General features: G+C 42.4%; 1 protein-coding gene across 1 annotated transcript; it reads left to right on the top strand.

Moving 5' to 3' along the window:
• The first annotated feature begins 20,158 nt into the window (after window positions 1-20,158).
• Window positions 20,159-54,176, top strand: TBX20 (T-box transcription factor 20). Its single transcript, XM_005141662.4, has 8 exons — window positions 20,159-20,285; window positions 22,152-22,386; window positions 23,400-23,564; window positions 28,739-28,847; window positions 34,264-34,422; window positions 37,936-38,012; window positions 49,286-49,395; window positions 53,680-54,176. Exons 1-8 carry the CDS (start codon window positions 20,159-20,161, stop codon window positions 54,018-54,020), a joined length of 1,323 nt encoding a protein of 440 aa, XP_005141719.3. The 3' UTR covers window positions 54,021-54,176.
• Window positions 54,177-72,089: the final 17,913 nt, after the last annotated feature.

The raw sequence follows: 72,089 nt of genomic DNA, 5'->3' as shown, positions 1-72,089 counted from the left end.
TTGAATGAGTCTGCCATGATCTTGAAGCCCCAAAGGTTGAAAGACCAAGATGACATTTTTCTCTTGAGGTATCACAAGAAAGCAGGACTGGAGCAGTCACCCTCTTACCCACACTGGTAGACTATTACAACAGCAAGTGCAAAATTCTTTTGAACTGCCCTAGAGAAATATTATGACAGGCTGGGATGGGGTTTTTTTTATGTACATTAGCCTCTACCCATGTCACAGACTTCAAATTGGGTCAGAGCCATGACAGTGCTTTGCTTGTCTGTACTCTCTTCTTTCTCTGGCTTCTCCCACCTTTTTCTGGTCTTACTGAAAAGGGAAACAGATCCTAAGTAGGATTTTTTTTAAATGTCATATCTTGACAGAAAATTAGAAAATCCATTGTGAGTACTGTGTAAAGCCCTAAACCCTTTGTAATTTAGTAGTGACTTTTTATCAGAAAGCTGATGTTTAGCATACTGTACTGATTAATACATGTTCTTAGAGTATATCAAAGGCTGGAATTTCATAGATTTCAATAATTGCTTAGTTCTTGTCCAGCCAGTTGAACTTCTGCAGATTTAATTTCTTTGGAGGTTGAAATGTTCTACCTGTATTCCTCCTGCTTGCTAAGACTTCCATGAATGTCAGGTGGACAGAAATATCAGTGCTGTGTCCAGAAATAAGCTTTCCCATTGCCCAAATTCTTCTGAACAGCAAATTAAGAACTGGAAGATATTTAGGTGTGTGCATATGTGTCTATGTCGAATCATAGAATCACAGAATGGTTAGGGTTGGAAAGGACCTTAATGTCATCCAGTTTCAACCCCCTGCTATGGGCAGGGACACCTCACACTGGGCCATGTCACCCAAGTCTCCATCCAACCTGACCTTGAACAGTGGCAGGGATGGAGCATTTAACACTTCTTTGGGCAAAGCAACATAATATAAATATGTAGGACACATTTAATTGAAGAATGTTGGACAAAAGGAGTTACAAAAGTATTATATCAAACAGATTATAAACACTGCTTTTTCAGTAGAGATTTCCAGTAGACATCCTTGCTTTGGGTTTCTTTTCTTCTTGATGTTAACATCAGAGTCAGGTCTTGTTTGCTTTTTACCTCCAAGACATTCTGGATAGTTGCAGTCTTCCTGAGACCATCATGTCCAAAAGCAGACCAAGAGGGTATACACTTGGCTGGAAACTCTTTTGTTTCCCACAGATGTCTATGCACACTGTGGAGGAAAGTCTGTTGCAGTTGCACAGCACCAACTTTTAAAAGTCAGGTTCAAATGCTCACATTCACACAGTGATTTCCAAGCTCTTTTCCCCAGAAATCAGAAAACTACGGTTTTGCACTCCTGAATTCTCGTATTAAAATTAGAAGCATCAGAAAGAAAAGGGGGACAAGCCAAAACAAAACCAGGATCTTTCTTCCCTCTATTGCAGAGTTGTCATGCCTCGACTGTAAATTAGAATTTCAGGAACTTAAGGGGAGGAATGGAGCATTTGGCTGCCTCATTTCATGCTACAGCAGAAATAACATAAGAGAGCATTTATTTTGCAAGGACCAGGGGACTCCTGTCTTTGGAGCCAAGCCTTTGGATGCCTTTCATCTCAGACCCTACTGTAGTTGTAACACCTGCTCTGGAGCTACACCTAGAGCTGAGCCAACAAAGGTACCAGTTAGCAGACCTGAGCACAGCAGAGCTCCTCAGCCTTTTGGAAGGCCCCACTTTCTCTGGCCCTAATCCAATACACCACTTAGACATCTGCTTAACTTTAAGCATGTGAATATCCCCTTTGAAGTCCTATGTATATTGTTTTGTTGGACTGAGGTCAGTGAGCTCAGTACCTTGCAGGATTGAGCTCAGAATGTCAGATTTGATTAAATGCTCCCCCTTTCTCTTCTCCCTCTCCCCCCCCCAAAAAAACCTGTCCAGAACTAAAACAGCCTCAGGAAAGAAAGAAAAATCCCAAGCAGCTGGTGGGAAATGAGTCTGGCTCAGCTGTAGTAGCTTGGTCTTAAGTTGTTGCAGATCTAACCAGAAGAAAAGCAGAGGAAAAAAAAAACTCTAAATGGTTATAACTAAACCATCTACACTTCCCTCCCAAAGGGAGCTACAAAATCTCAGCTAGAGGTAACTGCCTATCCACGATGCTGGCTTTTCCTCCTCAAACTCTTTGCGCTGTTGCTTCAGAGGTACAACTGCCCTTTTCATCTAACTGCTCCCTGTTAATTGCACTACGGCTTCTTTCCCTCCACTCCACCCCTGCAACTCCAAAATGTGCTCTCCACAAGCAGAATCAACGCTCTCACTCTCTTTCCCAGTCTGTTCCTTGTCAATTTGCATCAGTTTAAGGTCAGGAAAGCTAACAGGGAACAAGGCACTGCAGCATTTGAACTCAACCTTGCTTTCCCAAGGAACAAACTGACAATTAGCACAGGGATCAGCATCAAAAAAGAGCAACCCAGCATGAAGCCTGTCTAATTAGTCATATGAACAGAGGGCTTCCCCTCCACTTCCTCGGGAACACATGCCTGTCGGATCTGATACAGAGAGATTTCTCTTCCTAACATAATACTGAAATGAGGTTGAGAACAGGTAGCCCTGGCCTGAGTCGCGTATTCAAGCAGTAGGAGGCTTACCTGTAACATCTAGTTGTATTCCCATACCTACAGTTGCAGCGTGCTTATGACCATGTGCTTTGCAAGGGAATGCAGGATGTTTCTTTCCTTGCAAAACACAGTGGGAGGAAAAAAAAAAAGGAAAACAAGAAAGAAAGAAGGGGAAAAAAAAAGGCCTTGATCCTGTTGCTAATCTTCTCGATTTAATAACACTTCTTGTTTAGATGGAAAAATGAGCAAAGGGAAAAATTAGAGATGAAAGCTGAATGGCAGTTTCCTAATCTCAGGGAATTGTGCTGGTCGGGAGACTCCATGTGTCTGACCTCTCTTCTCTTTTCTTTTTTTTTTTAATAAACCAAAACATACATTTATCCTCTACAGTCTGTAAAACACAATAGGTAGCAGTAAGACTTTGTGATTATTGTTCATTTTGCCATAGTATCTAGATAGTGGCTAACAGCTTGAGCTAAAATGAAGATCCTATTTCATTTGCCCCATGAATGAAGAAGATGACCAGAGTTCATGCAGTCTAACAGCTTGTCTATACAGAGACACACAGGGGAAAAACCCCATCCAAATTAACAAGAAGTGTGTATCTTATGATTAGTTAAAGTCTATTTAAATTCCTGAGTCCAAATTCTATTCAGAGTTTAAAAGTCCTTAACCTGATTTTGTCGACACTACTTTGGAAATGAAACAAACGAGATTAGATTAAAGCTCCTTTTAAATGTGTCCCGGAACTTTTCTGATGTGGGCTCAAAACATGTGGCATGCTAGCAGTTCTGAATTTTCATTTAGCTCTTGAATATCAGGTATGTTTTATGCTGGCATGGCTTATTTTGGGAAGGAAACAGGAATAAACTACTCAGACATAACAGGCTTTTACATGGTGGTAAAGAAACATCTGCACAGGGGCTGCATGCATATGAAGTAAAGAAGAAACCCAACCCCACCATTGCCATAGTTTTATCAGTTCATCTCCTGGGTCTTCATGATGGTGACATGTTGCAACAAGTCCCCCAGCACTGGTTTCCATATGGATCAGAGCCTGAATTGGGCTTTATATTATTACTTATTTTCTTTCTGCTTCGTGCCTTGGTTCCACTGACACAACTCACCCATCAGACAAGCTCTCTGTTCCTTCTGTAGGGCTGTCAAACAGCTGTCAGAGAAGCTTTGCTCGTGCAAGGCACCTCTGGCTGTGTCCAAAAGGAGACTGACAGTGGCATCTCCGGATGTGGATTCCCAGTATGGTAGAAGAATGCCAGTACCAGTCCAAACATCTGTATTCATGTGGCTCCTTTGTTTATGCACCAAAAAGGAGCATGGATGTTTTCTGTTTGATATAGCATGGGTCTCAGGAGGTGTGAATGTGTTTCCTACCATTTACCTTCTGGTACTTCAGAGGACAAAGCTGAAACAAGCTGTGTAGTTCATTTCCTACCTATCTCAATGTACTTACTTACAGAGCACTGGAGCTGCACCACTGAAAAGTGTGATAAAATGCCTTTTCATCATTACTTACTGTTAATACTATTAATGCTATATAATACTGTTAATGCTATTAATACTATAACGCACTGGCAGCTGTAGCTTGAGCTAAGCACAGGTTTCATGAGGAACACCATTGCACCTAAGCAGAAATGTCCAGGAAACTCTGCAGCTGAAATCTTTGTTTCCTCACATACCAGGATGATTTTTCTGATACACTGAGTGATACAGAAGCAATGCCATTTGCTTGCCAGTGAAGCTGCATCTCTCTAGTATTCAGATGAGTACTCTTTCCTTTCTTCATGCGGACTTTCTGTGTATTAATTAACTGAAATCAGATGCCTGGTGTTCTTAGCAGCTTGTGTTTGAATAGACACTTGGTGGCACACTTTCTCTGAAGAGTGGTGCTGAGGGATAATGTAGCTGTTTTGCTGGAATCTTTTTTTGTTATCTTCCTTTGTCTTTGGCATGGTGTGCTCTGACAGGCTGCCAGCCTTGTCTTCTGTCTTTTGCAGCTTACCTGGAGCTGCTCTTAGAAATAAACAATGAAAGTGCTTTCTCACTGATCTCTTTTCAGCTCCCAGGAAAGAGAATCGACAGCTACAGTACACTGCAGGTTTCAGTGATCATCTGCATGGTCCAAGCTCAGCTGAATGTCACTGTATTCTGGCGGTGCTGGAAACACAAAGTCCTTCTCTCATGGACTTCTTGGGCATCCCTTCCTACATGGCTCCTTTACAGAAGGCACCATACTGTTCAGTATTTGCATATACCTGACAAAACAGGATTGGCTTTTGCATTAGCTAGTCCTTTGCACAAGTAGTAGGAAGATCAAGAGATTTATGATTTTCCCTCAGGTGAAAATTCATGGCTTATTAATAGTATTTCTCCTGCTGCCCTTGTTATATGAATACTTGCCTAATACTATTGTTCAACCAATATATTAACTTCCAGCATAGTTCGATGGCATGAGCTGGCTAATACCAGCATCATCTCCCTGAAAGAGTTGTCAAAAGAAGAACTGTGTGTACATTGCCCTGAAATTATACAATTTTACATGGCAGTCTGAAAGAGTATGAGAAGTACCCAATGTATGTCCAACTTCTAGCTCTCATCATCCTTCCTTCATGCCGCTGGTGCTTCAGCAATGCAATGCACAGCACTGGATTGGGCACAGGGCCCGCTAATGAACTAGCACTAATGAACACTGCCAAAATCTACTGCCATTAGAGCACAAATGCATAGAAACAGCCACGGTGCCAAGTCTTTCATACACATAGCCATGGACAAGAGCTGAAGGAAAAAGAGAACAGTGGGAGAGTAGTACGTTACATGCCAAAGATGCATGTCATATGGTGATGAACTGGTGACTGGTTCCCTGGGGCTCTTTCTGCAGTTCCCCCAGCCCTGCAAGCAGTACTTTAACTGACAGGCTAGTTGTCCAAAGCTGTCCTAACTTTTCTGCTTGCCCTCCTCACTCAGTGTCTTACAGCCTTTGCTATTCTGTCAAGCCCTGAGAGCTTCCGAGAGGATAAGAAACAGCAGATTCAGTTCTCAAATGCTCTAAAGCTCCATCTGACACCAGAGAGCGAGTCAAGCCTCCCTATCATTCGCATGGGGAGGCTTTGGATGATATAATAGTGTCTTTTTCATCCTTTTCAGCTCTGGTTCAGCTCTGTTAGCCATTTTGGCAGTGTCCCTCTGAGGGAGCACTAGCAGTGCTGCTGCTGCTGACTCACAAAAGGCTCCACTTCCTTGACACATCACAGTGACTGCAAAGAAAGCCTTTCTCGATGTGAGCCATGCTGCAGCTCAGCCTGGTTCTCATTATGTTCCTCTCCATACCACTGTATTTCTGCATAGACGTGGTACCCACCCAACTGGGGTCACGTCTGTTGCTAACAATCTGCTGACATCTTAGATAACTTATATGGGTTTCCTCACAGTTGCCAAGGGCAAAATATTCCCACATCCACAGTATTTCATTATCTTTTTCTTTTTCTTTTTTGTAAACCAGATGCTGGTCAAGCTGCAAAGAGCAGGGAAAGTTCCTGAAGTATTGTGCTCTCTCCTTATGAATGCTGCTTGTTTTCCGCTCCAGAAATGTAGGATACAAAACAACAGGGAAGTAGCAATGGGGAACTTTCCCCTTGGCCAGTGTGAGGAGCCTTTTGCTTTTTGTTTCTTCTGACAGTCACCTGATGTGGACACTGGTCAATTTGCTTTCAGTATCTCTCTTAAATGAGGGAGGTCTCATCTAATGATTCACCTACAGGAACTTCAACACTGAAGTTTGGAAGGCATCTTAATGTCTCTCCCAGAGTTTTTGACCCCAAAGCACTGTCTTTGTTTGTGTAACACAAACCAGATATGCTTCCTTGTTGTGATATTGCCATGAGGGAACTAGGCTTGTTGCCTGTTTCTTAAAACTGGCTTCCTTAAAGAAACAAGGCTGAAACAAATCTGTCTGTCCTTCCTACCCCTTCTTCAACAGAATTTCTGAGCTACTTGGCTAATTTCAGTTTAATTTGTAAATAAGGATGAAATATCAATGATATTAAATGTCTACCTGTTTTATGACTATAGACAGATCAACATAGGAGGCAGAGATTCTCTTTATAACTACATTGCTGGAAGAATTACAGCATAATTTGGTTCTCTTTCTTATTAGATAAGTATTTACATAGCAAACTTTATCACAAGACATAAATTTATGGGTGACCAGCCTTCATAGATTCTTCTGTTTCATGCAGAGTATTTCTTTATGTTCCCTGCATCTTTATGTTCCCATGGCATCATAGAGGAACAGCCTGGTCCTCAGTAAACCGCAGGTGGGGTAGGTGTATTAGTAGCCTTGTTCCTCAAGCCTAGAAATTGGCTTTGTATTCCCAGCACAAAGAGTTTTGTGAGATCTGACATGTTCTCCCTTGCTTTGATTACACAAGTTTATGTGATCGTTTCATTTGTTATAAACTTCTGTAAATTCAAACTTTAGCTGTTTTGCATGTGCTGCTATCTCATATATAACAGCTTAAACCTCTTCAGTCCCTGGCACTTGGACGACTAAACAAGCTTACTAGGAGCTTTACCATAGCCTTCAAACAGAACCACACCTAGACACATCTAAAGCTATTTGGTATCAGCATGGCACATTAATATAAAGTCTGTTGAACAGATAGTAAATCTGGTTTCTGTCTCCCTTCTTAAGAAGGGAACCCAACTTTTGTAAAATCTGGGTTCCATATGCAGAGCCAGCTATGAAGTCTTTCCTTTCACAGGAAAAGCCTGCACCAGTGTCCTCAAGTTTCATCAACTCTATTATGTCTGTCATGTCCCTTCCTTTCCTCCCCACCCCTCACTCCCCACGATATTCAAAGAACCAATGCTTTGGTCAGGCCTGCTTCTTCTTTACTAGAGACAGATGAGGATAAGTAGGTTTCTTGTCCCCACTACCTGTTAATGAACAGAGGCTCAGAGGGAAAAATGATGGGCATGTTGCAAGGACCTAGGTAAAGAGCCTGATGAGGAACCACAGCTTCTGATGTCAATCACATGAATCTACAAAGAAAAAGTGGCTGGGTTACAAACAGCCTATTAGTATAATTCCCTCTTAGTTTGGCTGCTAAAATTTATTGAATCCTTCTCCCTTTATTTATGGCTCTGAGGAGAGATTATTTTGAGATACTGGGAGCTCAGTTCAGGTGTATGGATAGCTGTTGAAATGACCCCATCTTTGTAAGATCATGTATGACATGTTTCCTAGGAATAGCTGAGCTAAGTTCACCAGTAACTCTGGGTGTTAGCAAAGATCCAGCTAAACAGTGGCTTAAGAATGTAGACTGGTGACACGCCACAGGAAGAACATCGCAGGATAAGCACTGTTTAACTCCTCTGGATCTGGGGTTGAATGTGATGATGTTTCAGCTTTACACCAAAACTTACGTGCCCTGTGAAAGGGCTGGCATTTGGCAGCAGAAATTGCTTCTCTCTAAAATAAACAGAAGTGAAATGAGAACCCAAGTGAGTTACAGATGTCAAGGAGGCAGGCTGCTGGTGGTGTCCATGAGCTCACCTTCAGATGAGATAGGCAATGCTTGAATGAACTGAAAATTCTTTTGTTTAAAAACTGAGATAGGAATAAGGAAGGTGCTTTTCTGAAGGGCTAACCCTTCCTTTCTGGCTGCATGTGTACAACTTCTCTACCCCTGTAGCCTGTGGAGTTCTCACTCATGCACTTCAGATGCACTCAAAAGCTGGTTCTTGGTTTTCTGTGGAAGCCCTGTCATGCCTATGAGAGTTGGTCCTCCAGCCTTCAGCATGATACAGCTTTAAGAATGCACACTTGTGTCCATGTAAGAAAAACAGGGTAAGCAGCAGGGATACATTAGAAACCCACTCTCTGTGCAGCATCTGCTTCTCCAGCCCCTATCTTTACCATTTGCAGTGCTGTCAGTGAGACAAGTGATTGCTGCTCCTGTAATCCCACCATCACCACCACCGAAAGCACAACAGACACAAATTTCCAGGCAAAAGAGCACGGCCTACAGGCAGACAAGAAATGCCAAGGTTAACATGTTATTCAAAACTGTATATACTCAGTTTTTAGCAGAGAAGATCAGCAAAATAATGGTGACCATTGTGCTGTGCTTGTGACTGTAGTCTGTACCCATTCAGTCTTCCAGTGCTCAGGTCACACATTAGAGAGGGATCGGTCACTGTAGATTAGCACATGTCATCCATTTTAGTGACAGCAGAACTAAGTAATACTCCTTTTCCTGCTGCAGTCGGTGGCTTCTCTAAAGACATTTCCAAATTCAATTGCTGTTGGGTTAATTCCTCTTCTCTTATATCATACTGCAAACTGGACAGCTGCCTCAGCTGGTGTCTGAATCCTCAATAGAGAAGAGGTCAGCGAAACTATTTTTCAACATTTAGCAGAAATCTACTGAAACTGTCAATTTTAGAAAGCTGATGGCAAGCTGTTTGACAGATGCCAAGTGGTAAGAGCCCAAATATACTATTGGGAATGTTTATTTGTGGGCATAATCTCCCTTGTCAAACTGAAGAAAAGGATACCATGCAGGTTGCAAATATTAAGTGACAGATTTCATGGGGCCTTTCTTTTGCTGAAAACATGAGTGTATGTTAAACATAGAGGTGCTCTTCCCAGTCCTGAGGATCACATCCGTGCAAAAAGCTCACAACCCTTCAAACCCGAACTTGGGAAAGAAAGGGTTCAAATATGGGTTGCTTTGATAACAAAAATATATAAAAAGCTCTCTGAAATCTGACTTAATTGAATATGATGGTGTCATCGGCTGCTAGTGAGTAGCAATGCCAGCTTTAAGAATAGACTCTATGTTCTCCATTGTGAAAGCTCAAGCAGAATCTACAAGTCAAACTGTCTTCCAAGTACCCTGTTTTATAAGCAGTACTAACACCTGCTATCTATATGGAGCTTTTAATCAGCAGACTCCAAAGCCTCTTCTACAAAAGGCTGGCATCTTTGTGCTCGTTTTGGGGCAGAGCAAAGCAGGAACGTAGAGCAGTTCAGCTCTGGGACGGAGTTTAGGACTGGTAAATTCCGGTCTCATGTTCTAGTCACCATCTTGTACTGATTGAGAGCAAATGTGGCATTGCCAAGGAAGGGTGGAGGCATCACCTGAAGTACAAAGCTGTAAAAGTTCAGCTGTACTTAATGCACTTTTTTATTCCCAGCAAGTATTTCCACCCCTGGGACTTAGCACCAAATCTTCATTCCTCAACCCTTTGGTCTTAATTTTCTTTCCATTACCAGGTGTCAAACATGTCCATTTATTTTGCCAGAATTAACCTTGGTTTTCCTTTTTGATATAAAATACCTGTTTCAAAGGACTCCGTAAATTATGTCCAGGCTTCTCCCTCCTCACCTCTGTTACAACCTACTGTATACCATTACTTTTCTTTTACAGTGCCAGCCTGTTTTACTATCCTCCTAGTAAATCCATACTATTTATTCTAGTAGGCTAAAGGGATTTTTTTTTCAATTTCTATTTATTCTAGGCCTTTTTTAGGGTATCCACACTTATCACAGAGAACAGTTTCAGTATTTTGTGCACCATAGGATGGTAAATATCACTTTCCATAGAATCATTTATACCCAAGTTTTTCGAACCTAAGAGACAAGGTTTGTTTTAGCACCAGAACTTACAGTATTCCTGGTGCTTGAAAGAATAATGTATTAAAACATTATTTCTTGTATTGTCCTTTGGCAGCTGCCATTGAAATGGAAAGGCGCACAAGAGGGTTCTGTACTCTGTTCTTGCTCAAGAGTTTCTGTAAAAGAATGATGAATATGGCCTTCAGTATATAAAAAGGGGCTATGCCATTGACTTTTCAACTTGTGTGAGACCTAAGCTCTTGGTCAAATCTTTAACTTGCCATAAAGCAACAATGGAAAATATGTTAATATGTTTTTAACTTTAAATATATGATTCTAATGCGTTTTAAATAATATTTTTCATTAATGGAAAAAATCTTTCAATTAGTGGAAGATATTTATTATTTGACAAATATTTTTTTTTTATTATGACTCAATGAACAGAATAGAATTACAGTCTATGGCTTCAGGCTGACTTTCATCAATCCCTTCATTGAAGAAAGACCTCTCAAGAGAAAAAGAGAAAATATTTAACCCTAAATTTAAGAAGTTGCCATGGAGGCAAAGTAAGCCACTGGTTTAACTGGGCTAGGCTTAGGCTAGACCTCAGCAGTGGCTAGAGGTGAAGACAAGGAAGTTAATCAACTACTAGCATTGACTCAGGGCTGCCCTTGATATTGATCATCAACTATGTTGGGGTTCAGTTGTATTGGGCAACTATAGACATACAGAAAAACCAACTCCTGCTCCAAAGACCTTGCCAGCCTCCTTGGATGCAAGGGTAGGGGCAGTGGTAGTGAGAGGGAAGGGTCTTCCTCCCCTGATGGTTGCTTTGCACAAGAGGAATTGTTTCTACCTACCAGTCTTTAAACTTAAAAGCTCCCATTTATCTTCCTAGTGCTGGACCAAGAGATGATATTGCAAATGTAGTGCAATCCTTGTGTAACAAAGAATTGACAGAATAAAAACCTAGGAACAGGAATTTCTCTGCTATGGAGAAATAAGAATCTTAGGATACATATTGTCTCTATTTGGTGGAAAAGACCTATTTTCACACCTTTTTGCTTCCCATTATTTTTATCCCTAAGGCATTAAATTTGCATGATTTATATGCATTTATAAACTATAACTATGTTTATATTTATTGGTTATTCACTCAACATGTGCAGCAAGGTAATATGCTATTATTCAATGGGAGAATGGCACTGAAAGAGTTTTCATTGCAGCAGCATGAAGACAAGTATCTTCTTGTCCTGTATTCTATGGGACATACTCTGTTAGCTGTATGTCATTTGCATTTGTGATTCACTTTAACAACAGTCACAAGTTTGGCAAATCCTGTAAATATTTCCTGTACCTCATAAAGCCCAGTCCAACTTTGTATCCTGCAAGAACACTTGATCCCAAGACTTTATTTGTTCTCATTTATTAATTTTACACTCATCTGTTAATTTGAAATTAACAAATTTGAGCACTACAAGGTTATAAATGTTCTTCATTAGCAAGAACTGGATATTAATTTTTATTAAATATAAATTGCTACAATCTCATGTTTGACACAGGGAAATGTTAATTCCTGTCACCCAGAAGCCTAATTGGTTTGTATTTTCATTACTGCAATTGCTATTGCTGAAAGCTTTAAGACTTACCACTAATACTGTACTACAGTCAACAAGTTACGTTCTAATACCAGCCAAAAACTCCCTGAGAGGCTTGGTAAGGTTTAACTGAAGTGTTGGCTCAGGTTCTTTTCTGATCCACTCTAAATGAACTGTTAACTTTAAAAGGGCCAGATTTTCACCTCCGATTGCCTGCAAGATTATGGCAACCTACTTGGCTTTTATCCATGTTTTACAGTACAAATTCCAGGTGGATTGGTTTCCTCACTTTGATATATATAATGGAAGCAAGCTGGTTTCTTCCACGGGGAGGGCAGGAAGCGCTTAGCTCGTACGCTTGTCTTCGCGCTGCTGCAATGAAAACCCTTTCGGTGCCAGCCTCCCAGCAAAGCACATGCTGGGAATTACTCAGACTAGTGAACTGCTTTCCCCCCGTGTTATTTACGACCACGTTGTTTCAAATAAGCTTAGTTTCCCTCTGCAAGCTTAGCCATTGCCAGATAAATCACTATTATGTTACGGGTACTGAAATGTGTTTTCCAAGCCCTAATCCTGAATGCTTTGGAAATTGCAAGCTTAAAAACAAAATAAAAATCCTTTTCACACCAGAACACCCGCAATCCTGTCCTCCATACTGTTAAAATAAGCAAAAGCAATGCCTTTCACCACACCACAGTGTGGGAATGCCTCTCCCTCCGTCCTTACAGTGTGGAAATAAGCCAGAAGTATCTGGCAGCCTTGTCTGTGGTGCCTGACGGGCCCGGCAGCATGACCCTATCTGTGAGCATTAGGTTTCTGCAGTCGTGGCTGGTAAGGATTCAGACAGCAGAAAGCTGCTAGAGCAGTTTCTTGGTGACAGCAGTGCTGCTTCCAGACCATATAACAACGCTTTATCACAGGCTACTCTGTATGATCTGGGAGAGTTGTAAATCACAACGCTTCTTTTCACTTTGCGAGTTCACCAGGCCAGAAGTGAAATCTTTGTTCTCCATTCACCTTATATCTCCTTATTTACTAGCTTTTTATTTTCTGTTCTTTTTCAAAATACCATTTTCCTTGTGATGTTGGATACAAAACATAGATGCATCACTGAGCAAAAGTGGAACAGCATCCGCTACTGAAGCTTTTGGAAAACGGCTGATAGTCTTTCTTTAATTCTTTCTACCCTCGGCCCGCAGAGCAAAACTCGTTGTCTTTGGGCGTATTCCTACTGCTGTATGCTCACAGAGGGAAAATATGCAGAGGTCAGCAGTTTCAAAGGCAGTCTCTAATTCTAGGTTCTTAGCTTTGGATATTTTGGGACAAAACACTGGACACAACAAAAGAAGTGTCAAGGAACTATAAATCTAGATGAAGTAAGTAACACCCAGGACATCTCAAACTGGAGACCCAAAACCAGAGACTCTTCTATTTAACATGAAATTACAAAAAAAACCAAAAAAGTTTTAGCATTTGCCAGTAAACATTTTTTCTTAGTCCTTGAGGTTTCCATCCTTCCCCACGCTTCCCGCTATCCCTATTTTCATATTGCCATTACAGGCAACTCTGAAATTCTCCTACTAATCCAAGGCCTGCACAATTTGAGGGGGAAAGAATTGCTCTTTCTCATAATGCACATGTGATCATCTTCAGACTGAGTGCTGTGTAAAAGTTCATTATACTTTTAACCAAAAAAAAAGCTTCTTGAGATGTTTCTATGTAGCTGGATTTGTTCTAAATACTTTAAATGGGCAACTTATTGTTTAGTAACATCTTTTAAATATGCAATTTTAAAACGTTTAAACAGCAAACAAATCACCTATTTAAATTCTAATTGTGCGATAAAGCTCAAAGGTTCTGATTTATTAAGTACTTTTAAAAATTATATATGAGACATAGAAAAAGTCAAGAAGACATGAAAGAAAGTTAAATTAAAACAGATTCACTCAAAAGATCAACCACAGAGACACAATAAAATAATACAATATTGTTTCAGGAGCTCAGGTACATTTGCTAAGCAGTCCCACTGCACAATCCCACTCTGTAGCCAGAGATTTGCTTCAACCAACAAATGATTGCAGGGACAGCTCTCCTGGAAACTGCAAGCTCAAAACTTTGGAAGGACCTCTATACCTGATGAAAGGAGAAGGAGCCATTGCAATGTGCAGTCTGCCAGGAACTGCATTTTGACTGCCATCTTCAAGTTGGAAGTCCAGGTTTAAAGTGAGCACTGAAATACAGAAATCTTCTTTTCCACTAAGCCTTTGGTCCGAAGCAGTGGTTTAGGCTAACAGTAGATCTTTTGCTGTGACAGACTGCAAGTTGCTTGTGTTGATTTATGGAAGGCAACTAAGAAAAGCACCACTGGGCAACTTTAAGTGTGTGTTACTGCAGGGCTATGTGGATAGATACGTATCCCTACACATGCATCATTTTCGTGTTGAATAATATTCCCATCCGTTAAGTAAGCAAGTCACATTTTATGCTTTACAAAATTTGGAAGAGCGTTCTGAAATGCTTTGTGTGTAATGAAGTTGAAAGTGCTTTTTGTGTGAAGAAACCAGGCAAACAGCTCCTTTTGCCAGCCATTGACACACAGTCCCCTCCAATGAAGTAGCTGGAATGTGAACAGAAAGTTTTATATTCTCTGATTCCTTTTTTTTTTTTAAGATCTATGAAGGAGATTTTCTGCCTTTCTTCATCCATCCAACACGCCAGCCTTTCTGCTTAGTTCTGCCAGTTAATTCAATGCATATTGCCTCTACCTCTACAAAACAGGTGGAAGGGCTCTTAAGGACCTCAGTTTGAAAATGAGCGCATAATAGATGTATAAAACCAGAACGTTAAAAATCACCACTGGCTGTTATTTTAAATCCCACATTGCAAAGTGGGTGCTTGGTGACTGGAGGCACCAGGTGCATGGTGTTGACCATTCTGTGTGCTGGTTAGGAATGACTTATTTTGCTTTGGATTTCATGTAAATGATGTTGGGAAGGTTGAGCAAGACAAACCTGTGTGTTAATTAATTAAAAAATAATAATAATCCCAAAATCTTATAAAATGAAAAGGCTCATGACTTCTGGTGAATGTGATGGGGAAGGGGGCAAAAGTCTCTCACTTCATGGAGGCAGCTTTCTGAGTGGGGAATCCTCAAACATAAAGCGATTTTGCAGTATTTGAAGGAAATGATCACATCTGGAGTCTTGCACTGATCTTGGTAGTGCTTCAGATTATAGCTGGAGAGTGTTAGGAGTACAAATCCTTAGGGGAAAGTTCATCAGCTTTTAGTGATGGGTTTAAACGAGTAAAATAAAACGTGCAGAATAACCAAAACGGGAATTTTTTAAACTAAAAATGTCATTACTCCCATTAAGTGTGAACTTCAGGTTTATACGGAAAATACAGCGGATTTTCTGCACATGGAAGGGGTGTTAATGTCAAATCATGTCCAGCTGACATGAGGATGTGTGTATGTACGGTATTGCCCTTTGGAATAGGTGTTGGTGCACCCATGGATCCATCGATACTCACACTCTTGTACCGTGTGTACTTGCACCAGGAGCAGATCTGCTATATGGCTTTGGATCAGGATGGATGTGTTTAATGATGCTTCTGGCTGTGAGACCTCCCGAGCCTGTCTCTTTCTGTCCGTGTGTCCATGTTGAGCTATTCCTGTTTGTGCTCTCTATGGACAAAGACGTCTTCCGTTCAGGAGTGCAGCAGCCTGCAAAGTGCGAATAATTTTCAGCGAGGAGTTACACTAAGTGGGAAAGCTTTTAGCACATTATCCACTGGCAATTGGACTATAATCTAATTGCCAGCCCTCGGGTCTTAATAGAGCCTTTCTCTTCCCACCATTGGATTTGCATCTGGGAGATGCCTAATGGGTTTAAAACGCCTCGCTTTTTTGCCCCAATAAGCCGCCTTCTCGGTGTAGGTGACATTGAGATGGTTTTGTCGGGAAATTGGATCTGGGATACCTGGGCTTCTCCTTTTCCTACGGGAAGAGGGTGGGAAGGAGGATGGAGCTACCCCGCCGCAGGAATAGCTCTGGGAACGGGGCTTGCTCCGAAACAGGGGATCAAAGGGAGGGTGAACCCGGCGGAGAGAGCTATGGGATTATGTGCAGCAGAGGAGTGGAAAGGAAAAAAGAACCTGAAAGCAGAGCTGATAATCGTGTAGGGTTGCAATGAGCAGAGCCGGAGCAGGGGAGCCCTGTGGGCTTCGCTTTGCAAAGTCGCGATGTGCTCGCAAGACATGAACGGGCGCTCTGGAGACCCTGACAGAGGGAATAAACCCGATTCTTTCGGACAAGCGGGTTTCAGCTACTGGGAAGGATTAAAAATATAAAGAAAGACAGAAAAAGAAGCAAAAAAAAAAAAAGGTTTAACTCCTCCCCTCCCGAGGTGGGAATGTAGTCAAGGCAAAAACAGCCCCGCAGGCTGTCCCGCACCGGCTCCTGGTAGCCCTGGGCCAGGAGCAGTCAAGGCAGGAAGACGACGGTGAGGGGCAGGCAGCGGCATCCTTACCCTCGGTCTCCTAATTAAACCGTGGGGGGTCTCGCCCTCTGCATAGGTTATGGCTCCAGAGCGGAGATGAGGAGGAAGAGGGAAAACGCATATAGATATAGATATGGATATGTATTTCTATATATATAAAAGAGCTGTGGCCCCTCCATCACTACGCGGAACTGGCTTAAAATCCACGCATGGTCCTCGCGCGGTCTGCGCCCCTTTTTTTTTCCTTCGGCACGCAGAAGCGCTGCGCGGCCGCGCAAAAGGGAGCACGGTGTGAGCTCCTGTCACCCAAGAAAAGGCTCACCTGAAATCATCGGCGGGAGGGCAAGCTTCCAGGCGGGTTTCAGCAGGTTTCTGTCCCTCTTTTCTCCTTCCTGCCGTCGTTTGGGCCGGGAGGAAGCGGCATCCATAGTTTTCACGGGATTAGGATTTTTCCGTTGCTTGTCAGAGGGCAGAGAGACGTTTCAGAAAGGGAAGCTCCCTGTTCGAAACCTGACAGTGAAACCGAGATTTAATCCTGATTAAAGCTGGTAAAGGAACGAGCGCAAAGGGGCGTGCGGCACTTCTCCTCAGCGGTGCACCGCACGCTGCTTTTTGGACAGCGAGGAGCTTTTAACGCAAATGAGAGTGGAAAAAAACGGTATTTTGAAAGCAGAATTAAGCCTAGTGATATGGGTCTGCCCTACCAGATGGACACCAGAGACAAACATACGGGTTTGCTAGACAGAAAACAAACTGCGGTGTGGATGATGTGTTCTTTATATACGGATAAAGAAATAATGATTTTATCAGAACGGGTTCATTCAAGGCAAACGCCCTGCTCGGGGCCAGCAGGGCTTGTAACTCTGCTCTCGGGAGCGCGACTCGATGCAGCGGTGACAGCCACTCCGGCACCGTCTCGGCGGGGACCTTCTGCTGCGGCTCCATCCCCAGGGAAGGGCGCTCAGGGGTTTATTAATTACGTTAATTAATGAGAAAGCAGAGGGGGATCAAGATCATCGGGGGATCAAGATCATCGGGGGATCAAGAGCCCTCCATCCCCGGAGTGACGGCCCAGAGCAGCCGGCCTCTCTTCCCTTTCCCACCCGGGGTCCGCGGGCGGCAGGAGACGGAGCCGCACCGAGGATTAGGCTGCCGGAGCCGAGCCCCGTTCATTGCCTGTGGGGCTGGGGAAGGGGTGCTCTGAATGTCTAGACATGGCTCTTTTGCTTATCGGAGGCGGAGCGAGAGGGAAACTAAGAAAATAAAAGATTCTCATGGGATAGAGAGAAAAATTGCGTGGCTCCGATGAGTAAAGAAGAGATATCTTATGGTTACGGACCCCGTACAAAATGAAATTATTAAAATAAAATAAAATAAAATAAAATAAAATAAAATAAAATAAAATAAAATAAAATAAAATAAAATAATAAAGCTCCTGCTTTCCGTCCACCCCGGGTTTTCGATTTCCGAGGTACGAGGATGGACCCGCAAGATCCTAAGGCCGGTCCCTCTCGCAGGACAGCAGTCCCCTGCCCCTGTCTCAGCTCACCCGCCGAGCCGCTCCCCCCACTTCCCGCTTGCCCCTGCCAGGACCAGGTCCTGGTCCTTGTCCCCGGGCTGCAGACAGCGCACGTCCAGACCACGGGGCTGGAAGTCCAGCGGCGAGGCACAGCAGAAAGGGTTCCGATCCTGCACGTCGGTGTTTTCCAGCCAGGAGCGGTCAGCACTGACATGTTCACCCCTCCCCTGAGCCCCGACGGGCCGCGGGCAGCCCCTGCCAGGGACAGGTATGTTACCACCTGGCTGATGGAGGACGGAGAGAAGCAAGGGGAAAAGGGAGAGTTCTGGTGGGTTGTTTGGTTTTGGTTTGTTTGTTTGGGTGGGTTTTTTCAGGATCTCGCTGTTTCTTTGACGGAATCTTGCCCTTTTTATCCTTGTTTGCGAGGCACATAGAGGAGGTAGGAGACCAAAGGGGACTGAGGCATCCCCCACGACTACCGGAAAGGTGAAGAGAATTCCTCAGGCTATTCGCACCCCTCCCTTGCCTTTCTTCTCAGGCAGGCCGGACCCTGCTTTCCAGGTAGGGCCAAGCAAGCGTAGGGCAGAAACCCCCTAGGAGCGGGCAGCTCGGGCTGTAAAAAGAAGGGATGTCGCTCGGAGTGAAGCGGAAAAGCGTTCTCGGAGCTGTTTGTTTTCCTCGGGTTGATGTCGGGACAGTCGTTCTGTCTCGGTTTCGCTGTGGTCAGAGGCGATGCTCCGGGGTTTGACCTGGCCGCTGCAGCGGGGGCTGGGTTTCTCCACTGTTCATGCCTTAGGGGGGACCGAGCCCCCAGACCTCACTGTGGGCCACACTGAAGTCCTCAGCCCTCTGCCAAAAGCGTCAGGCTCTCCTGAATACCCTGTTTGTGATAGAATATCTATATTTCTATTCTATGTGTTCTATGCTATGTAATCTATGTATTAGCGAATTCCGTTAATAAAAGGGCAAACCGCCTCTGGTTCTCCCTCATTTCAAAGCGATAAGGCACTGTTTCACATTGCCCCCTTCACCGTCTGTAAGGGGGTGACCCAAATAATTGTTTCCCTGTATTCATTAATCAATTACGTTCAGCAGGAATAGGAGGCGCACAGATCTATCCCTGGCCGAGGGTAGTCCTTGTGTCTCTTGGCACAAGTCTGAGTATTAAATTCAGGTTCTAGGATTAGAAGTTGGAAATTTACTGAACAAATTTGAGTGTCTTCTTGAATCGTTTTAGCGAGCAAGTATTTTTTGTCCTCTTTTTATTTAAAGGACTTTAGTTAAATTATTCCTATTTTTTATTTATTATTAACCGGAGGATGCTTACGTGATATGTTTACTAGAGTCCTAGCGAGCAACGTACTTATATCACTGCCTTGGAGTAATCTGCTCGTTGGCACCATCAGCCCGTCCCGGGTTTCCTCTGTGTCTTAGGTACTTGATCGATACCACCTACATTGATGGAGCCGATGTGAAACGGGGTTGCAGAAAAGCGGGCAATCTGGGACAGCAAGGGTCTGGCCGGGGCAAGTAGAGCTGTTTGGGATGACAATATTTGGCTTCCAGGTGCGGGAAAAACAAAGTGTACGATCAGCCTTAGGGAACCTTCTGTCACAAAAGGCAGAAAGCGACGAAAAAAGCTGCTTTAAGAGTTGCGGTCTTTTACAGTTTGAAGATAAAGTAGAAAATCGACACACACCTGAGTGCGTAAAATAAATTAAACTAAACTAAAATATAATATAATAAAATAAAGCAAAATTTTAAAGAAAAATGGAAAATATACCCAAAACCAAACTCTTCCTCCTCTCAACCATCTCTCTACTGATTCTTGTGTCGACAAAGTGCATAGCCTAGGGACCTTCTCGGAGCATCCCCGGCCTGCATCCCCCGCCTTAAAGGATTCCTAGGAGAGGGAAGCTCACCCCGAGGGGCAGCCGGGGGGTGCCTCGGTGGGCAGCGGGACTGGGTTGCCCGAGGGCGGAGCGGCGGCGGGGGCCGGCCACCCCCTGCCCTCCCCGCGGGCGGGCACAGCCCTCTACTCCTCTTCTTCCTCCTTATTTTCCTCCTCTTCCTCCGCCCTCCTCCTCCCCCCTCCGCGGCCGGGCCGGGGCCCTTGACGTGTCCCGCCGCCGATTGGCCGCCGGCCGATAGGATCTCCGCGGCCCCGCGTTAAGGCAGGGGAGCGCGCAGCGCTCGGCGCAGAGCGCTTCCCTTCCGCCCGGTATCCCGGCTTCGCGGACCCCTGTGCTCCATCCCGCCTGCCCCGTGCCCAGCCGCTTCTCCGGTGGGTGGCCATGGAGTACACGCCGCCCCCCAAGCCGCAGCTCTCCTCCCGGGCCAACGCCTTCTCCATCGCAGCCCTCATGTCGAGTGGCAGCTCCAAGGACAAGGAGTCTTCCGAGAGCACCATCAAGCCGCTGGGTGAGTGGGGACTGGGGCGGCCACTGGTGTCCGTGGGGCGCGGAGCTCCCTTCTCTACCTCCGTCCATCTTCCCACCCCCTTAAAGCCCCGCAGCCGGTTTCCCCCTTGCCCGCAGGTTTCCCTTTGCAGAAGTCAAAGCTCTGCGGGGAAACCCAGAGAAGCCTCTTCGTGTATTCACCGCCCTTCTTAGGGGAGGCTGTTTATAGCATGAACGGGTTCCTATAGCATAAACTGGCTCCGAAATTCCTCTAGCTTAAATCACTCCTGTCACTTACCCGGTTTCGCCATTCTTAGAGCTACCCACACACCCAGAGGTAGTTACATCTCCCTTCGTTGCCATCAAGCGAACTTCTTCATAGTTACTGCAAACAAACTATGCTTTTGAAGCCATCCAAGAGAATCTCCGCTATTGTGCCCAGGCTTATAAGGGATAGTAAAACTTGTACGATAGACCTGAAAATCCTCTCGCTCCACAGCCGCTCGCTGTAGGCTCATACAGGCTGTTTTACTCTACAGCGTCCGGAAGGATTTTTCTAGTAATTCCTGACAATTTTCGGGGAAGCGAATTCGCTTTTATTCGCTCGCCTCGATTCAGATGCTTGAAGGCTTTAAAAACCGCTCATTATTAGCTTCTTCTCCTCCTGCCCCCAAATTCCTGCGGTCCTTGCATCTATCCCAGAGTTCGCAGGAAAATACTGCTACAAGGAAAAAAAAGTGTTAAGCTGCCAGGGCGCCAATGAAGAAGATAACGCTCGATGTTATAGGAATTCGGAGAAGGCAGCGCTCTCGGCGCCTGCTCCACCTCATCAACGGTCTCGACAGCTTCACATAGTCCAGGGGTTCATTGTGAACTTTACTTTTTAGACTAGGCGATAACGTAGGCCGGGAATGTTGTAGCATTTTCCGTTTGATATATTCACACTGTCTTGCGTTAACCGTAGCTGCTCTTCTTCATTTACCTTCCGTTTTTCTCTGAAATCGCTCGTTCCATTAACTTTTTAATCATGTTTTCAACTCTTCCTCCCCCGGCACTGAATTGGGAATCGAAGGGAAACGACTGCCCGGAGATTTGGCCGAAATCTCTCGGCGGAGGGGTCGGGCTGCTGATCCGCGGCCGCATCCCGCTGACGGGCCAGACCCCTCTGCCCTCCTCTCCTGCCCCTCACAGCCTCTGAAGCCTCCCGGAGCTTGGGGAGGGGAGGGAAGAAGCTCCGGAGGGAGCTAACGCCGGTGGCAGCTTCCGCACCCGCGGGGCTAGCGCCTCCGCGCAGGGTGCGCGGCCGCACGCAGCTTCCCTCCCCGGAGCCTGTTTGCCTAAGGGAGTGTGTTGAGCCTCAGCAATCCGGCTGAGAGGCAAGGGCAAAGCGGGCTTTCCGGGCGGGTGAGTTAGCTTTAGGAGCTCGCTTCTCTGTGGAGGAAGCGCGGCCGCGCTAAGGCTCCTTCCGAGTTACGGTCTCCGACAGCGGCTCAACTGAGGAGCAGCCGCCAACGAAGACCCTCGGAGCCGAGCGCTCCCGTTTGAATGAGAATTAGCGACTTTTCCATGGAAATCCTCGGCTGGCAACGAGGGGATCCCATCCTGACCCTCCGCGTCCGCGCAGCCGGCAGCAGCCAGGCGGGATGCGGCGGGGGCTGAGCCGCTCCCCGGGCATTTCTCAAAGCTCATATCCGAAAATCACCAGCTCTACCCTCAAATGATGAGCAGGCGCCTTGGAAACAGCGCGGCTGTGCGGGGTCAGAGGGGCAGCTGAACCAGAAACGCCTTTTGATTTAATTATATTTTTACACAGTTTCTCTCAGAGGTCCCTACCCCCTTCTTGACTGAATCTTGTCTCTCTTCTCTTTTTCTCCCCGAAATCCTGCAGAACAATTCGTTGAGAAATCCTCTTGCGCTCAGCCTCTGAGTGACTTATCCAGCCTGGACCCTCACGGGGATTTTAGCACCAGCCCTTCATCCCTGTGCACCGAGCCCCTCATCCCCACCACCCCTATCATCCCCAGCGAGGAGATGGCCAAAATCTCCTGCAGCCTGGAAACCAAAGAACTCTGGGACAAGTTTCACGAACTGGGTACCGAGATGATCATCACCAAGTCCGGGAGGTAAGGCTGGGCAGCCCCGACATCCCTGCGGGCAGCCTCCGTAGAGTCCCTTTGGGCAGAGGGAAATGAAGAGAAACTAAACACACCCGCCCTCCCCTCAGTTCTTGTTTTGGGAGAGCAGCACGGATGGGCTAAGGGTTGGTACAGACACGGGGAAACGCGGTGTCGTGAGGAACAAACTCGGTCAGGGCTTGGTTTGCTTTGGTTTTCTCTCCGTTGCAAGAGAATCCCAGGCTTCTTCCTCTGTTTCTTCTGTAAAGCCTTTTGGATGAGTCCATCGCAGTCCGGAAGAGCCGAGTGGCTTGTCTGGCTTTGTAACCCGCAGAGTTACTCGTTATTAAAGCAATTCCCCGACGACTGTGTTTTTTACCAGCGTGTGTGTTAAATATTTTTAAAGCACATACAAAACCTGCAATTTGAAGTTGAAAAATTGAAACTGCTTTAAAAGTTATCGGACTGTTTCGGGTCGACCCCACAATCTCATAGTTTAAGATCGCGTTTTGTCGAAAAGGAAGTAAAGGAAGTTTTTTAGGTTTTGAAAATTCCTCTCGGAAATAATCGTAAACGCGCAACTAAACTTCGGGAGACGCTGAACAGTAATGATTTCTGCACTATTTCCCTAACACCGTGTGGATCTCATTAAAAAAACCCCACCTTTCTAAGGACTTATGTACCTTCGGTACAAATATTTTCTGGAATCGTTCTGTATTTTAAACTAACACGCAAAAGGTACATTTTTCCTCTTTATTTTTTTTTCCCATATTTTTGCTTCCAAAAAAATCGTTCTGATTTCAAGGTGTTTTGGGGTTTGGTTTGTTTTTTTTTTTTTTTTTTTTTTTTTCCCTGTCCATATGAGAGGTACACACGGGATTTAATTTCTATTATGCTGAAGCACAAACAATAGACGCTTTATTTTTTTTTCCCAGGCGGTTTAAATAGAATTCTTACTTTCAGAAGCTCTTTTATTTTTCTTCTCCATCATCCATTTATTTTCTGATTTGCCTTTATTTCAGGAGGATGTTCCCTACGATCAGGGTTTCCTTCTCGGGAGTGGATCCTGAAGCCAAGTACATTGTGTTAATGGATATAGTTCCCGTGGACAATAAAAGATATAGATATGCCTACCACAGGTCTTCCTGGCTAGTGGCTGGAAAAGCTGACCCTCCGCTCCCTGCAAGGTTTGTAGATTTTATTGCTGGGATTCCTTTTATTTTCCTTGCTTTTCTTTATTGTTATTATTATTTTCTTCAAGAATACCCTATGTTTATCTTTTCGCACTGTTTGCAAACAGCGCTCTGAGATTTTGAGTCAGTGCTCAACAGCATTGATTGCAAAACACTGATCAATTTCTGTGATGAAGAATCGGGCCTCATATCTCTGCTTGAGGTTTAGTTTATATTGAATGCTCCAACGCATGCAGGACTTGGCTAAAGGCTTTTTTATTTTGTGTGTGTGTATATATATATGTGCGTGTGTACATATATATATATATATATTATGTATGTATATATAAATGAAGTTTGCCTCAATTCAGATAAGAAAGCTTAAAAAAATTAATATATATCGATTTCTCTCTTGGGTTTCCCCCCCGCACACCTTTGCCCCCCAGTGTTTGACTACATAATATAAAACAATCCAAGCACCACCATTCAAGTCCAAGTTGAAATACTGCATTGCAGTTCAGTGCTGTTTATGCTTGAATATTTATTGCTTATTTCTTGATAACACATTCAACATTTGCTAAACTATACTTTTATTCTTGATTTTAGTTGTCTCTTAGGCAGCAAAGTGTGGATCGGTTCTGCAGCACAGGGGTTTATTATTTATTTATTTTGTTAAGGAATCCTGACTCTTTTTTGGAAACTATGGGGAAAAAAATCAATTAAATGCTCCCCCTTTTCGATATAGAAACAAAATGCTGCAGACAATTCCTATAAGAATTCTGTTACTGTAATGAATGACTGACCCTTCTGAGCATGGGGAAACTGAGGCTGCAGCACTAGGCTGTGTTGTGGGAGGGCATTTCAGAGACCCACACTTCATCGTATTCAGCCCAGCACTTCAGTACCTACTTAAGCCCCCAAGTCCCGTAAGGCTGAAGCACATGTCCAACGGCTTTGCTGAGTCAGAGCCGGAGATATGGAAATAACCTGGATGCCTCTCTGGCTTCAAAGAACCTTTCTGTGGAGGGCTCAGTGCAGACACACGGATCTGCTCCAGGTGGCTTAGCCCGGGGTTAAGAACTTGCTTATTACAGAGGCAGAAATTAGAAGTGAAACACAAGAAATGGAAGTGGATTTTTTGGTGTCTGTGAGTATAGGGACCGAATCCTGCATGCTTCCCTCATATAAATAGTTCAGCTGGATTCTTGCTGACTGCTCATCTCTGGAAGGCAGCTCAGGGAAGCAAACAAAAAGTGCTTGCAGAGAAGCTGTGATTAAAGACAGCAACCTAGAAGTTATGCTGGCTTTGTTTTCATGGCCAAAAACTCCTTCTTGCAATGCGGTTAACGTCTGAGGGCTTCATTTGACGTATTGTAATAGGCACTGATCAAAACCCCAAGGAAAAAAATACGGGTCCTGCTCCAAAGGAGTCAGCATCAAAAGTTAAAATGAAAGAAGGACAGAAATAGTTTTTAAGGCAGAATCCTCCCCTTCTTAGTTTTCTGTTCATGTGCTTTCTGGGATACCTTTAAATAGATTGCTAATTCACACTGTATTTGGCATAGACTAGTTCAATAAGGATGTGCAAGAATATAAGACACCGATCCTTGGAATAAGTAGCAACTGCCCTATTGAGTGTTTCAGAACCAGGGTCAAACCTTCTTGCAGTTAAATATTTATTATAATACTGTGGTAGCTCTTTAAGGTCCCCAATGGATTAGTGCCCCTGTGTGCAAATGTGTACCTGTGCTGCTTCATTTTCAGGCTGTTTTGCCCCATGTGTAAATGCATCCCCTTCCTGTTTCCTTTTCAGGATGCTTAGCCAAAAAGACCATTGATCACAGCACAGGCACAGATTGCTTTTTTCCTTGTATGAAGGGTACTTACATAGACAGTTACACACTTTCTCCTCCTTATGCTTCTGTTCGGTGAGAAAAAGGGTGTTAAGAGGTTCAGACATTTGCATTACTTGTGCTTTTTCTATTAATGCATCTTTTGAGGTGGGAGAACTCTGAGTTGCTTGAACAGATTAAAAGTCGTACCCCTCCCACCTTGAAACAGGTTTGGTCCTGCTCCAGTAACAGAAGCCCTTAATGAAGTTAAGATTTCTTGTCCTCAGAACACACAGTTTTAGCTCTTCTTACTTGAGTGCTAGTGAGGGAGATCCATGTACTTAGCGCCTGGTACCAAGGTGCAAACTCCCCCTGCTCATCCCTGCCTTCATGTGCACAGGCACAAAGGCATCAGGGGAATTATTAAGGAGTCACATTGTGCGTGCATGTAAGACTTTGCAGGATCCAACCCGTTAGGTGTTTTGATCTTTGCATTATAAAAATAACTTTCAACGCTAAAACAGCTTCTCCCCCCCCCCCCCTTAAATTAATAAGTAATCTGTGATTCTGTTTGAAAGATTAGCCCTTCAGGGAACTTTCTATTTAAACCAGTTTTATCCCTGTCTTCCTGCTGTCAATGTTTAAGACAAGCTTATGTTGCAACAAACACTTGAATAAAATACTTTTTGGAGAGTCTTTTGTAAATCTCTGAAAGTGCTATTAGGGATAGAACACCTATCTGATACTTTGTTCTTCTAAATTGCTAAGACTGTGTGAAACATCAGTTTCATACATTTCAGCATGTGCCTTTATTTGTTCTTTTTCACCTCCTTTCCTTCACTCAGAAGTCTTTGTTGGTTTGTTTTTTTACTGTATTTGGCTATGATAATATTTTTAATGAAGTTATGGTATTTACATGCTTAGAGACCTTTAGGAAGGAAAACTTTAAAAGATATAACATTTGAGACATTAAAGTCATTAAAAGTAGCATGCATGGGGCGCGCAGGACCAGACCAACTGTTAAGCTAAACAGGAGAGCAGTGTTGCATTCCAAATACACCAGAAGGAAGCAGTACCCAAACTATATCATGACACATTATATGCTGTGGAGCAAATTCACATCCAAATATGGCCCCTGAAGCCTTTGTGAATTGAAATGAGCAGCCCCTTGCATCTGGCCAGCCTTAGGCAGCAGAGCCTGCGTGAGCTGCTGGGTGAGCCTTGTGTGCTGCACTGGAATGTGCACATTTATCTCCCTAGTCCATTTGCTTGTACACACTCATAGTCCTGTTGATGAATTTTACTTCAAAGGGATATACTCCTAGTTTTCAATCCTCTTCTCCAAGGTGTACAAGCTCATGTTGTTGAAGTGCATGGATAGGTGTAGTTCACCAGGTGGAACCCCGTGTTGCAGTGGCTTGTAGCAAGTCCATAAAGCAAAGAAAGGTCTGTTAACACATTTATGCAACCTATCTTTCAGTGGCTTTCCCGTTGGTGCTCTGCTAACATCCAGGCACTTGGCTGTTTGAAAGCACTGCCAAGCATCAACTGCCTCTGGTGTGAAACAATTGTGCTCAGCTTTTAGACACGCCAAGATCTTTATTCATTCCCCAGCACATAGCTGAAATAGTTTGGCTTTTTGGTCTCAATTAGCCAAACCTTGCTGAGCCTGACACTCTGTGGTCACAATAAACATTATTAGCTATCCAGTCTTTCAAAATTAGGAGTCAGTCTGAACAAAACTTGTACCTTAACACTGCCTGAAAAGTTGCAGGGCATGTTTGGGACCCTCTCTCTTTTGCCTTCTTGAATTCCTGCCTCCAAAGACTGAGATTTTCATAGGGTTTTCTTACAGGAAGGCAAAGTTATTTTTCATGAGAGGTAAAATTCTTTTGACAGAACAGGATTCCAGGTCTTGGGTTTTCAAATATGCCATAATTTTTCATGAGCTTTGCAGTGCAATCAGCAGAGTCGATAGCAGTGTATGCTAGGAATATTTTATTGCAACAGGAACCCAGGCTCAGCATCCCTCCTGCGGACACAGCTCTACCAGCCAAGCTGTGCTTTGGATCAATGTAAGGAAAACATCCTGCATATCTGAAGTGAGCTGTGCTGGTAAACTTCAGTTTCACTGTGTCCTGGGGATTCTGCTGGCAAAAACTGAGAGTGCAGGATCAAATCTCCTTCCTCTTTGAGCAATAGAGCTGTGCTCCCTGGAGCCTTTAGGACAGGCAGTCCTTGATTAGGGATCAGCGCCGTCTATCAGAGGGTTACGCCCCATCATTTAGTGGTTTTTCCATTCTCCTTTTGCCTAAACCAGAATTGTAGCTCAACAACAGTAAAAAAATGTTTATCTTTCTAACACGGCGTCTCGGTGCTGCTACACCCACCTAATGGAAGAAATCCATGCCTGTGGCCAAAGACATCACCCAAAACAAGAGTCAGGCCCTCGCTGAGTGATAAGCAACACCGACAGAAGTAGGACAGGTCTGGTCTGCACTAGCTAAAGGTGTTGTTCAGCTTCTAATTCAGTGTCATAAAAGAACACTGGAGTTGAATAATTTTCTGCAATACATTAATTCCTATAAAATAATTCTTTATAAACAGCCTGGCACTGGTAATTAGTCTGGTCATGATGTCTATAGCGTTATATCTACATGTCTTCTGTGCTTCCTTCTCTTCTGCTTAATTTCCAAAATGGTGGATTGTTAATTACAGAGCTGCAATTAATTTTTCATGTCAGACCACTGTGCTGGACTGCAGCCTCCAACCTCTTATAAACAGACGTCACCACAGCTAATGTGTGATCGAGTGCAGGTTAAAATCATTATCACGGCTTAATGTTACATATAAAGAAAAATGCATTTTTATCTACATTCCCCCATTATCTCTCTAATGACACCATGTTTTTTCTCTTGGAGCTGTAGTCATTGTTATTTTAAGTGCTTGTTAGTACAGCTGTAGGGAAGGACATGATCAATTTTTCATTTGGGAAAAGACACAACAGCGAATGTTAGTTAATGTCTCCATTTTAGATAACTAGATAAAATAATAGGTACAGTTAGAGAGCAATCAAGCACTTGGACAGGGGATTCTTCATTATGTTGCAGTGAATTAAAACAACTTGAGGCATCTGCTTCGCTGCCTTTCATGAACAGTTGTTTTTCAAGCACTTACTAACTAGGGGGAGATTGAATCTTGTTTGTGTAGCAGCTCTGCATTACCCTAAGCTCTCCGGATATAAGCATCTGTGAAACCACTGGGTATCCTGAAAGCAAGATAGTATGGGCTGCTTATGAGGTGGTGCCCATGGGCAAGCCAAGAGGTGAGAGTTTTCATGTCCCCTGTGGTTTCCAGGTTGTACGTGCACCCTGACTCCCCGTTCACAGGAGAGCAACTGCTGAAGCAAATGGTGTCCTTCGAGAAAGTCAAGCTCACCAACAATGAGCTGGATCAGCATGGCCACGTGAGTAGCCCTCCTGGTGGGAAAGGGTAATGGGACTGTCACAGGGGAGGGAATGGCTTCAAAGCTTAAACATAGTGGGGCTTAATCTCTGCTGTTGAAGAACAGGTGACTTCAGAAATCAGGCATCTTACCTGCCATAAGGTAGAGCTCAGGTCAATGCAAGTATTCAGGTTATGCTTCTGTTGCTATCAGAGGTAGAACATCCATTGGGGACAAGCTCAGGGTGGAGTTGAGCATACAAGTAAGGGAGAGAAGGGAAGCAGGTGAGCTTTCTGTCATGCTTCTGCCTGCATTTTGCCGTGACTTGGCATATGCTCTGCCATGTGCACTGGCTAGCTGGCTCACACACTTTTCCACATGTGCTTGGAAGCTCTCTCTCATTACAGGCGACCTGTTAGGGTTTGGTCCATCAGCAAGAGCTCTTTTACTTCCAGACTTCTCGCAGCATGAGCACAGCAGAAAATGCTGATGTGACAGTAAAACAACTGCTGTTGAATTATAAAAATGAGTGCCTCAGTTTCTCTTGAAATAACTGCAGGCTATCTGCAAGTCAAGGCATCTCTGGGTGGACTTGGGCCCTAAAGGAGACTGGTCCCAGCTCTGTTTGGTACCAATTTGCTCTCACAAGCCCTGACACTGAAAGTTGGTAAACAGGATGCAGAGCTGTTGGCCACAAGCTCCTACTGTGCTCCATCAACAGGAACAACTCCTTTAGTTACCTGACTAATGGTGGGTGGTAAGAAAAAGTGTTGTCTGTCCTGTCCCCTTTCCAAAAGTGCTTGTAAAGAGCAGGCCCAGCTTGGTAGCACCTTCAAATTGCAAACAAAGAGCTAAAAGTATGGCCTCTGGGCTTGTCTGTTCCCCAGGGGAAGGCTGTAGGAGCAGGCGGATGGATTTGAAGGGGTTTTTGGCTGAGAAGGAACACAAAGGCAGTGTTAGTAAACAAGGTGTCAGAAAGAGAGGAGTGATTTTGAACTCTGAAGCATGTGTAGGGGTAACTAGCTTGCCAAGCTGAACAATTGTGGCATACACGCTATCAGAAATGCCTCCCCTAGTGTGGTATTTATTGCCTTTTTGAACTCGGTGAGATGGGGGCTGTTTGAGCCGTTCTGTGCAAACACTTCTCACCCAAAAAATAGTTTTTAATCTTTTCAAGATCTAAGAATTGATCCAGGGCCATGATAATTCAAAATACATCCTGGAAACAACAACAACAGCAACACATGTAGTCAACAAAATCCCAACAATGACCAAAAAACCTGACCAAAACCCCCATTGAAAACCCACAAAGCAAGCCCACAGAGATGTCTCTGTGAGGTCCTTTTGTAAAGATCTGTCTGTGAGTATATTTTTCTTGAATCTGGTTCCCACCATTCCCTTCCTGACTAGGGAAGAATGTATTTTTGTTTCCCTCTCTCTTTTATTTCATAATCTGTAGAAGGGCAAAGCTGAAGATTTGTGGGCTCTATCACTGAGTGATGATAGAGCAGTATACGTGCGCATTTAAAAAGAAGCATTTTTCATCATAACAGGGGCCATGTGTGCCTCTTAATAAAGGGCTTGCAGCAGTATATTGCAAACTAGTTAGGAGCAGTGCAGTTCCCAGAAGCCCAGACGAGTATGAAGAAGAAGTAGGTCTGAGAAGCTGTCGGGAACAGAGACATGTGACAGAGCAAGGAGATGTAATCATCTCAAACGCAGGCAGTGGGAAAAAATTATCCGTAGCGTTGGCAATGTGGCCTCCTGCTTAACTTTCAAGGAAGCGGGAGAGGTGGATGCAATTCTTTACATGAATGGTTTGGGCAGCCAAAGTTGGTGGAAAGTTTTATATGTTCAGTTAAGAATAAGCCCCGAAAGCTTCACCCTGTGTTGAGGTGTGTGTGACAGGTGCCTTCTTGTATTTTATGGTGGTTTATGTTCCAAATTAGGGTGCCTAAATTCTGTGCTGTTTCATTGAAGATATGAAATTGCCATCATTGGATGCTCAGTAGAATTAAGGAAGAAATTAATTCTCTGGAGCCTTTAAGGAGCGCTCGCTGTGTTTTGGTGTTTCTGAGCTCCCACGTACTAAGAGAAGGGGAGAATTGCAATCCCTTCTGAAACATCTCCCTTCAGTTTGGAAGAGCCCCTCTTCACAGACGAAATCGTTTTTAACTGACCTGCTAAAATCTTAATTATGCTTGCTAAGGTGTGTTGGTTCCCGAGGAAGTCTGAATGATTTAAGAGACACTTTTAATTGCTAGTTAGATTGAAAGAAATTGGATCCAACCTGATTCCAGTTTCTTCTAGTAGCTTGCTTTCTTCATCCTCCAGAAGACAGTTTTGGTTGTGAAGGTAATTGTGGTGTTTTATTTATAGGGTGGTTCTTTTCTGGAAAAGGAATCTGAAGAGAGGCATTTGTTTGTTCTAGCATTTGTTTGTTTTCTCTTCTTCCAAGACTTCTGGAGCTGGCAAGCATCTCTGCTTGTGTATCTTCAGCATGCATAACACCATAGCTATGTACATATTCTCCACAAGCATCAGGCAGAAGTCTTTATCTCTGTGTGCATGACATACAGCTTGCTCCATGGAAACACTTTCAGCTATCTTTGCCAGAGGAAGGAAATGGCTCCTGTCTCTGGATTTTTACAGCAAAGAGAGTAATTCCCATTTTTCTGCTTGTGGAACATCTATGAACATGATTTTTTTTTCCAGGTTCCTGGTGATGTTTTTTTTTGCAGACTGCTGCTTTTAGGCCTTTTGGTTGCATTTAGTCAGGGTTGCATCGTTTATGGTTTATGGTGAGGTGAACCATGAGTGTATACGTTATCGAAATTGCTTGTCTGGCATTCACAACAGCAAAACTCCAACACATGAATGTTTGCAAAAGCAAGCACAAAGGTGTGAACATTGCCAACAAGTAATTGTGAAAGTAGGAGCTTCAGAATAGTCACCAGGAGTTATGCCCAGGGCATTTTTTGAGTCAACCTGGTAGAAGTCAAGAACCTCCATGCTTTAGAAAACAAACTGCCTGGTAACTCTTCATTGATGAATATGGAAGCTGCATTCACAGCACAGTTCCTAAATTCAAAGCCACCTCAGGGATTTTGCAGCTGGCATCCAGATTGCCTCTGGTGACTTGTCTGGAGACAGTGGGAGCCAGATGCCTACAAACCTGCCTGACCCTAGAGCGAACAGCATCCTGTAATGATGGATCCTGGTCATCTTCCCTGCTGCAGGCTGTCAGCACGAAGGCAGATGGGATGCTGGGGACCTGGGACCATGCTGTATTGCCAGTAAGCCTGTGCCAGGGGGGCTGCCTTAAGTATACATGCACACATGATGTTTCTCTCAGAGCACAGCAGCCTGAGTATTGCAGAACTGGTATCAGCCTGGGCTTTGAGCCAACCCTTGGAGACTACTCTGTGAGAAGCACCCTGTGCGTCTAACTCCTTCAGGCTGTTTTGATGGTCCTAACATCAGAAGTTGCATGGTTGTTAGGGGTATATTTGTGAGGTATCCTGCTGACTTTAGTATCTGTGAGTACCACAACACAGGCAGCCTGAGTGGGGATGCAGATGGAGCACTACCTACACAGACCCTCGTGAAAAGGAAATAGTGACCTAACCCTTGGCCATGGGTCTTTTGTGACATCCTGGCTATCTCTGGTACTTGCTTTGTACCTGAATGACCTGACTTGTCTCTGGTTGGGAATGCAGTGTAGAGCATTGTGGCAGGGGATGTTATCCATATGCACATTTGGTTTTGGAAAACTTTCATATAGGATTACATGATCGTGTTTGAGAAATGGAGTTTCTTTATGACAATTCCCATTCACAGAGGAGAGAAAGGAAAGGGCATGTGTGGGATCTGCTCTTGTCACAGTTTCTTCCTCCTTCCTTTCGGCTGCTGCTCAGATGTAATGTCTTAGGGTGGATAAAGCAGTAATGAAAGGCAATGGGAAAGAGCCGAGCTCTGTGTAGGGCAAACCCCTCAGTAAGCTCATCACCAAACCATCCTTTAAAGTGTCTTTTCCAGCTGCTTAGAGCTGCCCAAGTGACCAGGATGGTAAGACAAAATTGTACAAAGAGAAGGAAGAGTGCTTAGGATATTAAAGTCAAAGTCAATGGCCGTTTTGTGTGTGCATATAGAAGAAGGTGAAGTGATGCAAGAAAGCAACTGAGATGGTTAAGAGCACATGCAACACTTTCAGGGCAATGAAAGTGCCCCCACAAAGTCACAGTATGAATCTGTCTGTGAAGGAAATGCTGATGGAAACTTTAGCCATGGCAAATCTGTTCCGAAGTTCTCCCCTCCAATGCAACATGCACATGCAACCTCTCCCATTGACTGAGTTAGCATGAAATACTGCACCCCTTCTGCTGTGTTTCAGCTGAAGTTAACGCTTCCTGAGGAATGCACATTAGCTATTCCAGATGTACAGATCTGACTGTAACGTCGTTATGGCCCCTGCAAAATAGAACCACCCACACCAATGCCAATTTCGTCTTGTGACTGTGATTATATCCAAAACAAGGACTGGTGCAAGATGAGCTCTGTATTTAATTCTTATATTGTAATACTGTGGTTAGAGGCAGCCAAATAGGCCTCCAGCCAGTGGTAACTGAAGCAAGTGGGACTCTGGGTTTGACTCCAGTGAACGCTGACCTTGGTTAGTTGGTACATTAGGTTTAGAATTGTTCTCGGAGCTCGTAAACAACTATTAACGAGAATAAAATGGCAAAACCTCGTCATTTGGGGGTTCTGTACTGGATTTCCTCCTTTCTCTCATTTTTGGTAGTCTGTTTTTGGTAGTCTGCGGTGAAGAGCATCTACGGAGTAGTTGGCTTTAAAGGTTTGCCAAAGTAAAAAGGATCTGGGGAGTTTTATTTTTGGTCATGTTTATGCTGCTGGCTTTTTTGATTGAGTTTTATTTTTTCCTGGTTTTTGGTTTGGGGATGTGTGTGTAATATATATATGTATATATATATATAAAAACATACCAGGGATTCCTGGCTGTTTTCATTCTGCACCTGCACATTTCTGCAAGTGTGGATTCTGAATCACAAGCTCTCATGAGTAACGTATGTTCCCTTGCAGCCAACACCTGCAAACCTGGGCACATGCTAGCAATAACAAAGCCTGTATGTAAAACACCTCACCTGTAGGAACAGGTATTTATGCTTTAGGAAAGTAAGTGCTCAGCAGTGGCATAGGAGTGAAAGGAAAGCAGCTCCTGGGATGCCTGCTTTTCCACCTTCCTTTTCTGGAACTGCCTGAAAGGAGCTGGAGAGTTTCCTCTGAAAATCAGCCCCTGGCTAGCTGTATTTCAGAGAGGTCCCCTACAGTATGAATTAGATCTTGTTTTCCCCCCTATGCCTTTGAGGGTGCTGTTAACCTTCCTCTCAGGACAGTGCCTTGTCACTCTTTCTTGCAGATCATTCTGAACTCCATGCACAAGTACCAGCCAAGGGTGCACATTATTAAGAAGAAGGACCATACAGCTTCTCTGCTAAACCTGAAATCGGAGGAGTTCAGGACGTTTATCTTTCCAGAGACCGTTTTCACTGCTGTTACTGCCTACCAGAATCAATTGGTGAGTACATTTGCTAATTTCCACAGATTTAACTAAATCCTATCCTGCTGAGAACTCCCTTTTCCCCAATTTCAACTTTCCCTTTCCCTCTTTTTCCAGCTAGGAAAGTTTCTGATATAACCTACCTTTCCGTGCCAGGGTCTGTTGTGACTGTGCCCAATCTAATTCATATTCAGGCGTAATTCTTATGTATATGGGTAGTACTACCAACTTCAAAGAGCCCTAAGGATTATTCGTGGGAGTACAGATGACAAGAAAGAGGCTTTCATTTGTCTTTCCTTTTGCCTATACAAAGCATGTTTGCATATTATCATTTAGTCCTTTTCTAATTATAGCTCATTAAGGAACTGTTCTTATTTGCAGGGATCTTTGATGTCACAAGCTATTAGCTGAGAGATACTCTGGTTTGCACGGGATGATTTCATGGCCTTAAAAAGCTGACTAATTAAGATGTAAGGCTTAAATGTAAGGGAAATCACTCAGAGATACACTTTTCAGAGGCTGCCCAGATTATATCCAGATGTTTGAATTTCAATATGCATGCCAGTGAATAATATATACAAAATGGAGGAGATCATAACAATGGATTGCTAATGAGTAATTTTAGGAAGTATATAAACAGAGAGCAGAGGCTTTGCTTGACAGTGGGCAGGGTTTTAATAATTAAGTCAGTGGAAATATGTTGCTGGCTTCACTGCAATTCGGAATGCGCTTTAAGTGCTTGTTGACTATGTCACTTAATGAAAAAATAAATCTTTCCCTCCTTAATTCCCCCAAGCTAAGAAAAATACAAGTACTGTCCCAACATGGAGGCAGGAGCATCCCAGAGTCAATGTACCTGCTGCACTATTTAAGGAAGCAAAAGTAATTAATTTCTAAATGCAATGAATAAAATGCAACTACTGCACAGGGGCAGAAGAAGCTCTGAAGATAATTGTGTAGTATTAAGTCAGTCCTTGAGACAGATCCCACATCCCACTTTAAGGCTTTAATATCTGAATGTATTGATTTAAAACTGAAGTTTGTATCTAAATGCTGCAGAAAACGCATTCAGGACTTGACAATCTCAAGAATACAATATTTGGACAGATGGAGTGATTTTTCCATGTAACTTTCTTCAGAAACCAGCAAAATAGTTACAGGCACAAACCCAGCTAAACCTGAAATCCATTTCTGTAGGATGGATTTGTGTTTACGGGTGCTATTTACACCAGAGATGTTTCTAAACTAACCTTCCCAAAGCACATACATTGAGTCCTGGAAAACTTCTCAATGGAACATCTCCAGAACCCCTAGAGGTTGATGCTGTCTTTTTATTTATGACTAATGAAAACAGAGCCTTTTTTCATTTTTGCCATTTCTTTCAGAACAGTTTTAAGGAGGGATTGATTACATTTCTGGAGGTTATTAAATAAAAGCTAAATACATTACACTTTCAACAAACTATCTCATAATTTAAGATTTAAAGGGCATGCATTTATTTAAACAGTCAAACCACTGCCACAGAGTTGAATTGTAGGTCAGATTTAATTTTAAAATGCTTTCTAGCAGATGTTCTCTGGTTGTTTGTGAGACAGTCTCTCAGGAAAAATATGGCCATAAATGATTGTGAGTCTCATCTGGCACCAGTGTACACAAAAAGTTTCTCTTGTGATGTCATACCAAATCTTTAATATCAGAAAATGTAAGTTTGATTGGTGAAAATATGCTCAAGAGATGAATAGATGTCCTTATTATCCTGCAGTGCAGTTGGCTTGGTGTGTTGGTGATCTAAGTCAATGGAACTAGCTAGAACATGTCTTTTTTTCAAAGTAGTTTTTAGGATGCTGCTGTAAAAATGTTCACTGTACGTGAGGCACTAACTTTTTTGCAACATCTCTGTGAGTCAAGGGCTAACTTGCCCAGCTGTGACAAGCTGGTGCTCAGGGAGCTTTCCACTGGTTGTACCTGATGGTTGTACCATCACAGATGGGCTCAAACTCTCAGCCAGCACTGAGGTCCCATGCTGTTTGAGCAGCCATAGGAGCAACCAGTGAGCTGCAGCAGCTCCTGCCTCGTGCCTCAAGGCAAGGACCTTCCCCAGAGAACTGGGAGACCTGTATGGACCCAAGATGCCAAGCAGGGAACATAGCAGCCCAGGGATGCAGGGACTTGCCCAGGGTGACAGCCGCTCAGCGCATTGTTCATATACTGCAGACCAGTAGTTAAATACTCATGTTTTGTCTCTGTAAGCCATTCCCTCCCTCCGTATTTCCCTCCCAGAAGATCTTTTTCTTATAATGAGAAGTTGGGCTCAGTTGTCCTTTTTAACTATTTTTATTAATTTATTTTTCTTTAATTTGGAGGAGAACCCACCCCATTTTGAAATACTGTTGTTTGAGAGCATTTGATTGTTTGAGGATTTGGACAAGATCCCTTTTCTTGCTGAGTCTCAAGGGCCAGCTATTAAAAATGAGGTTGTGGCCTCTTCAATACAGGATTTTTTGAGGAAAGCCAGGCCAACATAGCCACTCAGTATGAAGTGCTGAGAGCTGTTATTTCCATGAGCTTCAGCTGGAGTTGGTGGCATTCACTGCCTGGCAGGACAAGTCCTGTGCTCTCCCTTATCAACCTCTAACTCACATTTACAGTTTTATTTTGAATTCTTGCAAGAAGTATGACTGGAAAATCTGAATGTTACAAAGATGTTTTGGGTTTTATCCACCAAATCTCATCTGGGTGGACAGACAGAACATTTCACAAGGTAGTGGTGTATTTTCTTCCTGCTCCCTTAAAACCGCAGCTGCAGCCATCACCTATGGCTGAAAAGTTTTACTGCAAATGCAAGGGAAGCCCAGATGCTTTGGGTCAAAGGGACTCTTGAGCAGAGTGGAAAGGCTGATAGGATGCACTGGGCAGGTCTGTAGCTGCTTTCTAAAGAAGGGGTGGGAGTTTTGGTTGTATGATCTTTGGTTTTCCAGGACTGTGATGGTTTTAATGGTGTTACTCCTTTAACCCAAGTTCCACCACTTTAAGTCTGAGTTCTCCCCACATTCTTCTTCCCTCATTAGCCTCTTTCCATAGCTAAACTGCCCCAGTGTGGTGGCTGGTAGGTTTGGCTGAAAACATTAGCTCCTAGTTTGGGCTTAAATGAGCTAATGTGCAGCTCCACCAATGAGACTCAGATGTTAGCAGGGTGCTCTGTGTTGCTCATGGAAAAGAAAGCCTGATTCATGCTCTTAAAACATTTGGAAATAGTGATGCTGTGTACATGGGTGGGTTCCTCCTGTTCTGGGTAACATGACAGCTGAGACCACTGTGCCCTTTGGTCTTTCCATTGCCATACATGTAATACACCCTGGTTTGCCTCTGCCAGTTTTGCAGCATTTCAGGAGTAGCTAGCACACATGAACACACACGAGGAGCATGGATAAAATTAGCAGTGAAGTCAGGAGGATGGATCGGTTAACACTTTGTCTGTTACAGTACCTTAACGCTATATTCATGTTGTGTTGCTCTTTTCTGTGTTCCCAGATAACCAAGTTGAAAATTGACAGCAACCCTTTTGCTAAAGGATTCCGGGACTCTTCCAGACTCACTGATATCGAGAGGTAATGGGGACTTTCTGTTTACTTTCCATGCAGATAAGATAAAGAGAAGAGAGAGTTTGTAGGAAAAGCATCCTTTCAACTCCTGAGAAGCTGTGCATTTTAACGTTATCTGGTTGCATGCAGTAAGCCTCCTCCACCTCCTTTAAAAATACTTATAAACTTTATGAAGAAAGAGCTGGTTTGAGTTTTGACATCTGTTCCAGTTGGGGCTAATATATTAATCTTCCTGAGGGGACTTCTTGAAGGGGGTGGGGGAAAGGGTCAGTTTTACAACTTTGGAATGAAAAGCTTTTTTCTTATTGTGCCATTTAACCCTACTGAGGGCTGGAAATTGGGTCAATGGGAAACAAGGGTAGTGGTCCTGTGAAAAACATCTTTATAGCTCCCCACTGCTCCACACAGTGGAAAAGAGAGGGGAGCTTCCCAAAATACACTTCAGCAGTCCCAGACACTGAAGTCAGCAATTATTGCTATCGGGATGAATCCCATAACTCCCACTCTGATGACAAAGATGTCATTTTTGTTTCACCAAAATTGTACTGCAGGCTGCATCAGGGGAAAGCCTTATCTGGAAACTGTTGAGTCTTGTGTATGTGCAGTTCATCATAAGCAACTGCTGCCATAGGGAAAGAAGCATTAACCCACAGCTGAGTAGGAAATAAACTTCAATCTCTTGGTAGCTCTCCAGCATGTCACATTTTTACGATACTGTGTCAAACAGTTTGGCAAACAAAGCAAATTAAGCTGCCTGTGTCCTTTAGGCTGGAAGGGAACCTGATGGAGATGGATATAGCACATCCAAATTTCCCTGTAAGCACACAGGCATGAAAGAAAGTTTGGAGAGGCCAAAACCCTCCAGGCTCCTATGTCATCTGGGGATATCCAGATGTACCTGTGAATCATCTTTTGCAGGTGCACACAGGGGACAAACTCAATGAAGTCATATCCATACAGCTAGGGAAAGTCTTTACAGCACTGCAAAAGTACATCAGTCTAAGCAGCAACATTGGTGGGAGACAGTGGTACATTTTATACCTCGCTATTGACAGGATCATTAATAATATGTTGAGTAATTGGCTAAAGAAGAGTAATTTTACACTGCACGCTTGCAAATCTGTTAAAAATTGCTTCTTAACTGAAAGCCATTGTTGAAATTGGAAATAGAACCAAACCAGATTCAATTAAAATAGCACAGCTTGCTGTACAGACAAAGTACTAAGGTAAAGAACACCCAAAGCTCAAGTTTGTGTGCAATAAATAGCCAAGGAAAAATCTGTGGGAAGAGCAAATACTTTGATTTTTCACACTTCAGTTTCCTTGTTTTACAGGCAGGTGACACCTAATGACACAGCCTTGGAAGGGCTGAGTGAGTCTGAATAGATAAGCTGGGAGAAAAACTTAAGTTACCTCTGTGCAGATGAACAGACTATCGTGGTGCTGGATATGAAGGGAATTTTTCCAGAGGACATCTTATTATAACAGCACATGGCATGGAGTCAGAAATGCTGAACATAAACCGCAGTGCCCTTTTGCTTATTGATAAGTGTAAGAATAGAGCCTGAGACAGGCAGCCTAGCCCAGGCACCAACGTTGCTATGAAAGATAAGGGAGCCACATGTGAAACCTACAATAAATACAAGAAACAGAATGTAGAAAGTATTTAAATGATATTAAAGCTCTGTATTTGAGAGTCTAAGTGTAGTTAAGGACTATTTTGACTTAAATTGGAAAGTTTATCCCTCATTAGGAAACAGTATTTAAAAATAACCCCAGAAACTGCTGCACAACAGATCAAGTAATGAGATAGTCATAGTGTAACACACAAGAGGCCTGGTAAGAAACTCTTTGAGAATTTCCTAAGTTATGTGATATGCTTCAGAAATACCAAGGGTTTTATTCGGTTCCAGCATTAAAATATCCAGGCAGAAGAGAATGCCATTCTTTTAAGTGCCCACTGACTCCATAGACTTTATGTTAGCGCCAGCATAATTGCTTAAAGGGATCTGATATAAAGTGAAAGAAAAAGCAAAGTGAGATATTTCATATGGTATGTCAATAAGACAAGTAACTAGGGTAGATTTTAGATTAGACCTGAGGCAGAAGCTCTTCCCTGTGAGGGTGCTGAGGCACTGGCACAGAGAAGCTGTGGCTGCCCCATCCCTGGCAGTGTTCAAGGCCAGGTTAGACAGAGGGGCTTGGAGCAACCTGCTCTAGTAGAAGGTGTTCCTGCCGGGGGTAGGGGGTTGGAATTGGTCCTTTCCCACTCAAACCAGTCTGTGATTCTATATGACAACAGGAAGAATTTCTCACTTAATATCCATTGTGACATGCATTACAAGGTGTAGGTGATACATAGAATAGTACAGTATGACTCTATCTTGGTCTAGTTGGAAACTTAGCTATTTCTAGAAGATTACAGAGAAGAATACTTTTTTTCCTAGGAAAAAGGCTATGGAAGCCAAACACACATTAGTACAGCTCCTGAAAACTGAACAATTACTTTGAAGCTGTGAAAATTACTTGCATGCACTACTTCCGAAGCACGTGCATGCATAATCCACACAGTGATCCTAATGGTCTCCTGTAAAGCATGCTGCGATGTTAGGGCCAGAGAGCACTCATTTATCACGAGTTCCAGCTTTTCCAAATGACCTAAGTAGTGTGAAAGTGTCCAGAGCTTTGTATTTCATTTCCAGGTATTTAAGCCTGCTTTTTCCTAAACAGCCTTTGGGGAGGGAAACAAATCAGATCAATTGATCTTTAGAGACCTAAAGAAATTAAATTAGTCTGGAGTCAGTTACTGCACTAAACCATCCAGTAATTGGATTGCTCCTTGTAACTGACTGAAAACAGCCTCTATCTGTAACAATATAGGTAGCTTTTCTTTATAGTAGATCTGAGAGAAAAACACATCTTTTTATGACATGATGACAGAAATTGCACTTTTTTAACCTAATTGAATATGATTTTATAAATATGTGACTTTAATGATTTCAGGCTTCCCATTTCTAGATTTACGATCCTTAAGTAGGAAACCCAAGGTAAAAATGCATTTAGGATTATATTTGTTTGCATTGCATGTGTTGGAGTTAAAATAATATATGTAAAAATAGTGAAATTTGCAAAATGGTAGAGGAGGTAGCAACAACAAAGCAGCTGAAATGCTTCTATTTTGTTTTGTTCCTGGCTTTATACCTTACAACGGTTTCTTTGTACTCATATGCAAAGCTGTTAACCATTGAAAACATCTTTGGTAAGTTTGGTATATATCAGATTTTCAGTAGGATGTGAAATTCCTTTCATAATCAGCTCTTTCCATACATTACTTGTGGTAATCTATTTATGGCAATGGGGTAGATTTTATCTGGGGCTACTGTGATTTAGATAAGTAGCTGATTCACCTTTTGATCTTTTCACATGGTATTTACATTTCCTCTATTACAAAAAGGTCCCCACAGTGGTTGTTATTGGAAAAACAGCATTTAGCAGCAATGGTCAGAATGTGAAGCCTGTCTCGTACTCGTGTTGACTATTGGATGCTAAATGCAATATTGTGGATGAGTGTGATCTTTTTTAATGGTAGCCTTTGTTAAAAAGACCAGTGTAGGTGTTATAGTGAGCAATTTACTCTGGAGATGAGTTTTAAGGGAATATATGCTTCTGCTTAAGAAAGGACTGCCAAAGCCATAAAAGGATGCAAAATCAGAACCCAATGGGTTACTTTCTATCTGAAGCCTGAATTTATCTTTTGAGCTGTTGTGAAGAATTAACCTTTTAAAAATAAATAGATAAATAAAACCATTGCGATTTAATGTCATGCAAACAATCCAGGGGAAAAGGTGACCACACCTTTGTGTGAGTGAACAGAACTACTGAACTGTAAAATAATCATCAAACAAGAACTAACAGATCACAAACATGATCTGAGCATTGCTTCTCTTTGATGCAGTATGTGACAGGCAAGTCAGGGTGTGGACTTGTATCTATCAGAGAGCTAAGTGAGTATACTCATCTGCACAAAGACCAATAATGCTTCTGGGAGGTAGATACATACTTCAACAGGCAATGTGGACACCTAAGTAATTTTTAGGCAGAGAAAGGAAGGATTGGGGGATGGAGAAGTAAGAGAGCTGCATCCCAGCTGGATTTGCATTGTAATTAGATTCTGAATTCTCACCTGAGGAACTTCATGTCTAAGATGTGGAAATACATTGTACTGGCTTACAAGGCTGTAAGTGAAACCAATGTTAATGTCCAGATATGGGCACTGCCCTGCTGAAGTAACACTCAAAGCCATGTCCTCAATGATGTGCTGTCCACAGCGGTCCCCTCTTCCATCCTCTCTCTGAGCTGCCTTTCTGCCCATTCCCACTGCTTACTGCTGGTCTAGAACAAGTTCCCTGACTCTTAAAAGCCCCCTACCAACAGCCAGAAATACCCTCTACGACCTACTCCCATGTCCATGATTAAGTAGGGCTTTGTCATAGCTCTCCAGCAAGTCAAACTGTGAAGTTATCTTTTATCTCCAGCTATTTCTCAGTCTGTGAATTTCAGCAACCAGCCATGGGAGACCATCTCCAACACTTAGGCTGGGAGACAAAGTGAAATCCTGAATTTAGAGAAACACTAGGGACTACGGTGCCTAAATGCCTGGTATCTGGTGCCATTCCAGATGTGCTTATCCACTCCAGCCTCCAGCTGCTCATTTTCCACTTAGGTATTCTGTTATTTATCCCTTTTACTTGTGCAAAATGATGACATTAAAAAAGCTCTATTTTGCTGTTATTTTCCACTTGCCTCATGCAGATGTCGTACGTGCATAAGGGGAGGGCATGACACCAGACCAGACCCATGGTTTCCAAGTCACAGAAAAGTAATTTTATCTTTGTGTTTGTTTGTTTTAATTCCCTGGATAAAGATAGCTGTTTTCCTCATTTTTATTTGCAGTTGAGAGAAGCAAGGTGGCTATATTTGATAACCTCATGATCCTTCCTCCTAAGTGTCATTACTTTTGCCAAGTAATGGCTTCAGCCAGGCTACATAACCTCCATGCATATTGCAGCTCTTCCTGCACTGCCATCAGTAGCCAGAGGATTATTTGAGGCTGCAGGGAACACCACTTTGGAGATATATTTGTTCTTTCTCCTGCAATCGTCAAACCTTAGATTTTCTTATGATTTAGTATTTGTTTCACTTTTTTACAATCACAGACTTGTTTGTGTTGGAAGTTCCAGCCCCCCGCCACGAGCAGGGACACCTTCCACTACACTGTATTACATCCATCCAACACAATAGTTTTGAATTTGTGAAAGTGTTTGATGGTTCTGTATTAGCTTTTAGGCCATGTAAGCCAATGCATTCTGACAGGCCCTGGTTCTTCCTGGTCAGAACTGGTTCAGTTTCAGTCTAAGCAGTGGAAACAAGCTACTCTGTTCTGGTTGAGGATTTGGTCCATACCATGTCAGAGCTGAATTAGGTTCCTATGGTCAGCCTGTAATATTCACCTACAAGTATAAGAGCAACAATATACAGCAAATAAATATCTCTGTATGCTGGTGCATGTGTAAAAGAGCGCTTAAAAGCCACAGGAGCATGAAGGCTGAGTGGTATCTGAACAGTTGTTGTTCACTCTTAGCTGCTGTTATGGAAATGTATTTGTTCCTCCTGCTGTGTTGGTTTTTATAATCCATTTTTTCCCCATTTGGGTTTGTGTTTTTGCTGGTGTAGGTTTTTTTTTTACATACTTGTTTTTAGTAATTGTGTCCTGCACAAAATAATCATCTTTTCCCTTAAAAAAAAAAAAGGTTCTACTACAGTGCAACTTCCGACAAGTTTATTTTTGTGCCTTCTCAGCCCATTTATTCCATCTGTCTTCACCTCACCTCATTTCTGATGTCTTCTGCTATCTGGGCTTTCTTCCAAACATACTAACTGGCAGCTACAAAAAAAGGAAACCTTTGAAATGCAGAACTAAAGAACTCATTCAGGCTGCAAACTGATAATTCATACCCTTTATATCCTGTTCTGTATTTTTCTTTGTGTTGGACTGAATGGCCAAGCAAAACATGGTTGTCAGTTTCAATATTTTATCATTTTTCCCTCTGCCTTTTTTTTATTGTTATTATTAACGTTGCCTTTTTTATAGAGGAAAAGGCAAAACAGCAAACCCCATCACACCAGGAACAGGGAGCAGATTCTGAGGCTGTCCTCACCTCTTTGCTTACCTAGCACATGGGTAGTGAGGGCAAAAGCAGAAAACACAGACAGGTCACTGCCCTGAAATTGGAACCTCTTGCTCCAATTCCAATTGTTCTTGTTCCAGTGCCTGAGACAGTACTTCTGCAGGAGATATGAACTCAGAGTCCCTGGCTCTGCTACCTGCTCCTTCTTACCGCAGTCTGGCTCTTTCGCATTGTCTTCAAGGGAGGTTGAACCTGGCTCCCAGTGGAATGGGTGGCTGCCTATTCCATCAACTCTATCCTCTTTGGAGCCATGGTATACATCTAAGATGAATAGTAATCCAGGCCTGGCTCCAGCAAGCTAGTTCTGGATTAGCTTTTCTAACACCTTCTGCCAAACCCAAATATATTGCCTCAAGCCTCCTCGTCCCAAAAGGAGTCAGTAGGCTTCCTGTCTCTATCCCTTGGGTGAGCTGTCTGCCAAATTCAGGAAAATCCACAGCTTCAGGTGCGTGCAGGCATGTAGCAGCATCAATGTTGACAGTGCGCTGTGGCCAGGTGAGCCCTCTTCCATATCAGCAGGGCTCATGGTCGTACTCTTCACAATCATGATCATGGTGACCACCAGGCTGCTGTTGAATGCACAGCAGAAGCAGAGCAACAGCAAAAGGAGCAGAAGAAATTACACGAAGAAGCGTCAGAGAGATGCCTGGTTCCTCCTACAAAGAAGCACTGTTCTTTCATCTTGATTAAAGATCCTGCTCAGGGTAATCTGGGACTTCACCATCTCCTTGAGGTATTCTGTGTAATCTGGGTTGACAGCAAAGGGAAGTGAGCACCCTCACACAGGGCCTCACTCCTCAGCTGCTTCCCAAGTCAGCTCTGTTTTCTGCCATCTCCAGTTCATATCCATGGAAAGATCATAGGTGTAGTCTGCAAAGAGCTAGCAAATCATTTCTCAGCTACATCAGGATATTCCTATCTACTTTTGATCCTCTGAGACTACTCTGTATGTATAGGGTGCTGTTAACTAAACATGGCCAAAGACTCAGCTTGTAGTTGCAAGACATAAAGCATCCCTGTCTAGAAGTTTAGTTTTGGAATCAGTTGCCAGCAGGAACAAGAGTGAAATGTTCAGTCAAAGAGGTTGAAACCTGCAGAATGGCAAGATGTTTCCTGTGTGCCTTAAAACCTTGCTAACTGATAAATTCTCCCATCCCTTCACTCCATTCAACTTCTGGGTCCAAATTCACTGCTTTATTTCTTACATGAAGAAGAGAAGTGCTTCATCCATAATAAGCAGAGATTTATTGACAGGGCTGGGCTCAAGGTGTGTCGGGATGCAAATAATCAGGATAAGCCTGAGCTCCTTTTCCCTATTGTCTCTCCTCCCATTTGTCTTGCCTCAGCATCTTCTCTTGGGTGCACTAGCCAATATGAGCTTAGCATTTTGCATGCCATTTGGCATATGGTTCCTTCTTTTTCTCAAGGAGCTCCAGCCCCTAACTTGCTCTTCTCCAGCCTGTCATCTGCTACTATTATCCAGTTATACCTGTAACGCAGTTTAATCATAGTAATATATTATGCCTGTGTGTGTGTTTCTCCCCTCCTCTGGGTATTTACAGGATACCTATGAGTTGAAGAGCAGTCTGGAAGACTGCAGCTTGTTGGTAGATCATACAAAAGACTTTAACAGAAAGAAGACATCTTTCCTTTATTCACCTGGCACAAAGTTTATTGCTACTTTATTGCTAACAGAAGAAACTATGGCATTCTAACTTACTTTAAAAGGTAAAAATTGCTAGGTCCAAGTATTAGATAATAAGTATCTGATCACAAACTGAGTGAGAGAAGTTGAGCATTGAGCAACTGGAAGTCTTCAGGCAGTTTAGAGTGGATAAGGTCTGAAAAATACTAATGGAAAGCTTTAAAAAATCCCAACTCCTCCAGAGTCTTCACTTGCTAAATTATTATTATTACTGAGCAGAATCATAAAATGTCAATTATTGGTTTACTGTTCAGGAACTTATAAAATTATTTCCATAAATCCTTTGACTGGCATCAAGGTATCTGAAGATGCTGCACACACAACTTTAAAGCCAGAAGTTCTTTCCCTCTTAGTAGTAATAGAATATTTTGGGACTTTAAAATTGTATTTTATCCCTCTATATTCTGGATACCCTGAACAGTTCACACTTCCATAAAGGGAATTTCGTGGAGATTTAAGTCCTTTAGGCCCTGGTTGAAATAAGGGTATAAGCAGGAACCTGTGTTCCAGATTGTCAGCTTTGTTCCTGCTTTTTAAACTAGATTCCATGGGTACTTAAATCTCATTGTTAAAGTTTTGCTTCCTCCCACACATCTACTTTGGAGAAAGTCCTAAATCACCTCTGTCTTTAAAGGGTGGTGGAGGTTGGCCTCCTCTTTCCAACCCATGTGGAGAAACTCCACATTCCCATTGATTAGCTGAGTTGCAACCCCTTTCTTCTCCAAGAAGACTTGATCTTTAGGTGGTGTTCTCTGGGTATGAAATATTTGAGTGTGGTGCAGAGGCCACCACCCCTTCCATCTGAAACATAAAGGGAAGGAAATCTTTTAACTTAGGTCTCTTGTCCAGTATTGGGGCTGGGGGGGGGGGGTGCTGAGTGCAGCTTCAGCTCTTGTTTTCTAGGTGGAATGAACACTACTTGGTAGGATAACTCAGAAATATTTATGAGTGGAGAAAATTTACCACTGTTTGTTTTAACTTCTGTCCTTTTGCATGCTTAGGTGTTTTCCTGCTCAGCCTTCTGAATCTCAGGTCTGTTTGGAAGTTTATATGCATGCAACATGTGTTGTATATGGAAAGAATGTCCACCTGAAGGCTTTGGGGGACAGGTGCCTACATTCTGGTGTGAACCTCAATGTATTGATGTGAATCAATGATGTGAATCTCAGCCTCAGGCTCTAAAATGAAACATTAGTGGGTGTGTTGTCATTCGAGCATAAACCACCACCATGGTTAGGCAAGTTCAGGTATACGCTTTTGAGTATTAAATCCCAGCGGCACAAAAGAAATAGCTTTTGTGAAATTCATTGCTTTTCCTGATCCAAGTTTCCTCCTTAGACTGTTCCCTCTGCCATAAAGACCTTTGCTTCTTGTGCCAACGAATAAGACTAATCTTCTAAAACCTTCAGCAAACTACCTGCAATGTTACAGCATTGAAAATAAATAAACAAACTTGCTACAAAGTTCCCTGGTTTCAAACTTTGTAGATTCAGAGTTCACTAAGAAGTCACTTCTCTTTTTCCTTTAAAAGAAGACAACCATATAGAATAATAGAGTTCTCTGTCTAGCATACAAACCCATCTGGAAAGAATTTAGTCTGCAATAATTGTGGGCATTTGATTTAGCTTTAAATCCCTGTAGGTAATTCAAATGTAAATTTATTGGGGTGAGTTTATCCCCAAACCACCACTGGATCCAATGTTTTAGAGATGAAATTGGCCCATTGCACTAAAACTAGAGCCGGCATTGTTTCTGTTGCATCAGGATATTGTTACGTGCTGTAATGTCTGTCATTACAAGCAGACCTTTACTAGAAATAAAGTCAATAGAGAAAATTCAGACAATCAATCAGTTGAATCCCATCTATTTTTCAGACCATTAAAGATTAGTAATACTTTGGTTATGAGTATGGTTATAGACTGGTACCTAAATCACTCAGACAACACTGGCTAATTCATTATTTGGTTATCCTGTGCTCATCTAAGTCTTTTTTGGTGATGGAAAATTCTTTGCATTTCACATTCTGCTTTAGCAAAGAAGGGAGTCTGAAGGGGCCTTCAGCACATACTGTAAACAATGCCATCTGTCTTTTTCTTTGTAAAATCTTCTTCAAGATAGCCCCGATATGCCTACTGTTTTCAATCACTTAAAAGGCAGTAATCCCATTATCTCATCCTCGATGTAGGAACCGCCATTGCTTTCAGTCCACTTCCAATCCTGACACAAGTAAATCACTTTGATAAGATCCCTTCATTATTTATTTTTTTTTTGGAGGAGACCAGCATAAGTAATGATGCCAGTGAGAGACCAAGGACAAAATGACCATAATGGGCTTTCTGTAGCAAAGGAAAACATGTGCCACTGTGATTTATCGTGTTACTTGGAAAATGGTTTTCCTTGGAATTTCTGCAACAGCTACACTCTCCAAATGAAGGGCAAGTAGGAATGGCCAAATGGTAAAGTCAGACAAAACAGATTTAAACAGCTATTGCTACCTAGTTTTCCTAAATGGGAACAGAGGGTCAAAGCCATTTTGGAATTGTGCCTAGGTCTTATTCTTCTTTGGTATAATGCCACCTACTTACGTGGAAACACGCAGGGAACGTGTAAAGTTGGACCTTCCTTACAAACCGCTATGGCTTATCACACAGATATGCCTTCTGTCTATTTAAAAATTGTTTGAGTGACTTTAGTGCTTTGTGCCACCAGCGAGGCAGGGGCCTGAAAGGCACATCTGACCTCTCAGAATAGACATGGCACAAGATCAGTAGTATCTGTGGACTTCCTGCTCTGAACTGGCCTCAACTCTGATGCTGAGAGAGCGTGGTTAGAGCTGAGCTGTCTCCGGATGCATCTACCTCTTGCCTGATTTCAGATAAATGGGGGAGCACCACATGAGTTGGTCATGTGTGATGTGAAAGCCTGTTTGAAAGGAGCTGGACCACAGGTGTTTCTTTGAACCCAGAATGATCACTCATCACAAATAACCCAAGGTCTTGTTTGTTCAAATCTGTGAAGACTGCTGGTCTTACATCCACTGTCTAAGGCTAAATACAGGAAATGAATGCAATAGGAAGTTCTCTTAACTTTGCTGAAGAAGCAGTACCATGCAGGTAAGAGGTGATCAGTAATGTTAAAACACCACAGGCTAAGTTCAGCATTTCCAGTGCTAAGAGGTAACCCTTCTGTTCAGTAACTTTAGAGAGTCTGTGTAAGAAAGCTGTGATCCAGGCAGGGAAAAGGCAGCGTGTTCATTGTATTTAACCTAATGAATCAAGAGACTGTTTTAGGATGTTTTTGATACAAAAGGTAATTTCCTTTTGCAGAGAAAGTGTGGAGAGCCTTATCCAAAAGCATTCCTACGCCCGATCCCCCATTCGAACCTATGGAGGAGAGGATGATCTTGGAGATGACAGCCAGGCAACACAAAGCAGAGGTAGGAAAATGTGCTCATGAGGTAAACGGTGGTGACCTATTTATGGTTGAGAAAAGTAGGACCACAAGCAGTACTGTGGTGCTCTGAAGCATTTCTCTGGTGTGCCTCTCTGCCTTGAAGTCCTATAAGGAGAATGAATACCTGTCACCTTGTGGCTTTTCTGGACATTTTATATGCCCATGGTACTTGTGTGGGTGGGTAGCTCAGGAAACATCTTGAGATGTCTTATACAGCCTTGGCCATCAGAAGAGAATTATCTCTGCTTCCTGTTCAAGAAGGTTAAAAACCAGGCAATGTCATTACCATGGTGCTGAAAGCAAACTAACACTCCCCATCCCTTGGCAGGACTTACTAGCTGAGGCTCAGCACCATTTGTAAAGTACCATGTAGATATGCCATTTGTTGCCTCTCCAGCAACAGAGGACTTAGTTATGACCATCTTCAACCAGCCTGTGGTTAACCTGCTTTGCCTCTACAGGAAGAAAAGTCCATAGCTCCCTGGAAAATTGATGTTTCATCGTTATCTCTTGGTCTCTAAAAGGTGCCCTTCCTGCTGAGGCAATTTAGCTCAAATGCTTTATCAAATGGTTTGTCTACTTTAGCAAGACAGTTGTTCTTTGTGGGGATACTCGCTGGACAAATTGCATTTGGCATTATTTGCCACTGGAAATAAATCTCAAACCCATCTCGTGGGATCACTAGCATAAACTTGTGTTGCATTATACTTTGCATGTTGACTTTGTGACCTGCCTGATATGCAACAGCCACTTGAGGTAAAGCAGTTCTATCTGCCTTCCAACTGGCAGTGCCCTTGTCTTGTCCTCTAACTTCATACAGTGTTGCTAAGATAAGAACATTATTTCTGGTCATAAGCTCTTTGACTTGTGCAGAGGAAACACTTATTTTTAACCATGAGTTGCTCTTCAACAAGCTGTGATTAGGTGGACTTGTTCATAAACGTCTGTTCTAAGAGCAATCCCTTAGATTGCAGAGTTTCTGGAGCAACTCCTCAGCTGGTATGATGCCATCCTTTCACATCCTCCTGGGGGATTACCTTGCTTTACGTCAGCTTTGATCCTATGCCAGTCATTATTAAAGACAGTGTTAAACTCTTCCTTTGCCAGAAGTGCTCAGAGCAAGGCACCTTCTCTTCAAGAATTAAGTTTCTCCCTGTTACGATACCCTTGTTTGGAAGTGACAAAGTGGACAAGTTGAATCTCAGTATGAGAGCTTGCCATTAAAGCCTCTCTCTACTGAAGAGAATGCCTAGAAAGGTGTCATAGGAGGAAAGAATAGTTTATAACAGTTGATCTTACAGGGTATGGCTCTGCATTTGCTCACAATATGGCAAATGAGTAAGTGAGGAAGATGATGAGCTGTGGCAACCCATTTTTTTCTAATCTGGGACCCATATGCTATCATAGGAAGTGATTGTTCTGGGCAACCAGAGGAATGCACAGAGGGTAAAACATACTGCTCTTGCAGATGAGTGACTGGTACTTACTACCTTCACTCTCTGTTTAGGTCTGGTGTACTTTACTAAGGAAAAGTCCTCCAAAATATAATAGAAATAACGATCTTACAGAAACTCCACAGACATTTTCATTTTTTCTGTTGCATTTTAAAACTACCCTGCTTGCAAAGTTGAGGGAAGCCTTTTCATATGAATGACAGCCAAACATATGCACATTGCTGGGTCCTATGTGTTATAAGCTCTCTGAAGCCTCAGCAGCCTCACAATTACCAGAGCACTTTTTGTTGGTGCTGGCGAACATGGCGTGAGAGACTTTTTGGAGTACTAAGCTGCAATTAGAGACCACTGCAGTTGGAGGAGGAAAGGAACTTATATATGTTCCTCATGTGAATAATACAATAGTTTTGATTGGAAAGTCATCTAGTCCAACCCTCCTGCAATGAGCAAGGACACCAGGTTGCTCCAAGCCCCTGTGTCCAACCTGGCCTTGAACACTGCCAGGGATGGGGCAGCCACAGCTTCCCTGGGCACCCTGTGCCAGCGCCTCAGCACCCTTATTGTAAATACTTTCTTCCTTATATGTAGTCTAAATCTTTCCTCTTTTAGTTTCAAACCATTACCCCTTGTCCTTTTGCTACAGGCCATATTAAAAGTCTGTCCCCATCTTTCTTTATAAGCCTCCTTTGGGCACTGGGAGGTGCTCTATGGTCTTGCCAGAGCCTTCTCCAGGCTGAACAAGCCCAGCTCTCTCAGCCTGTTCTATTTCTCTAATAATTTCATGATCACTCACAGAAGTAATCATATACTTTATTTTGTGTGGAACAAAGGAAGTCTATCCCTGCTATTTATTTCTAATTACTTCAGCACCCACCTAGAGCATTCTCAGCTCAGCCTATTTTAGCCATCCAAAGATGGAAGTAGCTAGCCTTCAGTAGCATATTTATCACAGGAAGTCTATTTCCACAGGGATTAACAGATATGAAATATATAAATCCAATTAAAACTCTTTAATGCATAGTGTCTGGGTGCCTGCACTCCAGCATCCACACACAGGTTTCATAGTAGCCACCAGGAACAGAGCCAAATATAAACCTTCCAGGCAAATCCAGATTTCCATCCTGCTTCCCCTGTAGTGCAATAATACTGAGATATTCCCTGATTTGCTCTGGTCTGTGAGTACAGTGTTAACCTTATAATTTGGCTCTGGATCCTAACTTCCCAGCAGTTTGGATCTGGTTCAGTGGTAAGGACAGAGTTTGGTTCAAGTCTATTTCCACTGCTGAATCAACATAATTTCTCTTTACCGGGCCATTTTACTTGTTTTGTTAAGCAGAGGAGGAATTAATCATGAGTAGCTCTCTTTCTGATTTGAGAATATAACCCTAAAGAGGTTTATGAGTTTAAAGAAATAATTTTCCGTTTTTGGTTTTCTACTGCTGTTTGCTTAGTTTTGTTTCAAGTATATGGCCACAGTTGGTTCATATGTGTCATTCCAGTAAGTCTACCTTAACAGATAGCTGTCTCCGTATTTTTTCTTTTCACAACCTGGATGAACCTATCCTCTAGACCCAGATTTATGAAACTAATACCTGTTGTAAAATGTGTTGTCTCAGAATGTTTTGCAATACAGAATTGAAATTACATTTTGCCAAATATCCTTGCCAGTAGATTTATTTCTTACAGTAAGAAACATTTTCTCAATGGACAAATTTGGACAAGAAAGGAAATACAGAAGGGACATGAGCTGAATTATTGTTTGAATAGAAATCAAAAGAGTTTATTTATAGGATTTTATGTATTTTCATTTCTAGAAATCAGGCATCTGATGATGAGCAGATGCATAGAGGAACTGCAGAGGTGAAGGGCAACACTGTCACGTTATGATATAACAATGACCATGTATAATGAATGAAACAAATTATTGTTTCCCCCCAAATTTACAGTTAATATAAAATAAGTAATTACTTGTAACCATTTTTCCTTTTTAATGATTCTGCAAACTTCAGAGGAAATGTATTTTCAAGAGATAGAAAATTTGTGAAAATAACTTTTGGAAATCTTCAGATTCAGAAAATGCCAAAGAAACACTGCTCCCATTTGACCAAAAGTAATAATTACCCTGAGAGTCAGTTCTTAATATCTTTGTGCATTTCACTGAAAACCCCCCATTTCTTACTAGAATTTAGCATTAGTGTTGTTTCCCAGAGCACTGTATTCAGTAGGAAAAATAACAAATGCTTTGACATTTTAGGGCTTTTGTTTTCTGTATTTTGGAAAAGTCAAGTTGAGTGAAAAGATGCCGTATTGACAAGTTCCACTAGGATAAAAGGGAGGGTGAAGCTTGTAGTGCAAGTTACATTCTTCTGCATATTTTGCCAAACTAAAACTTGAGGAGAAAACCCTAAGCAGGTCTACTGAGGATGTGATGTAAAAACCTAAAGCATCTCTTCAAAACAGGGTTGTAATGCAGTGAGATTCCACATCAGAGTGGCTGCTTCAGTGTGTAGAGTCAGCATTACAAGGTTCTTCAGTGTTTAATAGCAAAGATATCCAATTGCAAAACTGATTTTACTGCTCAAGCCAGTGCAAGCAACTTCTTAAAGTGGAAATCTGAATATGTGATAAAGGACAACATGTTGCAAATAATAATATAAAGAAATAAAGAAGGAGAGAGAAGTACTTCCCATAACAACTTGTCATTAAAATCTGCCTTGCTGTGAAAACCTCTTTTTCTCCCTTTTTGCTATGTTACCAGCTTTGCGTTTTGCCTGAAGAATGAAGTATCAGGCATTTTTTGTCTTTGCTTGCAGGATCAGCATTTACAACATCCGACAACCTGTCCCTCAGTTCCTGGGTATCCTCCTCAACCAGTTTCCCTGGATTTCAGCATCCACAGTCTTTGAGTGCCCTGGGTACCAGCACTGCATCCATAGCTACACCCATTCCTCATCCAATCCAAGGATCTCTGCCTCCGTACAGCCGCCTGGGAATGCCTCTCACACCCTCTGCTATAGCCAGCTCTATGCAAGGTAGTGGCCCCACTTTCCCTTCCTTCCACATGCCCAGGTACCACCATTATTTCCAGCAGGGTCCTTATGCAGCTATCCAGGGACTGCGCCACTCCTCTGCAGTGATGACACCGTTTGTATGAGTGATGTAAGACAAGAAGAACGTGAGATTTTCAATGTGCAAGTTTGCTATGAAAAGATATGAGGGACCTTCCTGTGGCAGGAGTGCTGAACTCATCACAAACCAGCTAAGAAACATGCATTATGGATATAGATTCCTCCATTGAGGGATCACGAGAAGAGAGCATGCAGCTTAGAGCTGCTCCCAGATCTTATGGTAACACAGCCGAAATGGATCCCAACGTTCCCAGGATGTTTTGCCGCGTGCAGCTCATTCCAAAGGTGCATTATACCTAGCGGAAAGAGATGACGCTTATGCAGCAGTGTACAAATTAATTGTGTATAAGTCTTTTTCTTTTCATATACTAGATCAGTTCTGGAACAGGCAATACTCTTACTCATCTTCATCTCTTCTTGTGACTGATGAGCATCTAGGCAGAAAAATGTATTGCTGTAACTTTGAGCATGTTTTAGCTATCTCAGCACACGTCTGCTGGGAATGGGACAAAGTGGAGAAGACCACTGTCCTTTTTAAAAGACTGGCTTATATTCACCAAAAGCAGTATTCCTTAGTTGCTACTATAATCCAAAGAGAAAATTATTAATGAGTCTTTCTTTATTTGCTTCTTTCACAAAACACTTATCAGTTCAAAAAAGAGAAAAAAAAAGAACTGTGTTACAGGATTGTAGCAGTAATGATGTATTCTGTCCTTCAGTCTAAACAGGAGTTTGTCCTCTATCCTAGGAGGATCAGTGTAACTATCTATTAAGGTATGATGAAGGAAAATGTTGATCTGGGAAAACCTGTTACTTAGAAACCCAAGATACCAAGTCTTTAAAACAATGCTGCTGTGCTTGCCACCGAAGACCTGTTTCTAACTGCAAATGTGTATCAAGGTAACCAAATTTCAGGCTAGATCAGCCTATAGGTCAAATTACAATCAATGGACTGAAATAAGATGAGTGGCATTGCAGTATCCTTCTATATGTTCTGATTTTCTTAGGTTTGGTCATGGCTGTTACTATACTCTTTGGCCAGGAAAACTAGGGCTGTACTGTGTGGCTTTCCATGTCCTGGTAGAATGGTGGAGTATCCTTGGGGAAATATCACTGCAGAGCTTCACATGTAACTTTGATTAATATCTGCCTTTTTTTCAGTTAGTTAATTAGGGTTCTCATTCAGTCCTGTCCACTTTTCCTAGTATGTTATGTCTGATGCAACAGAAGAACTGTAGAGGTGCAATTAAAAATGACACCTCTGCAGTGAGTTGGCATGAATCCTTTGCACTGCTGAAAAGAGTACCAGTGCAATGCTGGTTTCTACATGGCAGGAGCTGGGATTTCATTGTATATAAGTCAACACAGAGTTTATGTCTAGGGTTGTGTCCAAGTTACAGGCAGTAACACATCTACTGATAAAAAAGAACTAGCAATCCAACCTCATATATTAAAGATCTATGTAGAACTGGAATACAGAATGGAAACCAGGCTTTTCTGGCACTGTTCTCCTCTACTTTTGACCAGTGTGTGTTGGAATCATATGGTGAGAAGCAGAGTGGAGTATGCTGAGTCATCTGCCTCCCATCTCTGTGAAGTGCAAGGCAAATCATATGCCTTTTTTGCTCCTATTGCCTCGTCTTAGCTGCCCCATCACACGGAGCAATGACAATGTCAGTTTTTCCTCACTTTCCACTGTAGGCCAGTATTTGCATCCCACAAGTAAGAGCCATCTTTATGTTTTTCCTGGTAGCAGTGTCATCCTCATTTCCCTTTGCTCTCTGTTGGACCTGCTGCTAAAAATTGACCTGAGGCAATTTGCAACTTCTGTTCTCTGTATGTGTAAGAAAATGAATGTTTATTTACAGTTTCTGGGTTCAGAGCTACTACAAAAAGTTCCACAAATGATTATAATAGCCCCAGCCTTGAAATCAGACACTGAATTTGGCTCGATGTATCCAAATACAAGGCTATCAGGTTCAACTGAAAAGTGCATGTTGCAAAGTTGTGTCTACCGATGATCTGTGTTGATATAAACCCCGTATTTTTCAGGAAATTGGATGATACTGGTCCCATAACAACATAACTCTTGAAGTACATACATGATTCCACAGTGACAGGAATTTTAGGGAAGGAGATATGGAAGCAAGTCTTAATCCCTCTCCTTCAGTTGCTTGATTTCTGTTAGAGTTGTATTAAGGCCTTCTGATGACATGCACTAAAGCATGCAGGAAAATTCTATTTGTTTTAATCGTTTCCTTCTGCAGCTCCATTAACTTATCCAGAGTCGCAAGGGATATGGTTAGGTCAGAATACAGGCCAGTAGCTTTAATGGTGAAGTGAGTAGGCAGCTTTTACACAACTCCAGAAGTAAGTTTGGAACAGATAGGCTGATTTAGACATGTTTTACATGTCATATAATGCCTGCTCATACATTGACCTGTCCCTCTTTTGTGAAGGAAATTCAGAGAAATAAACTGTATAATCTCTTTAGCCCTGTCCCTGTGCTGAAAACGCCAGTATCTGATATGCAGAAATGCCCCTGATCCTGCTTTAAAATTCTCCAGGCTCTTCCTAGAGAACGACACTGGATTTTGACAACATCAGTTACAAAAACGTTAAATGAAAGACAAGTGCTTTTCACTATGAATAAAATGTGATTTGTATCTGAAAAAAACATGATGGCAGCAGACTGTCCCTGTACAAAACCAGGATAAGGCCAATTCCTCACCCGAATTCACTGTGGTGAGTTTTGTATTGTAGATGATGCAGAACTATCTGTCAAAGTTCACAGCTTGATTTTCCAGTCAGATCTAATCTTTCTCAGTGGGCTCATCCCTCCTCATGCTGCTGTCTGGCATATGCTGCTCTCTCCGATGGTTTCATTCCTTTGCATCAGAAACCCATTGGATTCCCTGCTAATGTGGAATCAGGGACACATCCCAAACGAGAGAATTAAGGCAGTTTGTGAGAGCCTTCCCCAGGAAAAAGGTCAATAGCTGTGTCTAGTTCTGACCTCCTCTTCTTTGCCCCTGTAATTCTACCTCCAAAACCTGTTGCATAGAGTTGAGGTTGAAAGGATTAAGTTCACAGAGACCACAGGAGGCCCAATGAAGAGGTATTCCCACCTCGAAAGGTTCTTTCTCCCTGTCCGTCTCACCTTCCTGTGGGCAGAGGGCAGTATGGGAGTGATTCCAGAGTTACAATTCCTGCCCACTGAAGTCAGCTTCATTGTAACAAAGATGGGATTTCATTCAACATTCTCACCTAAAGTGTAACTGGAAGAACAATGAACTGCAGCGACAGCAACAACACAGGAACTCTACAGGAAACCAAGACTAAACCCCAGCTACAAATCAGCTTGATCACTGATTTCACAATTGGAATTAAATGAATATAAATTAATAATTAATTTATTAAGGAGTAAACCTGCTTTTCCAAAAAAACACCCCAAAACCAAACTATCTGTATGACTTTGACAACAACTCAGTAATTTATTTAAGGAGTTGCTGTACTGCCGTCAAAATTTCATCACTTTCAGGACAGAACATCTGTTGCTGGTAGATGGTCTGGGAATGCCAAATAATAATCTAGAGTTCATTTTCCAATACAATTCACATTTTATATCCCATAAGAAGTGCTCTTCACCTTTATGAGCTCTCTTGGCTGAGCAAACTGGTGCTGGTTTATGTTGTAGGGATTTTTTCAAGCAGGGTGGAGAGAACATGCCTGAATATGCTTTTCAAGGAGAATGATAAGATTATCCTCCAAAGTGTTACAAGTACTTTTGGGTGTTTTCTGGATTACTCTTTTATCCATACATAGTCAACAGCCTCAGGTCTTTAATCCAACAAAGGCATCCCAAAGATTAACAAGCTGACTTAGACGCATTTGTCTGGGGTTTTTAATTCTACTTTTGGAGCACTGATTGAAGGTAGACACAAAACCCCCCACTTTAAATTTGGTTTGCACTACTGCTTTGTATGGCCTGAGGCACTGTCAAAGAGAGAAATTCAATGCAACTGCGTTTCAGCGGTAATCTTCTAGGTATAAACTGACAAACTAGCATAGCCTAAGTGGATAAAGGCACCGAGTTTCTAATGGAAATGCTTCTTCATGAGTTCAAAGATGGTAAATTGTATACCAGCTAACATCCTTGGTAGCACAATCTGCAAAATGCAATTGCAGATCTTCTCCCAGAACGCTTTATCCCTGGAGACCAGGACACTGCATGAGTGTGTACACATAAGAAGATGTTGCTGCTTCCAGCACCCAGCAAACACTTAACTGGCATTTGAAAATGAACCTCTTTAAAACTGAAAACATTTGGGCTGGCAACTCAATTATGGACTGCATCCTCTTCGTGTGTGTAATATAGGGAAAGAGAAATATCAATGAAAATTACTGCAAAAACCTGGGAGATTTCCAAAACTGTAAGTTAATATAAATTGTGGCAATTTAACCCTACATAAGGGGTAAAACCAACAGAGAGATTAGAGTATGCTTAGGTATCCTTGTCTGGGAGGGAGTTGTGGCCACAGTGCTTATATTTGTCATCTGCAGAGGGATGACATTCACTCACTGCAAGATCAGCTCTGCGTTTAGTAAGATCTTATTCTCACTATTCCTTACAGAGCATTTTCTGCTGCAGGAGATGTGGTTTCTTTACTAAACACTTTCTGGCCTGAGGATTTATGTATTACTCTGTAATAAACTGTCCTTGCATATAATCTCTAGTTTATTAAATGACAACTTCTTTTTCTCTATTTTACCTTTTAAAAGAAAACTAATCAGTAATTCAAGTAAACTCTGAAGTAACCTTTTATGATAGTTTAAGGACAGAAAATACAGTTTGCTGTATTTTACCTTCAGCACATTTAAACAATCTTTTCTTTCCTTTTCTTTTTCTAATTGTACCTTCAGAAACGTGAGGAAAGATTCAGTTTAAAAATAAGGGAGGTAAAAAACTGGATGTAATCTCTTTAACAGAATGTACCACAGTTCTGCTGTTTGCTGTGTTGACTTTGTTGTTTATAATGCATCGCGTGAGCACATTCACCATGTACTGAAGTGTGTGTTTGTGTGTATGGGGTTGGGGGTACGGGGGAAATCTTTTTATGGAAAAAGAAGTTGTGAACATAAACTATGAAGTAACATCTAACGAAAAGTTTCTTTTTAAGTGCAATATATTTATTTCTGCTAGAAATATAATATCAACATTATGTAATATTTGAAGCATTAAATGTTATTTGTAAACAGCTTAAAATTATATATATATCACAAAAAATTGTACAGAAGTGCAAATGTGTGGATATTAAGTTTCTTTCATTAAAATATTGGGTGTTTTGATATATCATTCTTATTTAGCCAAATCTTTCTGCTTCTGTTGTTTTTCCTCTAATCCAGTCACTAAGTAAGTGTAGTCAGAAAACGGATGGATTTTTCTCAGAGCACACAGAATGTGATAGGGCTGCTCAGATGGAAAAGGTGTTTTCAATCTTGGATCCCAGGATCCCCAAGGTAATAAAGAGAGCTGCGTCCCTGGGAGCATGAGCAGCAGGTCAAGGGAGAGTCTCTCCCCCTCTGCTGCATTCTGGTGAGACTCCCCCACAGTCCTGACTCATCTCTGGGGCAACAGCACAAGAGGGGCATGGAGCTGTTGGAGCAAGTCCAGCGATGGCCACAGAGATGCTCAGAGTTCTGGAGCAGCTCTGCTCTGGAGCCAGGCTGAGAGAGCTGGGCTGGTTCAGTCTGGAGAAGAGAAGGCTCCTTAAGGGGAGACCTTAGAGCAGCTCCAGTGCCTAAAGGGGCTACAAGAAACCTGGAGAGGGGCTTTGGACAAGGGCCTGTAAGGACAGGACAAAAGGCTGAGATGAGCTCTTAGGCAGAATCTCTTCCCTGTGAGGGTGCTGAGGTGCTGGCACAGGGTGCCCAGAGAAGCTGTGGCTGCCCCATCCCTGGCAGTGTTCATGGCCAGGTTGGACACAGGGCTTGGAGCAACCTGCTCTAGTGGAAGGTGTCCCTGTCTGTGGCCAGGGTTGGAACTGGATGAGCTTTAAGGTCCTTTCCAAGCCCAAACCAGTCTGGGATTCTATGAAAGCAGGAGGAATTAGGTCTGTTTAGGCTGGAGAAGTGAAAATTGTAGGCAGATACAAGAAAGTTTTTAAAGATATGAAGAATGTAAAGAAGCAAGGAGTAAATTCCTCTCTGTATCTGCAGCAGGCTTTTATTTAACAGGATTTTATTTCTATTTTAATAGCAAGGTAAGGGAGAGTTACCTGTGATATATAAGATATTCAAAGAGGGATAGTGAAACACAAGACTGGATTGCCTAGAGAAGATAAGGAGCAATGTCTGTTACTGGAAGTCTTTTAAAACAGGTTGAACATGCATTAGTCAAGAATTATGCAATTAGAGCTAATCTTGCCTTGGGACAACCAAATGATCTCCTGAGGTGCTTCCAAGCTTTCTATGAGACCCATCCCTTAAAGCAGCTTCTGACAAAATCCTCATGCTGCTCCCAAAGTTCTTGTCACACAGCTGCAGTTCAGTTTGTCCTCAAATTGAGATCAGCTGCTGGGTCTTCTGCAGCTAGTTCACTAGAGTCCCTGGCTTACAAAGAAACCCAGGGTGATCGAAAGAGCTGCAATGTCTTTGTGAACAGCAGGAGTACTGCCTTAATTTGGTTTTATCTGTGTATGCGAGCAAGGAAAGAACAGGCTGAGGTAATTCAAATCTGCTTTTAACTATGCTGACTTGCAAAAATGTGTTAATGTACCTCTTTTACATTTGGAATATATGAAAATGAGGACAGATCACTGCACTGGTAAGTGTATATGATACCTTTTGTCTCTTTATTACATTTTTGTATCATCTTGGTAGCAAAAACAGTGTATTCTCTCATGGATATTCAGTGCTGTGGAAGTCTTTTGCTTAACCTCAGGCTAGGGGGCTTTCTTGATTACATGTAAAGCTACACGTGTGCATTGGCACTTTCCTGAATCAGAAATGTTGGCTGTATGGTGGTTTGAGATACGCTTATGCCAATGGTCTCATTGAAATCAGGACTCTTGCCTGCTTGAAGTTAAATCAGTGCTTAAGTATTTCAGTGGCTCTGCAACTGTAAAACACCTAGTGCTTTGTTGAATCAAGGCCTTTGGGAACAAGTTGCCTGTGCACCAAACACCTGTATAATTGGAGCCTTTATTTGCTATTGTCCCAGTGAAGATTCTCAACTGCTTTCCAATAATGTTACTTTGAAGAGATGGATGAGCAGCTATGATGACTGTAAGCTGCCTTGTGTTTCACATTTAGAAAATAGATTTATGTCCAAATTACCTATTATGGAGATGAGCAGTGCAGAAGACAAATTATTTGGAGGGTGTTATTTTCTAAGCCTCCTATGTAGATGCACAATGAATGCACTGACTTAATGGTAGGCAAGAAATACAGAGTAATAAATGGTATTTTGAATCATGAGTGAAAAGACCTTTTCAAATACACAGAAGATACTTAGACTATGCACCATCAGTTCAACTTATATAAACTAACAATAATCAGTGATGATAATTCTGAGAATAAAGAATTAAAAGTGGTCTGATGCCCAAGATCCTTATTAGTCATTGGTATCATGGTTGGTCAATGAGGCTTGAGGGACTTCTTGTGGGAACTACAGAAGCTGGTCCTTGTTCTCCATAGTCATAACCAGCGGGACTAAGGAAAAGCCTATGGGAGTGCCTACCTCGGAAGTTTGCAAGAGAGGTTTCTATGAACAGTAGGATGACAATTTCTCTCAATGCAGAGAGTATTAGCTCACTACTGCAGCATTTTTAGCTCTGTTAACATAAAATTCAGTTCTGCAAGCACATCCAGCAAAATCTGTCATTGTTAAGCCTTTTTTAGGTTGGAAAGCAGGTTAATACAGGGACTGCGTTGACTAATTTGTTGAACTAGAATCATGCAGTCATGCTGTATCATTTTGGTCTATTAGCTGGCTTTTAATTGGTTCTAGTTCCATTATGAAGCCTGCCAGGCATGCCATGCATAGTAATTTTTGAGTGGCTTTAGGTTTCTGTGTCCCAGAGGATCTCCTATGTTTGAGTCATATCTTCACTAGCTTCATGATTACCTGCTTCAAAGTTCTGCACTCTCCTGCATTTGGAAAAGGATGGTTAGGAGAAATGGTGACAAGATGAATGATTACCCTTCAGATACACAAGGGACACTCAGCTGGGTCTTCACCTGTTTTAATTTAGTGAATTATTGCAGGAGAACAGATCAAACAGGAAGATGAATTAAAGAAGGGCACATGTTTGCAACTAAATGTGTAATTGATGATATTTAGAACAAATAACCCCCTAAAAGGAGGCAATCTAGTTCTTTGAACAGCTGCAGCTTTTCTCTGTTTAGATCCTTAACTTCTATGTTCTGAGAGATTCATAGAAGGGATAAAGTAGGTGGCAAAAAAAAATCTTTTTCCTGTGTCAGAGGTCTGTTACCTACTCTGTCAAAGGCAGTGGATCCATAGGTATTTGTCACCTCAAACTAGAACTACTTCTGTGCTTTTTTTCCTAAGTCTCTGTCTTAAAGCATCTTAATATGTCCTGAGAACAATAATACAGAACTGGTGAAGTTCATTATGTCTTTAATTAAAGTCTACACTCTCTTTCAGTCAGCTTCTAAGCACAACATATACCATAATTTTAACCATAAAGTACTAAATAATTCATGTATATCAAAATCCATTCTTGAGTTCTCACAGAGCTGGAGTAAGCTGTGATTCTTAAACTGGTAGTCTGTGCTTCATAGGGTCTGCTGGAATCGGACTTCCTTTAATCAGGGGTCTTTCCACAGAAAATCACTCCAGTTCTGTCTGTACCTGCATTTCTGTATGCTTTTATCCATTGGTCTTCATTGGTGTTCTCTGGTGTGAAAGCTGAGTGTGGGAGAGAGCAGTTTTGTTCTGTTTATCTGACTCCCTGTCCTAAAGTCATGGTTGATGCATAGTCACTTACAAATCCACTACTGTTTCTGCCTCTGCTCTCTCCTGGATTGAACCCAAGGCAGTCAAAAGAAGAATTAATTTATCTTGATGCAAATTGCTGGCTGTAAAATTTGCATTGATAACATCTGAACATGTACCCTGGGCTTTGGAATGGCAGGCTTCAATTACCCTCCTCTGAATGTCAGAGCTTTTATACTTGATACACCAGTTGTACTACTCATCTTCAATGATATTGCAAACTAGTTAGTAGTACTCAGGAGATTTATCAGCCTGAATTTATTTAATCCATTTTCAGTTAATACAGTCACCCCAAACAGTGCATTTCCAGAGGATGATTAGATTGTTTCAGATGGTTAAAGAATTTGGCATTTTTTCCTCCTTCATTTTACAATGCTCAACTGTGCTTTTTTTGTATGAACATATAAAAATCTAACACTTGTGCCCCCTAATTTCCTTTACAAGGCTTTAAACATTTTTCAGCTGTTATTAAATGAATTAGTACGTACCATACAGCCTGCCTAGCACTTAAGACAACTTGGCATGGTTTCCAGTAGTTCTGGATGGACAACTATTTGTGTTTTCAGTCAGCAGAAAATGTTTTCCTCCATACATGCCTGATGAGGGAAAAGAGTAACAAGGAAGAGTATAGGCTGATATTTCAAAGCCATTAAAGATGTGAAAGCAAAGCTCCTACTAATTTTTTAGCAAGAATCATGCTTCAAAGTCTTGTTTTGAAAGCCTTTGCTATAATGTTTGCTGTTTTGAAAGGTTCATGTGTTTTCCACAGACTAGCCTAAATGTTGTATCAGCCCTTCACAAGGTACTATTTTAAAGCTTGTTTTGCTCCATGCTATAATATCATGCCTATGTTCTCCTGTTCTTTCAACACTGGACAAACTGTTAGGTAACACATGGGTCCTTTCTTTTTATTTGATACCTCAATAATAACCGCACTTATCTAAGTTGCAGAGGTTAATTTATCTTTTCTTTCTTTGCTTGTGGGGTTTGAGACATACTTGCATTTGTGGCTCCTCTTCCTAGAAGCTTAGTTCTTCCATGCATTGGGGAAGAACAGTCTATATAGTTGTCTCAAAGGCAGAGCTGCTCCTTTGACAATATAGGTGAAAACTGAATTTTGCTACTTGAAATATGAGGGCTAGAGCTGTCTTTCCATTAATAAAGCTGGGAGAAGCCAGAACATGAAATTACATGGAGGAGCACAAGATCAGCATGCTCTTACTGCAGCCAGCAAGTGATGCCTGCAGCCCTGCTGCTGAGCAGCTGCCCTATATGTTCAAACTCCCCTTCTAGCAAAAGCAACACACTTTGCTCTTCAGGGCTTTGGTATAAGCAAAGATTTGGACCAGGTCTGTCCCCACCTTGTCCACAGACACAGAAACACAGAGCCGTTGATGCTGAGGAAGTGCCTTGTCAACTCATGCTAGAGCTACTTGAGTCTGTTGATTCTCCTTAGTGACCCAGCAGCCTAGAAACTAGGAGCTGCAATGTTCAAGTCTGTCTCGCACATACAAAAACTTATGACTTAAAAGTATTTTTAACACTTGTATTATTCTGGCAACGTGAATCCACAGTGCAGCTGTGAAGAGATGGACACTTTCAGCAGAATGAATGCACTGGAAAAACTGGAAGACATAAATAGCAACTGTCCGGATGCTACAGTAGAAATAAATTGGAAGCTGATCATAAGATCCAAATGGGTATTTAGAGTTAGTGTAAATAGAAATCCCAAATTAAGCAAATAACATGTAATTTTGAGATGAACTGCTCTATGTGCCAAGCATGAAACTTTGCACTATGTACTGTATGATACCAGGAGAATAGGGGAGACATTTTAAAACCTAAAATCACATGAGAAACTGCAAACCACAACAAAGAGTACTTGGCTAAAAGTCACACGTGCAATATGATAATAAACAAAACTAACCAAAGTATGGTTAGAGACAACTCTAGCTTAGGACGGAGATTTCTATTATCACATATTCTGAAGGAAAACCAGATCAAATATCCATGTTTCTGTTCTAACGGATCCTGACTGAAGAAAACATTTAAAATCACCTGCAGAAGCATGCCTAAGCACTGGAAAAAATGAATGTTTATGAAGGTTTTTTTGTTAGAATACACTGCTAATTCCCTGTTTACTGCTTTGTTTCTGGAGTACATCCACATAAAATAAGTTGCATGGCTGGGGCTAAACCAGTTATCCAAACACACAAAGACAACAAATGGGACACCCATCATGGATTTTTGCTGTATCTGTGATTCCCAACAAGGGCTAAGCATGCATACAGATGGAGAAATTCTTTGAGGAAATGCAAGAAAGACTCCAGAGAAGGAAATGGAGCACTTCATATCATCTTCATTTAAATAATGAAAGCCATGAGAATTAATACATGCACCAGGCTGCTGGAACAGAACTGAGAAAAGCAGCAGAGGTCTGCAGAATTTCCCCCACTGTTGAATATGACATAAATAATTTCAAAACGAAGAATGACTTCATTTTTGTTCCTCTCCAAACAACTTCACTGATGTTGAATTAACAAAGGCCTTAAAATAGATTCCTCCATCTGAAGTTGCTTTGAAAAGTAGTGCTCACAAGAAGCTAGTGAGGAAATCACAAGGTTAAAGAAAAATGCAAGCCTTAGCAAAAATTGTTACGTGATGGTCTGTACTTTCTTAGTAAAGCAATGATTCCTAAACATGATAAAGCTCAGGCATAAACCTGATTCTGTAAGGGCTATATATCTCTGTGATGGAAAGGACTGTAGCAGTGAGCTTGTTCATGGAACACAACTGTGGTTTCTGCTATTTTTACTGGATTTCCTTATTTATATCTACAAGATGTTACAAATGAGTTGTTCTGCTTCGCTCCACCCGACCTCACATGTATCAGATATCCAGATGTAGAGCTGTAAGGTGCAAGACTCATTTTAAATTTGAATATGGGATGACTACAATCCCTATGATGTAATTTTAAGACTAACCCATGTCATTTTGGCATTAGGGCACCCTTCCTCCCCCCCCCCAAGAGACACACTGATTTTTCTCTTGTACTTTTATTGTGAATTTTGTGATGTTTCGCTGCTTTTATTAAAAACATGCCCATGAGAAACAAAGTTTAATGAGAACCAGCTTCCACTGAAGGAAAAAGGGGGAGGAGGGAGAAATAGGTGAAATAAATTTCCTTCAAAATTCAGAAGAATAATATGTAAAGAACTTTAGGATTCCAGTTAGGTTGTTACCTTTTTTCCCCCTCTTAATATTTGGGACTGGAGAGAGCAGAGTAACTTTTGTTGCTGCTGCTATGCCAGCAAATGCATTTATTTCTGATATAATTTACTCCAGTTACAATAACCAAAATTAACAATGATGGCCAAGTGACTTTTCACTGTCACTTTATGCAGCACTACTTAAGAATCGAAAGTAAAGGGCTTGTAGATGGTTTTTAGTTGGCTGATGAATGGGGAAAATACGGGAAAATGAATTCAGAATAAAATGAAAATGCAAACATCCAATTTGGAGGAGTAGAAAGGGCTGATTTAAAAGACAAACAAAAACCACCATGCATTTGGGGTAAATGCATGGTATTGTAGGCACTGAAACTGTTTGACTGTGTCCTCAGGATAGTTACCACTCTAACTTATTACCTCCATTTCCAAATGAAAAATAAAAATACTTGTTCACCCATCAATTTTTTTTTCTTTTGTTCCCTTTTTAAATTTCCACCTGAAAAATCATTTGGTCTGAATTAGAAAACTCATTTCCGTTTCCAGGAACCACATCTTGTAATAAATTCACTAATCACTGAACTTCGTGGCCATGTGGGGTCCTAAGACACGCCCCTTCATCTTTACATTATTATTTGCATCCAAGCCACTGTGCTTTTCATTGCTGTGTGCCAAAAAAACCCAAACCAACTCACCCAACATCCTAACATAAAATTGCAGTCCTGACTACTGTAAAAGCTGACAAAAGATATTATTTCATTATATATTCTGTATATATAATTTCACACTGGTTTGGGCTAGAAATTAAAGCTCATTCATTTCCAACCCCCTGCCATGGGCAGGGACACCTTCCACTAGACCACGTTGCTCCAAGCCCGTGTCCAACCTGGCCTTGAACACTGCCAGGGATGGGGCAGCCACAGCTTCTCTGGGCACCCTGTGCCAGCGCCTCAGCACCCTCACAGGGAACAGCTTCTGCCTGAGAGCTCATCTCAGCCTTTTGTCCTGTCCCTACAGGCCCTTGTCCCAAGCCCCTCTCCAGGTTCCCTGCAACCCCTTTAGGCACTGGAGCTGCTCTAAGCTCTCCCCTTCAGGAGCCTTCTCCTCTCCAGACTGAACCAGCCCAGCTCTCTCAGCCTGGCTCCAGAGCAGAGCTGCTCCAGAACTCTGAGCATCTCTGTGGCCACCTCTGGACTCACTCCAACAGCTCCATGCCCCTCTTGTGCTGTTTTCCCACAGCTGGCTCAGGACTGCAGGGGTGAGTCTCCCCAGAGCAGAGTAGAAGGGGAGAATCCCTTCTGTCGATCACGCTCTGGGGGGTGCAGCCCAGCACACTCTGGGGTGGGCCTGGATGAGCTTTACGGCCCCTTCCAGCCCGAGCCAGCCTGTGTCTCTGTGACAGAGACCAGCTCAGGTGCCGCTATGGGGCATTCTGACTGCGCAGCCCCGCTGGAAGACGAGCAGCCCCCACTCATCCCCGCCCGGGATCAGCGCAAGCAGAACGCGGAAGCGGAAGCCGGCTCTCCCCGGCGCAGCACGGCGGCACCGCGGTGCACGGGCAGCCCGCGCCCCCTGTCGCCAGCGGGTGGCATCGGCCGGGCCGAGGGTGGCGGGTGGAGGGGGATCCCTGTCTCGCTTTGTTCTTGCCTCGGTAGCCCTGTGTTTCATATACCTAGTGCTCAGGCGGCCGTAAAGCATCACAGCTTCTAGCATTATGCGTGCCAAGATACATGGTTTTTTTCCTGCTTTCTTATTTCCAGCAAATATTAGTGTAATAAATGCTGTCTGAACACAAGAAAATAATCAGCTCATATCCATGTGCACTGCTTCTGGTTGCTTCACTGCAGACAAAGCAAGTTGGTCCATACCTTGACAAAGAAGTTATCTTTAAATACTTTTGGAACATGTACTCAACGCTGTAGCAGGCAGAAAACACACAGCCTGATTCTCATTCTCACACAAGACAATTTATAATGCTCAAAGAGCCTTGCAAGGCTTAAAGCAGATGTCTGCACCCACTTAAAACTTGCTTTCCACACCAGGGTTGTGTAACTGAGTAAGTTGTTTGGGACTTGAGGTTCCTGAGTGTGCCATAACTCACACCTTACTCAGGGTAGAAGTATGCAGGTTGTATGTTTGTGTACAGATGCATGTATTTTCTTTTGTGGCAATCATTTTAATACATCTGCAGAACTTCCCTTTGAGGCTCACCAAGCATGCTGACAGTGCACTGTAGAGACCACCTGTTTTAGCCCCTTCCAGTCCTCTCAGCATTTTGCTCTCCTTTACTTTCACTCTTTGAATAGATCTAAATTGTTATTAATACAGAAGCTATCTGAACGTAAAAACACACACTGCTATTGTAAAGTGTGACTGGTGAATTAAGTTGAAATTGGCTAAATCACAGAATCACAGGCTGGTTTGAGGTAGAAGGGACCTCAGAGCTCATCCAGTTCCAACCCCTGCCACAGGCAGGGACACCTTCCACTAGAGCAGGTTGCTCCAAGCTCCTGTGTCCAACCTGGCCTTGAACACTGCCAGGGATGGGGCAGCCACAGCTTCTCTGGGCACCCTGTGCCAGCGCCTCAGCACCCTCACAGGATCAACTTCTGCCCAAGAGCTCATCTCAGTCTCCCCTCTGTCAGGTTAAATAGTAAAGAATCTCTTGGTAGAATTAGACAAACTCATATATGCATATACAGAGACTTATTTCTGTACATATCTAAGGAAAACCCATGAACTTAAGGACTTAGTTTCATAACTAAACTTCACGATATTGGATTCTATATTCAAGTGGACACAATGAGAGAAATGGATTCATCCCCTGAAAGGGACAAATACAGACTGCAGGAGGATCATAATGTCTCAGCTGGACTCCCTAGTGGAATAAGAATAAATCTCTCTAATGGAAATGCTAAAGTCCAAAGCACATGTCTGCCATAGCCCTGCCATCTCTGGGAAGTGAAGACGCATGCTTGAGTGCTTGTGGCTTTTTAATTCCCCCATGTTCTTCCAAGCCATATTTGGAGAGATTTCAGAAACAGGAAAGAAGATTCCAATTCCATTAGTGCTAAAATTACAGGAACAGTAAGACAAGGATAGGGCAGCTTTGAAGACTCAAGTGGAAAAAGGACAGAAACTTGACAGTATTTACTGATGTAAGGTTTACAACAAGAGAAATATAAGAAAAACTTGAAGATGCCATTGCAATTTTTCTTCTTTTAAGGTGTCCATTGGTGTGAACTCCTTTGATTTCTTTAGCCTTCCTTTCCTTCAAGCACAAGGGTTTCTGTTCTTCTTTTTCAGATAGTTGTGACAACGAGGAAGGAGAACTAGGAACATGCGATCCACGAGACCTTTGGGACTTACTTGTGGAAGCTCTGAGAAGGAAGAGACTCTGAAAGCTCTTTTGCTGCCTTCCCTTAAGAGAGGAAGGCAGCAAAAATTCATCACATGAGACAGACCCATTGTTGAATGTGGGCAACAGAGTGGATATTGTTCCATGAGAAGGCAACATTTACTGTATCCTGAGGTAGAGAACGTACAAACAAGAATGCCTTCTCAAGCCTTTCAATTGCATGAAAAACATAATTCTGACTGACTGAGCTTTTATGCACTGTTTCAGAACTGTGAGACCTAAGGGCCTCTGACCTAATATAAGCAGCAGGTCAGGGGATGCAGATTCTAGGGCCAAGATTCTCTCCAGCATTTAGGTATTTCCTTTCAACACTTAGCACTCCTTTAAAAACATATGAGACACTGAAAATACCTGAATCTGTGTTGGAGTTAGGCCTCTATTGCACATTTAGAGTTATTTTCCAGTATAGCTTGTCTTCTCTCTTTCCTTCTGTTCTCTGATTCTTCATTGTTTTCCTCATTTATTGCCTGCTCTTCTCCAGTCTTGCTCTACACAGAATCCCTATTCTAACCAGTACTAGCTAATTTGTGTTACAACTCTCTTCTTTCCTTGTTACCACCTCATTTTAGATCATCCACTGTACTTACAGAGTAGATCCACGGCAGACCCATTAGTGAAATTTGGGTATCTCTTTAAGACCCTGACTAGTTTTCAACTGCAAACTCAGTGTTTCCTCCTTCTTTTAATCCCCTACCCCAAAACAAAAGCCCAATCAAACCTTTCAGGTTTGGTCCTGCTCTTCTGCTTCCAGAATTCTTTTGATTCTCTTGTTTTGGGGTTTTAGGGTTTTGGGTTTTTTTTTTTTCAGTTGTCAAAATTTGAAGGTGTTGCCAATGTATTCCATTGTAGAAGACTGGTAATCTCTGAGTTACATAGAGCTTTCCTGATAAACAACCATGGAATGGCAGCTCAGGGTAAAAGTAGCAATTTTGCTCACTGTTTCAGGAGCTGGGTGGTCTCCAGCTCACAGCTGGGTCAGGGGATACTCGGGATAAATCTTTTTCATAAAGACCCATTGAAGGATTAGCTGGTATATAATAATAAAAAGTAGGGCAGGAAGGGATCTTCAGAGATCATCTCCTTGGCTCAAGCCAAGATCAGTTTATAATTAAACCACCTCTGAAAGATGTTTATCTTACTCGCTTTTAAGAGCCTCCAACAATGGAGATTCCACAGGTCCTTTAAAGAGCCCGATGTTTAACTATTCTTTCCTTAGAAATGGGCCCTAATGTCTAACCTGGCCCAGACTGTAATTTTAGCTCCTCACTCCTTATCCAGTGCTTCTGTCTCCTTGTAGCAACCTTTTGCGTGTTTGAAAACTGGTATTACATTGCCTCTGATTACTCTTCATCAGGCTATTTTTCACATCCTCCTTGTGTAGACTTCAAGGTTGTTTTTTTTCTATGTGCGTGTGTTTGGTGGAGGGGGAAATCTACTTTGAAACTACCATGGCTGATGTAAAATAGGAATGACAGTAAGAGATAAAGGAGATTATGAAAAATCCCTATCCTTCAATGGGTTGAAATCTTTCCTAAAGTGCAGTGCTCAGTATCATTGGACACGTTTCCTTAACTGAGATCTCACGAACAGTAACTGGAGTCAGTAGATGACTTCATGGGTGAGATATGAAACTTCTTTTCACATGCTCCAGTGTAACACTTTGTTTTTCCACAGCTGTACAACATTGATTTCACCATGAAGAGATTTTTTTATCAGTTTACCATAAAGTAAGACTGTCATAATTTATTCTGCATTCTTTCCTCTGCAGTTTTTCCAGTTCTGCTGGTATTAAGGCTTACAATGACAGCTGAAATGTACTTGTTTCATGTGGCTTGCGAAACTCACTTATGTGTATGCATATGGCAAGTAAACGTGAAGTTACTTTAAACCAGGTACAGGTAGTTTGTGAGTTGTTAGTGGGCAACAAAGCTCTTTCTGTGTGAAAAGTGGGTAGAAGTTTTCCAAGGATCACCCCAGGAGATGGGGAAAAGGAAATGTTTCTAAAGAGAATCATCTCTTTCTAACAGACTTTCTGCATTTCTCTGCTCCCCTGCATGTGATCCCAACAGCTTGTTCTTGCACCCAGAACCAGCACTAAGTATTCACCCCAGTTCCAGCATACTGTTCTGCTCCTTAACATCCTTTTCTCCTTCCATTAAGCAGCAATATTAAAAGCACTCTTCCTGTGAAGTATTTCTTCAGGAAAACCCAGGATTACAAGTGGGCCACAGTTTCCTTGCAGCGCAGCCCTGGGGCTCATTCTGGAGCCTCAGCTCTACTCAGTATCAGTAGAATTATCTGTGGCTTTATGATGTGGCAGTTGCATGTTAAAAATGGCTAGATAAAGCCACGTACATCTGCTGTATTTGAAATACATGTTCCATGTCCAGCAGTGCTGTTTTAGCATTTTACAGATACTTCTTATACA

This window comes from Melopsittacus undulatus, chromosome 1, assembly GCF_012275295.1.
Source record: "Melopsittacus undulatus isolate bMelUnd1 chromosome 1, bMelUnd1.mat.Z, whole genome shotgun sequence".
Classification (NCBI taxonomy): domain Eukaryota; kingdom Metazoa; phylum Chordata; class Aves; order Psittaciformes; family Psittaculidae; genus Melopsittacus; species Melopsittacus undulatus.
Note: the sequence above shows the minus strand (reverse complement) of the source record. Positions and strands in the feature narration are given on the sequence as shown.

Bases quoted from the DNA above. Each gene is read 5' to 3' on its own strand.
- TBX20 (XM_005141662.4), top strand. From the start codon at position 20,159: ATGGAGTACACGCCGCCCCCCAAGCCGCAGCTCTCCTCCCGGGCCAAC. The intron at 20,286-22,151 runs GTGAGTGGGGAC...GAAATCCTGCAG, and splicing joins GAGCACCATCAAGCCGCTGG to AACAATTCGTTGAGAAATCC. The intron at 49,396-53,679 runs GTAGGAAAATGT...CTTTGCTTGCAG, and splicing joins CCAGGCAACACAAAGCAGAG to GATCAGCATTTACAACATCC.